The sequence below is a fragment of the Panonychus citri genome, unplaced genomic scaffold (genome assembly GCF_014898815.1).
Source record: "Panonychus citri isolate SS breed McGregor unplaced genomic scaffold, ASM1489881v1 Contig00006, whole genome shotgun sequence".
NCBI classification, from domain to species: Eukaryota; Metazoa; Arthropoda; class Arachnida; order Trombidiformes; family Tetranychidae; genus Panonychus; species Panonychus citri.
In genome coordinates, this window is record NW_026515411.1 from 8,082 (window position 1) to 79,322 (window position 71,241).

Here is a 71,241-nt window from a genome sequence, read left to right on the forward strand (position 1 = left end):
TGATTTCCTTAACCCACAACTTCAATTTCGAGCCCGCAAGTTTATTGTTCGTATTGTTGTTGTTGTTGTTAATTAATAATTAAAATGTGCCAAAAAATAATGAAAGGGCCAAAGATCAATTATTATTATTAATACCAACATTGAAATGCAAAACAAACTTTTTTACACACGAGTGATTTTCTTGTTTACACTTTTCACAAAGTCCTCAAAAATTTACGACCATTAAATACGTTACGTTGATTGTGACCAAAGTCCAGCTTGTTGGTTGATTGATTACTTATTCCTCGTAAATAAAGAGGCTCAAATGCTTGAATTGAGTGTCAAGGGATAACAATAGTAAGATCAAAAAAGTAAAGTTTCCATGAAGATACAAGGAATCAACTGTATTTAGAGAAAGTGTCACAATAAATGCCCAAAATTAACATTCAAAAGATTAATTACAATTAAAAACGAATAAACTTGAATCAGCCCTCTAATTGAAGGTTGATCTGTTCACTTAATTGTTATAAACGAGTATTAATGAAAAAAGGATTAGTAGTATCGTTTAAATTGTAACATTTTATTTTCGTTCAGAATCGGAAAAGATTTTCGTGAATTTAAGAAACTTTGTTAGGAGAGATATTCGTCATTAAAGTTAGTGATTAATAAATTGTAATACATTCAGCAAATTTCTATGTTTTTCGAGGAATTGTTTAGTAGATTGTTCATAGATAGGATATTTCATTAATTCGTTACATATTCCCCTTAATTCAGCTGCAATTCTCTCTAAATTGTTTCGATTCCCTGTCGCCTCTACAATTTTACTCTCATAAATACTAAAACAATGTTCCAATGCTTTTTTCCCAAGATTTTCCCGATCGGTTTCAGGAAGATATTCTTTGTTACTGCACACTGATGAGTCCAAAAATATTGCGATGTTCAATAATTGTTTAGTACCACCTGAAGTTATCGAATCACGTAACTTTATCACATCAATCAATAAATTTGTCAATCGACGAATGTGAGTACAGAAACTTCCTGGTCTATCGATAAAATTGTTCGATGTCTTCTGGATTCCACGGAATATAAAATAATCACATTTAGTTGGATCGAAAAAATCTCTAATCGATGAAAAATTTGCTGATGCATTTCCCTCAGTTCCAGAAGCAGTGGAACTTTCTGGACGAGTTGTCGATTGAAATGATTTGGTGAGTATCTCTAGAGCGAATAGAGGATCTTTAAGAAAATGATGCGCAATTCGATAAAGGGATTTGCAATGGTTAGGATAACGTCGTAAGATTCTAGACATTTGACCCACACACATTTTTCGAATCTTTTCATACAATAGTTGTGCTTCACTTTCCAGCACCACATTCTCGGCATCTTCAGCGGTTTCTTCACTTTCTGGTAAAGAACCAAAGAAAGTACTTTCTTCAGCACCAGTTAAAAACACCAGAATTTGTGATAATATTTGCGTTGATAGATTTTCATGTTCGAGGATATGCTTAAGGACACAAGCGTGAATCCGATAGTTAATTTCGATCCCAAAACGATGAATTAAAATGATTGAATTGACATTATCAATTCCAGCAGTCGCTTCACTTGAGAAAGGATGAGACATCGATAATTTGTAATAGCGAAGTGCCTGTAAGATGTTACTTCTTTCAGCGATTTTTCCTAGAAAATAATAAGTAAAATAGATTTCATCGGAAGCGGGTAAGTTGTTGTTAGTGCCACGTTCGAAGCAAACTTTAGCTTTCTCTAGAAATCGCTTTCGTTTTTCTTTCATTTTTTCTTTTTGCGAATTCTCCAAGACTGGTCCAAATTTTATGACTCGAGAAATATAACTCGCTATATTGTAAGCGAATTTTCCATATTCGAACGATACCTTCGATTCGCTCTCTTTCAGCCGAGTCGCTTCATTGAAACAACGAAATGCTTTTTTCCCCAGAAGTAACACTTGGTGAGTAGATGAGTAGAAAACTCGACCATTCTGTTAGTGAATTGAAATATGAGATTACAGCTTTAACAAAATGAGTGGTTTTAATACTTACAGTCGAAGAATATTGATCAATTTGACTTGTTATTGCGAGAGCACAACCAGCCCATGAATCAAATCGGTTCCGATTCAAAATTAGATCAAGAATATAAAATTGGACGGCTTTTCTATGAATTAGATGAATATTATTAGAAACGTTTAAATTTGCTAGCTATTAAATGAATTAACTTACTTAAACTCTTTGTTTTTCAAGTAATAATCAGCTAAATAATAGTAAAGATCTTGAGTAACATGATTTTTTGGAATAATTGATGGAGGCTCAATTGATTTTCCATGATCGATAAATTCTTTGAAAGAATTGGAAAATCTTTCAGGATTTAAATTTTCAGGGACCAAGGGAAGCAAATTGCGTAACAACTCCTCAACATTTGCACTAATCGATTTACTTGTTTCACTATCAAAAGTTGGTAAAGTTTTAGGAATGAAGTGATTGTAAATAGTACGAATGTCCTTCCAATGTAGACTAACCCCCGCTCCTTGATGAGCTGACAGGAAGCTACATTTTAATTGTTTGTAAAAACAACCAAGGCAGCTAAGAATTAGTTTCTCTTTGTTTCTGCTATATTGACAAATTAGATAATCAAGTGCCAGAGATAAAAACTCTCCATTGGAATCACAACAAGATTCTTTATTCCCAAGATAATCATGAACCAAGTTAATCAAATCGGCAATTTTTTTTCCGTCCGTGTTACCAAGTCGCATCTCGATTATAAATGTTTGTAGAATACAAATCCAGGCCATTACATTGTAGTTTCTTGTTCCCAACTTTAACAACTTGATCGCTAATTCACGATCAATAGATGTTCCATCACTATTCTTTAGACAGGATAGTAGTAGCTTTAGCAGTCGATCAGTTAATTGTTCAGTTCGAGCGATCATTTCGATCCCTCGTTTCCATCGTTTTGATGATTGAATAGCTTGACAAAGATACTCTTCTTCTTGTTCAGAAAATTCAGATTTAGATGCCAATAGCTCAACAGTTTCCTCGAGTTTATGTTGGTCCAATAAAGTGTCCAAATTATTCTCATTCATTTTGTTAATAATTGATCTAACGGAAAATGAGGTGTAAACGGTTTGATTTGCTGCTTGAACTGATTTGAGGTTAGACTTTTCGAAAACTTGATTAGCCTTTAGAAGATAATCAACTTTGGACTCTTTGATTCCTCGTAGAATCAGAAGACGGACGAAAAAATTATCATAATCGTTGGTATCGAATAAATCTCGTAGATATGGTATTGATTCAGTTAGAAATATTGCTTCGGATTGATTGAATTGAACTTCATTAGCTTTTAAAATCAATTTTGTTTTGTTAACACTTATATTCTCAATAGAGCATGTTAAAGGTGTCGGTAACTTATTCCATTTTCGATAAATTCTGTACAGATCCATGAAATTAGAAGGTAATTTGATCGCAGTGGTTTCGTTTGCTATTTCATAGAGAAGATCAGTGATGAGTCGATAGATTTGTTTTCCTTTTGAGTCAAATGGTATTTGCTTCGAGCGGTAACGAGTTAAAATTAAATGTTCCACTTGAGCTTCGTTCTGTGTTTGTGCCTCTAGCTCGTCTTCTTGCACTATTTCACGAGCTAAAATATTTTCGGGAAACATTGAGAATATCGTTTTGTACATATTTTCGGCTGTTAGATCTATGGACTGTGAATCTTGAACTGGTCTTCGTTTTGCTGATGGATCATGACCTTGGCTCTTTCGTTTATGATTTTGGTTTTCTTTGGAAGAAATCGATCCGTTACTCACAAGAGGATTAGAAAGAGGATTGTCGGTGATTTTCAATGTTATTACTGTTCTATAATTCAATTGCTGTTTTTCTATTTCACTACTAACCATTATTAGAGCTGAAATTAGAGATTGTAACGACGAAAGTGTTTCTGTATTGAGGTCTAATTGCAAAGATTTTCGAACATTTTCTTGCTGCGATTCAGTTTTCTTTTGTCCATCACAAAGATGTTTCGTCTTCTTGAGTTCGTACAAAATTTTTGATTTTCTTGTCATAACACTTGCGGAACTACAATCGAGTAGATAATCCAGACCAACAGGTATTTCTGGTTTTAAAGTTGGTTTTATTTTCAAAATCTCTGATATTAAAACACGAGCCTTGAAGTAATTACGGTCTGCAGTCAAACCTTCGATTGCGAGCTTAAGACAATTACGGTAATCATCGAGCACGAAATAAAGACCCATTAAGGTGTCAAGAACAATCCAATTGGTCGGACTGATTCGATGAGCTTCTTCAAAACAAACTCGTGCGATGAGAAAATCAGACTGATTAAGAACTCGTTTACCAGTTTCAGTCAATAAAGTAACATAACCACCATCAATGTACCAACAGTCGAGAAGATAATCCAGATTATTTTGCGAGAGTTTACCTTTAGTCTTGAGGCCATGAAATTTTTTCTTGAGACTGTTTTGTTCACAATAACAAGATGCATCTATACAGCTATTTCTGTGAGAATCTATATCTTTGATTAAGTCGTAGGTTAATTCAAGTAAATTATCAGGAAAAAAAGGACCATGATTAAGATTCCAGTTCCGTGGACCAGGAACCAACTCATGAAAAGCTCTTTCAGATTCTTTAGCCCAATTTACACCCGATTTGGTTAGTTCAGGAATAACATACGATTGAGCTATCTCTTCAACCCATAACTTCAATTTCGAGTCCGCAAGTTTATAGTTGAGCTTTTTCGACTTTATGAGATTGATTATTCCAAATTTATCATTTCGATTTAATAGATTCGAAAATTTTTTAACTTTGTCCACTTCCGCTCGCAAAGAATCTATTTTGACCGTGTTAGCACTCAAGTAACATTTTAATTTACTTCTCATGTGACCGATCCCTTTATTGAATTCGGCCTTTTCGTTTTCTATCTCAATCGTATATTCATTTAGTTTCTCGTTCAATAGATCCAATCGTTTTTTCACATCAACACAATAAATTTTAAGATTTTCGGTAATATCTCTGTTGTTGTCTTGTTCAATTTCCACGAAATTAGAGGAGTTATCATCATTTTTGCATGGAGCACAGAAAAACTCATTTGTTGTCTGGTTCATAAATTTAGCCTTAAAATACTCACACTTGGAACATGGTTCGGCATTTGAGTCCGAATCGAGCATTGTAGCCAAACATATTTTTTGGTGTACAACTAAATCATGATACTTGATTAAATGAATCTCACAAAAGTCTTTGTTCCCACACGAACAACGGTAAATTGCTTCTCTGTTGCAAATGGAAGTATCTTCGCATCTTTTCTTGTCAATGACTTTGAGATAATCAGTTTCGACGAGTTCAATGTTCCACAAGACACTTAAACGATTTTCTTGCATGCACTCATCACAAAAAGTCTTCGAACATTTGTGAATATAAAAAACGTCACTTTGATCGTGACCACAGTCCAACTTGGCGATTGATTGATTACTTGCTACCTAGAGGTGATAAAGAGATTCAAATTGTTGAATTGAGTGAAAGGTCGGTCAATGGATAACAATGGAATGACCAAGAAAATACTTACTTCTGCCATGAAGATTAATCTCCTAATCAATTGATCTTAAGACTAATCGATTTCAGCTTTTAATCTCGGTGGGTGAATATGAGCCAGAAAGATGATCCAAGTAATCAACTGTATTTATGGAAAACGTATCAATAAATAATAATCAACACTCACATTTAAATTCAAAGACGAGATGATCACAATTAAAACGAAAAAACTCGAAACAGCTACCAAAAGCTTTCTAATCGAAGGTCTATTTATTTATCAAGTCCACTTAATTGCTACAAACAAGTATTTCGATCCACTCGTTTAAATGGTTAAAACGATAAATTATCTTTTGCAAATGTTAGTTTGACAAAATTAAACATTTTTATCATTTGTTTTCACGATAAAAACACTCGAAAATTTTATCTTATAAACAACTTTATATAATGTTAATTTATTAACTATTGTTAACTAGTAATTAATTACAATCAACTAAACCTGTTCCTTTTCAAAAAAGCGGGAAATTCAAAAGAGTACACAACAATCTTTCAATTACAAACAAAGCATTTAAATTGAAACAATTTTAGTGTCGTTGAAAATCATGAGAACTGAAAAAGAAACTTGATTATGAGAGACTCATATCGTGAAAATAGTGATTAATTAATTGTTACACATTCGACACAATTGCCATGTTTTTCGAGAAATTGTTAAGCGTATTCTTCATAGACAGGATGTTCCATTAATTTGTTACAAATTCGTCCATTTAATTGGCTTTTACAAATTAAATTGTTACTGAAATAACTGCATTGATCAATAACTGAGTCAATCGATGCATGTAGATAATAAAACTTTCTGGTCTCTCGATAATGTTGAGCGATATCTTATACATTGGCTTGGATCTCTGACTTAAAACATGAGGAAGCCAAAGTTCACTTTAAAAGCACAAATACTCGACATTGGGCCTTTTTCGAAGAGTTTAGTTTTCCACAAGACTCACAAACAACTTTCTTGTTTACACTTTTCACAAAATGTCTTCAAGCATTTGTTAATAAAAAACGTCACATTGATCGTGACCATCGTGGCGATTGATTGAATTGATCTGTTGATAAGATAAAATGATCAAATGTTTAAGTTGATAAGTAAATGATGCACAATTTTTCTTGACTAATTCTTATAAGTAAACAATGGGATGAAACAATTAACTTGTTAAACACTTTGACCAATTTTAAGAATCCAAAAGGAAAATAATGGAAACACTTTGAGAATCTTTCGAATTGAAAGTCGATCCTTTACTTTTTCTATGTTGACTTAATCTTTAAGAATAAGTATTATAAGCATAATAAAATTGTAGCATTGTAAAAGATGCGAAACTAAAACTGTCGCTGGCCAACTGATCAATTGATTAGAAAACATCATTAGAGTGACACAAACTGATTCGGACATTGGATAATTGGCCTGGACAATGAAGTCCATTCCTATTGGGTAAGTTCCTGCCAACAAGAACCCTAATAAAGTGACCACGATTGTTACAAACAATTTGCTTCCCATTTCTAGGGAATAAATTAATAACCCAAATAATGGAACCATAAGAATGGAGCTAATCAAAGTTACCAATTTATACTTTCTCGTTTTATCGGTTACCCAGGCCAATATTAGTGAGCCGAATACACTTGAAAGAGAAGCAATCGCACCGATTATACCGATCAGGATGTTTTGATTTGGAAAATATTTACTAATCATTGGACTTAATAGTCCAAGGACAAAATTGGCCAGTGTTTGAAGAAAAGTAAAAGTGATTAATATAAAATTAGAGACTCGATTGGTAAGAATCACTTTCCATGATTCGATGAATTCCGTACTCTCAGCTGCTGCTTTAGCAGAAGCAAAACTTGATTGATTTGATTATTAATATAATGGACGAAAGGAAAAAAATTAAGTCAGGATGTGTATCTAGTCTCAAGGTAATGAGTGAAATTACTAATAGACCGAATTACCCATAAACTTAAACGCAAATCTGAGATCAGTTCTTAATTGAGATAAATCATGTAATCGCATCGAGATTATTATTTTTGCTAAACTTTACTTTGCTATTTGGGCATTCATTTGCTCTTTTAAGGTACAATCCAGATCATCGAAATCAATGATTAATACAATATTGTATTAATATTAATCAATTGTCACACATTCGACATGTTTTTCGAGAAATTGTTGAGCCTGTTGTTTAAGTATAGGATTTTCAATCAATTTTTTACATATTTTCCTTACATCCTCTTTAATTTGATCTAAATTCTTACGATTTCCTTTTGCTTTTGCAATTCGACTTTCGTAAATGTTAAAACCCTGTTCCATTGCTTGTTTTCCAAGATTGATACGATCGGTTTCACGAAGATATCCTTGATACGTTGATGCGCACAAAAGCGTTGTGATATCGAACAATTTTTCAGAATAACCCAAATTCTTGTTTACATTAATCAATAACTGAGTCGATCGAAGCATATGAGTGATAAAACTTCCTGGTCTCTGTAATATGTCATCTGATGTCAGAATAGGGAATAGACGCCAAGATTTAGTCAAGTCGAAAAGACCATAAAACGTGTGTTCTGAACTGGCTGAACATTCCCCATTTGATGAAGAGCCTTGTGAATTAGGTGGAAATTGAAATTTATTTGTAAGTACTTTTTGTGAGAATCGATTGTCTTTAGTCAGAAAATAATGATAAGCAATTCGATAGAGTGATTTGTAATGCTGATGATAATCTTTCAAAATGTAAAGAAACTCTTCAAGGCACATTTGTACTATTCTGGTGAATAGCTGCTCACTGTCACTTTCGAGGATTCCATCATGGACCAGAGCAACCAAATCAGTCAACGTTTCGTTGGAATCTTCCATAATTTCATCATCTGTTTCATCTCTTGGATTAAACTTGGCAACGTAATAGCTTTTTTCAGCACGAATTAGAAACAACATGATCTGTGATAATATTTTTGCTGGCGGAGTTTTGTGCCTATAAATATACTTGAGGACACAAGCGTGAATACGATAATGAAATTCGGCGCGAAAACACACATCATTTACATTATTACTGTTACTTAGTCTTGCTGGACTTGAGAGCATATGAATCTTAGATAATTCATAATATCGAAGTGTTTGTAAGATGTTACTTCTTTCAGCGATTTTTCCTAAGAAATAATAATTCATCCAAATTTCGTCAGAATTAGCAAATTTTTTAGCTGATTCGAAGCAAACTCGAGCTTGATCTAAGAATTGCATGAAGTGTTGCTTTCTCTCCCAAAAGCAACACTTTATCAATAGCTGAGTAGAAAACTTGACAGTTCTGTTTCAAAAGAAATTAGAGATTAAGTAAAGATCAGAATTTTAAAAAATAAGACACAAGATTAAATACTCACTTGCGCAGAATATTGGTTGATTAGATCTGTCATTGAGAGAGCACAACCAGCCCATGAATCGAATCGGTTCCGATTTAAAGTTAGATCAAGAATATAAAATTTGATGGCTTTTCTATGAATTAGACAGATAATATTATTAGAAATTATTTTAAATTGGCAAGCGATTAAAATGAATTAACTTACTGAAACTCTTCGTTTTTTAAGTAATAATCAGCTAAATAATAGTAAAGATCTTGAGTGACATGATTTTTTGGAATAATTGTTGTAAGCTCAATTGATTTTCCATGATCGATATATTCTCTGACAGAATTGGAAAATCTTTCAGGATTTAAATTTTCAGGGACCAAGGGAAGTAAATTGCGTAACAACTCCTCAACATTTGAACTAATCGATTCACTTATTTCACTATTACATTTCGATAAAATTTTAGGAATGAAGTAATTGTAAATAGTACGAATGTCCTTCCAACGTAGAGTAACTCTCGCTTCATGATGAGAGATAAGGAAGCTACATTTTAATTGATTGTAGAAACAACCAAGACAGCTGTTGATTAGTCTCTCTTTCTTTTTTTTACATTGATTAATCAAATAATCTAATGAAAGAGATAAAAACTCTCCATTGTAATCACCACAAGCACCTCCATGACCTAAATAATCGTGAACTGAACCAATCAAACCGGTGATTTTTCCTTCGTCAGTTTTACCAACTCGCATTTCATTTATGAATGTTTGTAGAATACAAGTCCAGGCCATTGCATTGTAATCTTCAGTCCCTAATTTGAGTAAATAAATGGCCAATTCTCGATCAATTGATAATTTATCTCCATTCTTTAAACAAGCTCGTAACAGTTTTAGAAATCGACCAGTTAATTGTTTGCTTTTAGCAATAATTTCGATTCCACGTTTCCATTGTTTTGATGATTGAATGGCTTGACAAAGGTACACTTCTTCTTGTTTAGAGAGCCCAGATTTGGGTTAATTAGTTGATTGATTCAATTAACTAAATTAAACATTTCTATCAGTTCTTTTCTGGATAAAAAAAACACTCGAAACTTTTAGCTTATAAACAAGTTAATATAATGTTAATTTATTAACTATTGATAACTAGTAATTAATTACAATTAGCCAAACCTGTCCATTTTTCAAAAGAGCGGGAAATTCAAAAGAATACACAACAATCTTGCAATCATGATTTCTTTGTTTGTGCACAAACGAATCATGGAAATTGAAACAATTTTAGTGTCGTTGAAAATCATGAGAACTGAAAAAGAAACTTGATTACGAGAGATTCATATCGTGAAAATAGTGATTAATTAATTGTTACACATTCGACACAATTGCCATGTTTTTGGAGAAATTGTTAAGCGTATTTTTCTTAGACAGGATGTTCCATTTGTTACGAATTCGTCCATTTACATGTAATTGGCTTTAAGAATTGTTATCGCTACTGAAATAACTGCATTTATCAATAACTGAGCCGATCGATGCATGTGGGTTATAAAACTTCTGATTCGCAGACAAAATCAACAAGTTTATATCGAAATTGTAAGAGTAAGTAATTGAAGAAATCACACTGAAACAAAATCTTATAAATTTTATGTTTATTTATAGTTTACAATTATTCATTCAAATACATTGTACAATTGTTCTGTTAATTATGTTATTTCTGAATTTGATTTATCTCGATTGAGTTGATCTTTGATGAAAAGAACAGTAATCAAAGCAATTAGAAGCATTACATACAAGGACATGTAATAGTTGATTCAACAAGAATAAATAATAAGGATCTTGAGTAACGTGATTTTTTGGAATACTTGGTTTAGTCTCAATTGACTTTTAAGGATCGTTTTATTCTTTGAAGAAATTGATGACAGCTAAACATTAATTTCACTCTCTCGATATTTGCGTGATTGTTCAAGTAATCAATTGAAAGAAGAGAAAACTCTACATTGGAATAACAATAATCTTTTTTATTCTCTAGATAATCGTTAACTGAAGTAATCAAATCGACAACTTTTCTTTCGTTCATGTTACCAAGTTGCATCTCGTTTATGAATGCTTGTAGAATACAAGTCCAGGCCAGTGCATTGTGATCTTCGGTCCCCAATTCTAGCAATTTGATCGCTAATTCTCGATCAATAGATGTTCTATCAATCTTCTTTAGATTATATAGTAATAGTTTTAACAATCGAACAGTTAATGGTTCACTTTTAGCAATAATTTCGATTCCATGTTTCCATTGTTTTGATGACTGAATGGCTTGACAAAAGTACACTTCTTCTCGTGTAGAATGCACAGATTTAGATGCTAGTAGTTCAAAAATTTCCTCGTGTCGATGTTGGTCCAATAACGTGTCCAAATTATTTTCATTCATCTTGTTTATCATCGATCTAAGACTAGAAGAAGTGTAAACAGTTTGATTTGCTGCTTGAACTGATTTCAGTTTAGATTTAGTAAACATTTCATTTGCCATTAGAAGATAATCAACTTTGGATTCTTTGACTCCTCGAAGTATCATGAGACGAATGAAAAATTTATCATAATCGTTGGTATCGAATAAATCTCGGAGATATGGAATCGATTCAGTTAGAAATATTGCTTCGGATTTATCGAACTGAACTTCATTAGCAATCAAGATCAATTTTGTTTTGTTAACACTTATATCTTCAACAGAGCACGTTAAAGGTGTCGGTAACTTATTCCATTTTCGATAAATTCTATACAGCTTCATGAAATTAGAAGGTAATTTGATCGCAGTGGCTTCGTTTGCTATTTCATAGAGAAGATCAGTGATGAGCCGATATATTTGTTTACCTTTAGAATCAAATGGCATTTGTTTCGAGCGGTAACGGGTTAAAATTAAATGTTCCACTTGAGCTTCGTTTTGTGTTTGTACTTCTAAATCATCTTCTTGTACTATTATATTATATACTAATATTTCAGGGGTTAAAATACTTTCAGGCAACATTGAGAATATCTTTTTGTACATATTTTCGTCTGTTGGATCTTTTGGCTGTGAATCTTGAACTGGTCTTCGTTTTGCTGATGGATCATCACCTTGGCTCTTTCGTTTATTGTTCTGCTTTTCTTGGAAGAAATCGACCTGTTACTTACAGAAGCATTGAAACGAGGATTGTCAGTAATTTTCAATGTTATCACTGTTCTATAATTGACATGCTGTTTTTCTATGTCACTACTAACAGTTATTATAGCTGAAATCAGGGATTTTAATGATGAAAGTGTTTCTGAATTGAGGTCTAATTGCAAAGATTTTCGAACCCTTTCCTGTTGAGTTTCAGTCTTCTTTTGTCCATCACGAAGTTGTTTCGTCTTGTTGAGTTCGTCTAAAATTTTTGTTTTTCTTGTCAAATCATCTGTGGATTTACCCCGAATCAGATAATCAAGATCAACAGGTATTTCTGATTTTAAAGTTGGTGTTGATTTCAAAATCTCTGATATTAAAACACGAGCTTTGAAGTAATTAGAATCTGAAGTCAAACCTTTGATTGCGAGCTTAAGACAATTACTGTTATCATTGAAAATGAAGTAAAGAACCATTAAAGTGTCAAGAACAATCCAATTGGTCGGACTGATTCGATGAGCTTCTTCAAAACAAACACGTGCGATGAGAAAATCAGACTGATTAAGAGCTCGTTTACCAGTTTCAATCAATAGAGTTACATCACCGCCATCAGTGGCCCAGCAGTCGAGCAAATAATCTAGATTATTTTGTGAAAGTTTACCTTTAGTCTTGAGGCCGTGAAATTTTTTCATGAGGCTGTTTTGTTGACAGTAACAAGATGAATCTAAACAGCTATCTTTGTGCGAATTCATATCTTTGATTAAGTCGTAGGTTAATTCGAGTAAACTATCAGGAAAGAATGGACCATGATTGAGATTCCAGTTCCGTGGACCAGGAACCAGCTCTCGAAAAGCTTTTTCAGATTCTTTAGCCCAATCTACACCCGATTTGGTCAATTCAGGAATAACGAACGATTTCACTATCTCTTCGACCCATAACTTTAATTTCGTGTCCGCAAGCTTATTGTTAAGCTTATTCGACTTGATGAGATCGAATATTCCAAATTTATCACTTCGATTCAATTGATTCAAAAATTGTTTAACTTTGTCCACTTCCGCTCGCAAAGAATCAATTTTGACCTTGTTAGCGCTCAAGTAACACTTTAATTCACTTCGCATACGACCAATCCTTTTATTGAATTCGGCCTTTTCGTTTTCTATTTCGATCGTGTACTCATTTAGTTTTGTGTTCAACAGATCCAATCGCTTTTGTACATCAGCACAATAAATTTTAAGATTTTCGGTAATATTTCTGTTGTTTGTATCGTTGTTGTCTGGTGCAATTTCCACGAAATTGGATGAGTTATCATCATTTTTGCAATATTCACAGAAAAACTCATTAGTTGTCTGGTCCATAAATTTAGCGATGAAATAGTCACACCTGGAACATGATTCGTCGTTTGAGTCCGAATCGATAATCGTGGGCAAACATCTTCTTGGTTGATAAACTATACTATGAAATCTGACGAAATGAATATCACAAAAATCTTTATTTCCACACGAACAATGGCAAATTGCTCGATTGTTGCAAATGGAACTACCTTCATCTTTTCCTTTCAATGGCTTTGAGATAATCAGTTTTGACGAGTTCAATGTTCCATAAGACACTTAAACGATTTTCTTGCCTGCACTCATCACAAAAAGTCTTCAAACATTTATGAATATAAAAAACGTCACTTTGATCGTGACCACAGTCCAACTTGGCGATTGATTGGATTCTTGTTACCTGTTTCGGATAAAGAGCATTCAAGTGGTTGAATTGAGTAAAGGTTAGTTAAACGATAGTAATGGAAAGGCCAAAAATACTTACTTCTGCCATGAAGATTAATCTCTAATCAATTTTTTACGGATTAATCGATTTCAGCTTTTATCTCGGTTGGTGAATATGAGCCAGAAAGATGATCCCAGAAATCAACTGTATTTATGGAAAACGTATCAATAAATAATCAACAGTCAAATTCAAATTCAAAGACGAGATGATTACAATTAAACGAAAAACTCGAAGCAGCTACCAAAGGCTTTCTAATCGAAGGTCTATTTATTTTACGCGTTCGCTTAATTGTTACAAACAAGTATTTCGATCCACTGTTTAAATGGTCAAAATGATTAATTATCTTTTGCATATGTTAGCTTGACAAAATTAAACATTTTTATCAGTTCTTTTCTGGATAAAAAAAACACTCGAAACTTTTAGCTTATAAATAAGTTAATATGATGTTAATTCTTATAAGTAAACAATTGATGGAAACTACTAAAAATGGCAACAAATGAATAGTCAATACTTACGTCAGGCATAATTTAAGGTAAAGATGATCCAAGAAGTAGAATGGAAAACACTGAATAGATTGAAGAACAATTATCAGAGGCGATTTCTTTAACTCCCATTAGCTAAAGGGATTAGCTCACTGTTTATAAGAGATTATCCCTTTTTAGCTATGTATAAAATGCTTTAAATCACTGAAGATTAATTACCAAAATTGTAACCCCAAAAATCACTTCGAAACTTTAGCAATAATTGGACAACATTAAAACTAAATTAACTTGTAATTGCTGAGGCATTAATTGTTTATACACTTGTTAATCAGCTCGTTTGGTTGAACTTTCGTCATTCATTTTAATTGGTCAATTAGTTGACAATTAAGCCTTTCATGTGTCATCACCACCATTTGGTTAACAGGAAAAAACAAAAAGAGTAACAACAATTCAAAAAGAAAGGAGAAAACATATTAAACATTTGGAATAAAAAACAAACAAATAGACAATCTACTATTTACTTACCTAATAATCGATAAAAATTACAATTAATTAATTTCATCAATTAAAAGAATTAATTAACTGTCACAATCAAAGCGCTGAAAGAAAGTAAACTGAACAACAACAAGAACGATTTGATTAAATTTCTTTTTAAAAAAAATTCTTCGATACTATCGAACTTGGTATCGAATAAGATTCGATATCAACAATCTGAATTAAATTCTATTCCATTGCAATTTTAATCGAAACAATTAAAGATCATTTCGAGATATTGGTTGATTAAAATACCCCCCAATTATCTGGAGTAATTGATGGAATTTTATAATTAATCTTGATTGAACTTTAATTATAAAGGATTTCGAGTAAATTTTACTAATCAACAAAGATTGTTATGGATTTTGATTTGTTTTTTTCTTCTTGTTAATCAATCATATGTTTAATCCTTGTCGCTTTAATTTTCTCATTGATTCCATCCCAATTAATTAATCAGAAAATTAATTCTACTCCTTGAGAATCACCAAGAGAAAATCAAAAAGAAAAGTTAAATTAAACAATTTAGTTAATCGTCAGTTGTGAGGCTAGAAAACTATTGAAAAAAAAGACAAATGAATTACAAATGATCGGGAGAACGAAGTTAATTAATTATTTAAACATTTGGAATAAAAAACAAACAAATAGACAATCTACTCTTTACTTACATAAGTTGTAGAATTAAAAGTTAAACATGTAATTGATACTCTAATTTATCCATATCCATAGATCTTGCTAATTAATCACATCCCTTTGAAATAAGTAAACAATGGGTGGAAACAATTAACTTGTTAAACACTTTGACCAATTTTAAGAATCCAAAAGGAAAATAATGGAAACACTTTGAGAATCTTTCGAATTGAAAGTCGATCCTTTACTTTTTCTTTGTTGACTTAATCTTTCAGAATGAAAATATGTCAGTTCTCAGATAAAATCAACAAGTTTATATCGAAATTGTTAGAGAATTTGTTACGAGATATTCTCACCATGAAATCAAATTTTGCTTCGACAATTAAATTCTCGTAAATTCTAAAACAATCCGATTTTCTTTCATTCATTCATTCATAAAGGCTTTCAGTTTTTAGAAACCGAAAATTAATAGAAACGAAAAAAACATAATACAAATTGTAGTATTGTAAAAGATATTTCCCTATATTCCCATTTCTAGGGAATAAATTAATAACCTAAATAATGGAACCATAAGAATGGAGCTAATCAAAGTTACCAATTTATATTAATGTTTGATACTTGAAGGACATGTAATAATCGATTCAGCAAGAATAAATAATAACAGTAATCAAATTTATCTTAAAACTTTTAGAAATGAAAAACAAAATGATTCAAATTAGATGATCTTTTTGAATACATTTAATTGCATAAAATATTTTTCGTAGTTAAAAACATAAATATTCCAATTAAAACAATTTTAGTTTCGTTCAGAATCGGAAAAGTTTTCGTGAATTTAAAAACTTTGTTAGAGAGATATTCTTCATTAAAGTTAGTGATTAATAAATTGTAATACATTCAGCAAATTTCTATGTTTTCGAGGAATTGTTTAGTAGATTGTTCATAGATAGGATATTTCACCAATTCGTTACATATTCCCTTAATTCAGCTGCAATTTTCTAAATTGTTTCGATCCCTGTCGCCTCTACAATTTTACTCTCATAAATACTAAAACAATGTTCCAATGCTTTTTCCAAGATTTTCTCGGTCGGTTTCAGGAAGATATTCTTTGTTACTGCACACTGATGAGTCCAAAATATTGCGATGTTCAATGAAGGTTCAGGATCATTTAAAACTATTGATCGTTTCACATCAATCAATAAATCCGTCAATCGACGGATGAGAGCACAAAACTTCCTGGTCTTTCGATAAAATTATTCGATGTCTTCTGGATTCCATGGAATATATAATAATTACATTTAGTTGGGACGAAACAATCTCCAATCGAAAAAAACTTTACGAGCATGGATGAACTTTCCCCAGTCCCGAAAGCAGTAGAACTTTCTGGACGAGTTGTCGATTGAAACGAATTGCTGAGTATCTCTAGAGCGAACTTAATATTATTATATTCTTTCGTGTGAAAATAATGATGCGCAAGTCGATAGAGGGATTTGCCACGGTTAGGATAACGGCCTATGTTTCTATACATTTGAGCCAGACACAATTCTTGAATTTTTTCATACCATAATTGTCCTTCACTTTCCAATGTAATCGAATCACGTACCACCTCTTCGACATCTTCTGGTAAAGAACCAAAGAAAGTATTTTTTGCAGCACGAGTTAAAAACACCAGCATTTGTGATAATATTTGCGCTGATAGATTTCTATGTTTAAAAATATGCTTAAGGACACAAGCGTAAATCCGATAGTGAATTTCGCTGCCAAAACAATGAATTTGAATAGTAGAATTAACATTATCAATTTCAGCTGTCGCTTCACTTGAAATAGGATGAGACAAAGATAATTCGTAATATTCAAGTGCTTGTAAGATGTTACTTCTTTCAGCGATTTTTCCTAGAAAATAATAATAATAATTAATTTCATTGGAAGCAGGTAACTTGCTACCATGGTCGAAGCAAACTTTAGCTTGATCAAGAAAAGTTTGATGTTGCTCGGTCATTTCATCTTTTTTTGAATTCTCCAAAACTGGTCCAAATTTCATGACTCGAGAAATATAACTCGCTATACTGTAAGAGAGCTTTCCATATTCGAGCCATAACTTGGATTCACTTTTTTTCAGCTTAACCGCTTTAATGAAACAACGAGATGCTTTTTTCCCCAGAAGTAACACTTGATGAGTAGATGAGTAGAAAACTCGACCATTCTGTTTGGGAATAGAAATTTGGGATTAGAACTTTAACAAAATAAGTAGTTTTAAAACTTACAGCCGAAGAATATTGATCAATCTGACTTGTTATTGCAAGAGCACAGCCAACCCATGAATCAAATCGACTCGATTTAAAGTTAGATCAAGAATATAAAATTTGATGGCTTTCCTATGAATTAGATAAATAATATAATTAGAAATCATTTATATTTGCAAGCTATTAAAATGAATTAACTTACTGAAAGTCTTTGTTTTTAAAGTAATAATCAGCTAAATAATAATAAAGATCTTGAGTAACATGATCTTTTGGAATACTTGTTGTAAGCTCAATTGATTTTCCATGATCGATATATTCTTTGACAGAATTAGAAAATCTTTCAGGATTTAAATTTTCAGGGACCAAGGAAGCAAATTGCATAACAACTCTTCAGTATTTGAACTAATTGATTTACTTATTTCACTTGTAAAAGTTGGTAAAGTTCTTGGAATGAAGTAATTGTAAATAGTATGCATGTCCTTCCAAAGTAGAGAAACTCCGGATTCATGATTAGCTGATAAAAAGCTACATCCTAAGTGTTTGTAATAACAACCAAGGCAGCTAAAGATTAATTTCTCTCTCTCGATATTTGCTTGATCGGTCAAGTAATCAAGTGAAAGAGATAAAAACTCTCCATTGGAATCACAACAAGCTTTTTTATTCCCTAGATAATCGTGAACTGAACTAATCAAATTAGCAATTTTTTCCTCACCCCGATTACCAAGTCGCATCTCGTTTATAAATGTTTGTAGAATACAAGTCCAGGACAGTGCATTGTAATCTTCGGTCCCTAATTTTAGCAATTTGATCGCTAATTCTCGATCAATAGATGATCCATCACCATTCTTGAGATAAAATAGTAATAGTTTTAACAATCGATCAGTTAATTGTTTACTTTTAGCAATTATTTCGATCCCTCGTTTCCATTGTTGTGATGATTGAATGGCTTGATAGAGACACTCTTCTTCTTGTTCAGAGAGTTCAGATTTAGATGCTAATAGTTCAACAATTTCCTCATGTCGATGTTGATCCAATAATGTGTCCAAATTATTTCCATTCATCTTATTAATCATTGATCTAAGTGAAAATGAGGTATAGACAGTTTGATTTGCCGCTTGCACTGATTTGAGGTTAGACTTTTCTAAAACTTGATTCGCCTTGAGGAGAAAATCAACTTTGGACTCTTTGATTCCTCGAAGAGTCAAGAGACGAATGAAAAATTCATCATAATCGTTGGTGCCGAATAAATCTCGGAGATATGGAATTGATTCAGTTAGAAATATTGCTTCAGATTGATTGAATTGAACTTCATTAGCTTTTAAAATTAATTTTGTCTTGTTAACACTTATATTCTCAATAGAGCACGTTAAAGGTGTCGGTAACTTATTCCATTTTCGATAAATTCTATACAGATCCATGAAATTAGAAGGTAATTTGATCGCAGTGGCTTCGTTTGCTATTTCATAGAGAAGATCAGTGATGAGCCGATATATTTGTTTACCTTTAGAATCAAATGGCATTTGTTTCGAGCGGTAACGGGTTAAAATTAAATGTTCCACTTGAGCTTCGTTCTGTGTGTGTACATCTAGCTCCTCTTCTTGGGCTATGTCACGAGCTAAAATATTTTCGGGGAACATTGAGAATATCTTTTTGTACATATTTTCGGCTGTTGGATCTTTTGGCTGTGAATCTTCAACTGATGTTCGTTTTGCTGATGGATCATGACCTTGGCTCTTTCGTTTATGATTTTGATTTTCTTTGGAAGAAATCGACACGCTACTTACAGAAGCATTGGAACGAGGATTGCCAGAGACTTTTAATGTTATCACTGTTCTATAATTGACATGCTGTTTTTCTATGTCACTACTAATAGTTATTAGAGCTGAAATCAAGGATTGTAACGACGAAAGTGTTTCTGAATTGAGGTCTAATTGCAGAGATTTTCGAACCCTTTCTTGTTGAGTTTCAGTCTTCTTTTGTCCATCACGAAGTTGTTTCATCTTTTTGAGTTCGTCTAAAATTTTTGTTTTTCTTGTCAAATCATCTGTGGATTTACCCCGAATCAGATAATCAAGATCAACAGGTATTTCTGATTTTAAAGTTGGTGTTGATTTCAAAATCTCTGATATTAAAACACGAGCTTTGAAGTAATTAGAATCTGAAGTCAAACCTTTAATCGCAAATTTTAGACAATTACTGTTATCATTGAAAACGAAGTAAAGACCAATTAAAGTGTCAAAAGCAATCCAGTTGGTCGGACTGATTCGGTGAGCTTCTTCAAAACAAACACGTGCGATGAGAAAATCAGACTGATTAAGAGCTCGTTTACCTGTTTCAATCAAAAGAGTTACATCACCGCCATCAATGGACCAGCAGTCGAGCAAATAATCTAGATTATTTTGTGAAAGTTTTCCTTTAGTCTTGAGGCCGTGAAATTTTTTCATGAGGCTGTTTTGTTGACAGTAACAAGATGAATCTAAACAGCTATCTTTGTGCGAATTCATATCTTTGATTAAGTCGTAGGTTAATTCGAGTAAACTATCAGGAAAGAATGGACCATGATTGAGATTCCAGTTCCGTGGACCAGGAACCATTTCATGAAAAGCTTTTTCAGATTCTTTAGCCCAATCTACACCCGATTTGGTCAATTCAGGAATAACATACGATTTCACTATCTCTTCGACCCATAACTTTAATTTCGTGTCCGCAAGCTTATTGTTAAGCTTATTCGACTTGATGAGATCGAATATTCCAAATTTATCACTGCGATTCAATTGTTTCAGAAATTGTTTAACTTTGTCCACTTCCGCTCGCAAAGAATCAATTTTGACCTTGTTAGCACTCAAGTAACACTTTAATTCACTTCTCATGTGACCGATTCCTTTATTGAATTATTTTTCGTTTTCTCGATCGTGTACTATTTAGTTTTGTGTTCAACAGATCAAATCGCTTTTGTACATCAGCACAATAAATTTTAAGATTTTCGGTAATATTTCTGTTGTTTGTATCGTTGTTGTCTGGTGCAATTTCCACGAAATTGCATGAGTTATCATCATTTTTGCATGATCCACAGAAAAACTCATTAGTTGTCTGGTCCATAAATTTAGCGATGAAATACTCACACCTGGAACATGGTTCGGCGTTTGAGTTCGAATCGATGATCGTAGGCGAGCATCTTTTTGGTTGATAAACTATACTATGAAATCTGACGAAATGAATATCACAAAAATCTTTATTTCCACACAAACAACGGCAAATTGCTTGATTGTTACAAACGGAATCATCTTCACATCTTTTCCTGTCAATGGCTTTGAGATAATCTGTTTCGACAAGTTCAATGTTCCACAAGGCACTTAAACGATTTTCTTGCCTGCACTCATCACAAAACGTCTTCAAACATTTGTGAATATAAAAAACGTCACTTTGATCGTGACCACAGTCCAACTTGGCGATTGATTGGCTACTTGTTACCTGTTTCGGATCAAGAGATTCAAGTGGTTGAATTGAGTAAAAGGTTAGTTAAACGATAGTAATGGAAAGGCCAAAAAAAATACTTACTTCTGCCATGAAGATTAATCAATTGATCTTTGAATTAATCGATTTCAGCTTTTGATCTCGGTTGGTGAATATGAGCCAGAAAGATGATCGAAGAAATCAACTTTATTTATGGAAAGCGTATCAATAAATAATCAACATTCAAATTCCAAGTCCCCTTAATTGTTACAAACAAGTATTTCGATCCACTCATTTAAATGGTCAAAATGATTAATTATCTTTTGCAAATGTTAGCTTGACAAAATTAAACATTTTTATCAGTTCTTTCTGATAAAAAAAACACTCGAAACTTTTAGCTTATAAATAAGTTAATATAATGTTAACTCTTATAAGTAAACAATTGATGGAAACAATTAACTTGTTAAACACTTTGACCAATTTTAAGAATCCAAAAGGAAAATAATGGAAACACTTTGAGAATCTTTCGAATTTAAAGTCGATCCTTTACTGTTTCTTTGTTGACTTAATCTTTCAGAATGAAAATATTCCAGTTCTCAGATAAAATCAACAAGTTTATATCGAAATTGTTAGAGAATTTGTTACGAGATATTCTCACCATGAAATCCAATTTTGCTCCGACAATTAAACTCTCGTAAATTCTAAAACAATCTGATTTTCTTTCCTTCATTCATTCATAAATTCTTTCAGTTTTTAGAAACCGAAAATTAATAGAATGTTGGATCATCAGTCTACGAGTAGTAGGTTATCTGAAAGAATGGGCTATGGTTAGACTTTCAATTCAGTGGACCAGGAACCAACTCATGAAGAGCAGTCTCTCTACTTCAAACAACACCGAATTTTGTAAATTCAAGAATATTATACGATTGGACGATTTCCTTGACAAAAAGACACAATTTCGAGTCCGCAAGTTTATAATTAAGTTTATCCGACTTGATTAGATTGATTATTCCAAGTTTATGATTTCGTTTCAATAGATTCGAAAATTGTTTAACTTTGTCCACTGAAGCTCGCAAAGAGTCTAATTGATCTTTGTTAATGTTCACATAAGATTCCAATTCTTTTTGCAAGTGGTTGATTTCGTTATTGAACTTATCCTTTTCTTTTTCAATTTCATTCGTATACTCTTTTAGTTTTATGTTCAATAGATCCAATTGCTTTTGTACATCAGCAAGATAAATTTTAATATTTTCTGTTACTCTGATGTTGTTTTTTGGAACAGGGAAATGTTTTCGTAGTGATAAAAGTAATTAATCCTATTGTAATAATTTTATTTTAGTTAAATTTTGAAATGATTCTCGTAAATTTTAGAAATATTGTTAAAAAAATCTCTCATTATGGAAATCGATTAATAAAATTAATCAATTGTTAAACATGCATCATGTTTTTTGAGAAATTGTTGAGCCTGTTGTTTATAGATAGGATATTCCATCAATTTGCTACAAGTGCTCTTTACATCAGCTATAATTTTATCTAAATTGTTACAATTTTCTTTTGCTTTTGTAATTCGACTTTCGTAAATGTTAAAACAATGTTCCATTGATCGTTTTCCAAGAGTGACCCGATCAGAATCATAAAACAATCCTTGACTACCTAATTCTGATGAAGCCAGAAGTGCTGCAATTTTGGAAAGTTGTTCAGCATCACCCAAATTCTTGTTTACATTAATCAATAACTGAGTCGACCGATGCATATGAGTGATAAAATTTCCTGACCTCTTTAATATGTCATCTGGTGTCGTTTGCATAGGGAATAGACACCAAGATGTAGTCAAGTCAAAAAGACCATAAAACATGTGTTCTGAACCGGCTGAACTACCAACATCGGATGAAGAGCCTTGTAAAGTAGTTGGAAATTGAAATCTATCTGTAAGTACCTTTTGTGAAAATCGATAGTCTTCAGTCAGAAAATGATGATGAGCAATTCGATAAAGCGATTTGTAATGATGACGATAATCTTTTAAAATGTAAAGAAACTCTTCAAGACACGTTTGTACTATTCTGGTGAATAATTGCTCACTATCGCTTTCGAGGATTCCATCATGGACTAGAGTAGCCAAATCAGTCACCGTTTCGTTGACATCTCGCATGATTTCATCATCTGTTTCATCTTTTAGATTAAACCAAGAACCAAAATAGCTTTTTTTAGCACGAGTTAGAAACAACATGATCTGTGATAATATTTTTGCTGGCGGAGTTTTGTGCCTATTAATATACTTGAGGACACAAGCATGAATACGATAATGAATTTCGTTGCCAAACCCATCACAAATTTCATCGACATAATCGATACCACGATTTGCTGCACTTGAGAACATATGAAGCTTAGATAATTCATAATATCGAAGTGGTTGTAAGATGTTACTTTTTTCAGCGATTTTTCCTAAGAAATAGTAATTTAACCAAATTTCGTCATCATTGGCGAATTTGTTAGCTGATTCGAAGCAAACTCGAGCTTTGTCTAAGAATTGATTTCGTTGTTTTTTAATTTCTTCTTTTTGTGAATTCTCTAAAACTGGTCCAAATTTCATGACTCGCGAAATATAACTCGCGATGTTATAAGCACACTTTCCATATTTAGTCATTAATTTAGATTCACCTTCTTTAAGTCGAAGTGCTTCATTGTAACATCGACCAGCTTTCTCTCCCAAAAGCAACACTTCATCAATAGCTGAGTAGAAAACTTGACAACTCTGTTTCAAAAAGAATTAGAGATAATTAAAGATTAGAATTGCAACAAAATAAACAAAAGATCAAATACTCACTGGTAAAGAATATTGGTAGATTAGATCTGTCATTGAGAGAGTACAACCAGCCCATGAATCAAATCGATTGCGATTTAAAGTTAAATCAAGAATATAAAATTTGATGGCTTTTCTATGAATTAGATAAATAATGTTATTAGAAATCATTTATATTTGCGAGCTATTAAAATGAATTAACTTACTGAAAGTCTTCCTTCTTCAAGTAATAATCAGCTAAATAATAGTAAAGATCTCGAGTAACATGATCTTTTGGAATACTTGTTGTAGGCTCAATTGATTTTCCATGATCGACATATTCTTTGACAGAATTGGAAAATCTTTCAGGATTTAAATTGTCAGGGACCAAGAGAAGTAAACTGCGTAATAACTCCTCAATATTTGAGCCAATCGATTTACCTGTTTCACTATCAAAAGTTGGTAAAGTTTTAGGAATGAAGTGATTGTAAATAGGACGAATGTCCTTCCAACGTAGAGTAACTCTCGCTTCATGATGAGAGATAAGGAAGCTACATGTTAATTGATTGTAGAAACAACCAAGACAGCTGTTGATTAGTCTCTCTTTCTTTCTGTTACATTGATTAATCAGATAATCTAATGAAAGAGATAAAAACTCTCCATTGTAATCACAACAAGCACCTACATGACCTAAATAATCGTGAACTGAACCAATCAAACCACTGATTTTTCCTTCGTCTAATTTACCAACTCGCATTTCATTTATAAATGTTTGTAGAATACAAGTCCAGGCCATTGCATTGTAGTCTTTAGTCCCTAATTTAAGCAATTTGATAGCCAATTCTCCGTTAATTGATAATTTATCACCATTCTTTAAACAAGCTCGTAACAGTTTCAACAATCGACCAGTTAATTGTTTACTTTTAGCAATAATTTCGACTCCTCGTTTCCATTGTTTCGATGACTGAATAGCTTGACAAAGGTACACTTCTTCTTGTCTAGAGAGCTCAGATTTAGATGCTAACAGTTCAACAATTTCCTCGTGTCGATGTTGGTCCAATAACGTATCCAAATTATTTTCGTTCATCTTGTTGATCATTGATTTAAGAATAGACGAACAATAAACTGTTTGATTTGTGGTTTGAACCAATTTAAGGTTAGATTTTTCGAAAACTTCATTTGCCATTAGAAGATAATCAACTTTAGATTCTGCGATTCCTCGAAGAATCATGAGACGAATGAAAAATTTATCATAATCGTTGGGATTCAATAAATCTCGCAGAAATGGAATTGATTCAGTCAAAAATACTGCTTCCGATTGATTAAAGTTCACTTCATTGGCAGTTAAGATCAATTTTGTCGTTAATATTCCAATACCAATGGTACAAAACGTTGAAGGTTTGGACAATGGATAACTTTTTCGATGAATTCCATACAGATCCATGAAATTAGAAGGTAATTTGATTAAAGCTGCTTGGTCTGCTATTTCGTAGAGAAGATCTCTTATTAGTAGACCGATTTGTTTTCCTTTTGAGACGAATGGTATTTGTTTCGAGCGATAACGGGTTAAAATTAAATGTTCCACTTGAGCTTCGTTATGTGTTTGTACCTGTAACTCTTCTTCTTGGACTATTTCACGAGTTAAAACACTTCCAGGAAACATGAAGAAAATCTTTTTGTACATATTGTCGACTGTTGCATCGGTTGTCTTTTTATCTCGAGCTGATCTTCGTTTGACAGATAACTCAGGACTTGACCCTCGTGTCTTTCGCTTATTATTTTGATTTAGGGCTTCCTGGTGAGAACTACGGATAGATTGAGAAGCATTGCAATTTTGGACCGGATTGAAAGAGACTTTGATTGATATTAACGAGTTTGGATCGACTCTGTTTTCGGTCATTTTGTTTTTAACGTCTATCAAGGCTGAAATGACAGATTTTAAAGAGTTATAGCTTGTGTCATTGAGATCGAAGCATAAAGATTTTCGAACATTTTCCCGTTTTGTTTCACTTTCCTTTCGTCTCTCATGGAGTTGTTTTAAATTCTCCAGAACTTCCAAAAGTTTCCTCTTTCTTTCTAAGCCTTGCTCAGGATTCCAATTTTTTAGATAATTAAGACGGACAGGCAATTTGGATTCTAAAGATGGCGAAAGTTTCAACACCTCTGAGACTAATACACGACCTTTAAAGTAATTGCCATCCTTCATCAATCCTTTGATTGCGAGTTGTAGACATTCATTGTGATCATTGAGCACGAAATAAAGACCCATTAAAGTGTCGAGAACAAACCAATTGGTTGGATCGATTCGATGAGCTTCTTCAAAACATATTCGAGCAAACGTCAGATCGACTGACTGATTAAGTGCTCGTTTACCAGTTTCAATTAATAGAGTAACATCACCACCAGCAATGGAAGAACAGTCCAGAAAATAATCCAAATCGTTTTTTGTAAGTTGTTTTTGATTCGTGAGGTTGATAAACTTTTGTTGGATACAGTTCATAAGATTTCCTGACTTACAGTTGCAGGATTGAGAGTTACAGTCATTTTTATGGCGAAGATGATCTTTGATAAAGTCGTGAGCCAATTTAAGTAAATTATCTGGAAAGAATGGACTATGATTAGACTTCCAATTCCGTGGACCAGGAGCCAACTCATGAAAATCAGTCTCTTCGATCCAGTTAAAACCCGATTTTGTTAATTCAGGAATACTATACGATTGGACAATTTCCTTAACCCAAAGCCGTAATTTCGAGTCCGCAAGATTATAGTTGAGCTTATCCGACTTGATGATATTGATTATTCCAAGTTTATCATTTCGATTCAATAGATTCAAAAATTGTTTAACTTTGTCAGCTGCATTTCGCAAAGAGTCTAATTGATCTTTGTTACTGTTCACATAAGATTCCAATTCCTTTTGCAAGTAGTCAATCTCTTCATTGAACTTTGTCTTTTCTTTTTCAATTTCATTCGTATACTCTTTTAGTCTTATGTTCAATAGATCCAATTGTTTTTGTACATCATCAAGATAAATTTTAATATTTTCTGTTACTCTGATGTTGTTGGTATCTGTGTTGTTGTTGTCTAATTCAATTGGTACGATATTAGAAGAATTGTTATTCTTTGCACATTTTGCACAAAACAATTCACTGGTTTCATTGTCGAAAAATTGAGCGATGCATTTGCTACATTTGGAACATGGTTGATCATCAGTCTCCGAACTGAGAATCACAGCACAACATCGTTTTGATGGTAAAATTGTTCTATGAAAACTAAGTAAATGAGGCTCACAAAAATCTCTTTCATCACAAAAACAATGGAAAATGGCTTGATTGTTACAAACGGAATCATCTCTACATCTTTTCCTTTCAATGGCTTTGAGATAATCAGTTTCGACGAGTTTAGATTTACACAAGACACACAAATCATTTTCTTGTTTACACTTGCCACAAAATGTTTTTAAACATTTGTGAACATAAAAAACATCACTTTGATTGTGACCACAGTCCAGCTTGTCGATTGATTGATTACTCATTTCTTGTTGATGACAAGATTAAAATGTTTGAGTGAAAGGTTAGTCAAAAATTTATACTCACTTCTTCCATGATCGATAGTAGAGATGATTAAATGAGTCCAAAGCAAAATATTAAGGACAATTACCAACATTAGCTTCTGAAATCACTATTGAAAATGGTTGATCGGTATTTTAATCTTTTAAAGTAACTTATGAGACGTTAAGATTGTTACTATCAATTATCATTTGACTATGTGATGGAATTTTGTTTCTATCGAAAAATTAATCGACCATCACGACAGATGTTATTTATTGATCAATCTTTTCCATTTTTCTTAACTTAATTAGTTTTTTTCATTATCTTTCTCCCATGTAATTTTTTTCTCTAATCTATAGAATTTCAAAAGAGAAGTAAAGAAAGAAGGAATTTGTAGAAAGGAAGAAAGATAATAAAAAAACTTATTAAGATGAGAAAAAAGGTAAAGAGTAATTAGAAAGAAACATGCATCATGATGGTCAATTTATTTTTCAACAGAAACAATGTTTCATCACACTTTTTCAAATGCCTCCCTTCACTGTTTCTCTGTTTAATTTCTTCAGCTCTGGAAAATTTGCTAGTTTATTCGAAGCAAACTTGTGCGTGGTCGGAGAATCAAGCATGAGAAGCAAAATATTTGTAACAATCATAGTCAAAATGCCTAATGTTTCCACCAATTGTGGTTTTGAAGTGGTTTCCTCATAGGGTAAGTTGGTGGAAACGATTAACTTGTAAAACATTTTGACAAATTGCAAGAATCCAAAAGAAAAATAATGGAAACACTTCTAATGGCTTTAGAATCGAAAGTCGATCCTACACTTTTTCTTTGTTGACTTAATCTTTCAGAATAAAAATATTCCAGTTCGCAGATAAAATCAACAAGTTTATATCGAAATTGTTAGAGAATTTGTTACGAGATATTCTCACCATGAAATCCAATTTTGCTCCGACAATTAAATTCTCGTAAATTCTAAAACAATCCGATTTTCTTTCATTCATTCATTCATTCATTCATTCGTAAATTTATTTTATATTTTAAAAATCGTGATCCTGATTGTACAATTAGTTTATATTAATAAAGTAATTGCGGAAATCACACTGAAACAAAATCTAATAAAATTTTATGTTTATTTATAGTTTACAATTATTCATTCAAATACATTATACAATTGTTCCATTAATTATGTTATTTCTAAATTTGCTTTATCTCGATTAAGTTGATCTTTGGTGAAAAGAACAGTAATCAAAGCAATTACAAGCATTAATAGAAACGGAGAAAAAGCATAATACAAATTGTAGTATTGTAAAAGATGCGAAACTAAAACTGTCGCTGGCCAACTGATCAATTGATTAGAAAACATCATTAGAGTGACACAAACTGATTCGGACATTGGATAATTGGCCTGGACAATGAAGTCCATTCCTATTGGGTAAGTTCCTGCTAACAAGAAGCCTAATAAAGTGACCACGATTGTTACAAACAACTTGCTTCCCATTTCTAGGGAATAAATTAATAGCCCAAATAATGGAACCATAAGAATGGAGCTAATCAAAGTTACCAATTTATACTTTCTCGTTTTATCGGTTACCCAGGCCAATACTAGCGAACCGAATACACTTGAAAGAGACGCAATCGCACCGATTATACCAATCAGGATGTTTTGATTAGGAAAATATTTACTAATCATTGGACTTAATAGTCCAAGGACAACATTGGCCAGTGTTTGAAGAAAAGTAAAAGTGATTAATATAAAATTAGAGACTCGATTGGTAAGAATCACTTTCCATGATTCAATGAATTCCGTACTCAGCTGCTGCTTTAGCCGAGGCAAAACTTATGGATATTCAGCTGATTTTTACCAGAAATAAATTCAGAAAGTATAATAAAACCCACTCAAAGCGTAGTAGAAAAGAAACGTTCAAGGTCTATTTTTTGGACACTTGGTGAAGATCCATCGGGAACAGCGAGAGATGGAAGATAATAACCTAATCCATTACCAAAGAACATCGGGAAAATAGCAATCGCCGTTATGGTCGAGGCTACTTCTGCAGGGAACCAGGTCAATGCAATACTTGACGGGAGAAAAGCAAGAAAAGTTTGACCAGCAGCGACAATTGATTGGCCTAAACAAGTGATCAGAAAATTAGGATAGACGATTGAATAATATTTGATTGCGGTTCCAATGAAATTAAATCCCGATGCCGAAATCATACAAAAACGGAGGCCAAACACATCCAAACAATAAGCTGAGATGAAACATGTTAACAAATAAACTGGACACCAAAGAGTCACTGTCCAGTCGATATCCGTGTTAGAAGCGCCAAAGTAAGGCCTTAAAATGTCCGCAATCACTTGGTACTGCGTCCATTGGGAGTTTGTATGTAAACAGGTCAAACAGTAAATCGTTAAGACCAAAAACCGATGTTTAGATAATTTGATTTTAACTTCATCTTTAATCATACTATTAATACTCAAATAGTTTCATAGGTTAACCTTAACAATTGTGATTTGATTGTAACAATGACAAACTGTTTTGTTGGAAAGGTGTAAACATGAAATGAGACCTTCAATGTTAAATTAATAGTCATGAAAGCGTAACAAACAACAAACTCATTTACTCAACTGTATTTACTTTTAATCAAATTAATGACATTCAATCAACTTCCCAATGATTTATTTCATTTATAATACAACGACAAAAATTAAGTCAATTTCAAGACGTGAATCTAGTCTCAAGATAATGAGTTAATTAACGATGGACACAAGAATAAACTTAAACTCAAATCTGAGGTCAGTTTTTAATCGAGATAAAACATGTAATCGTATCGAGATTGTTATTTTTGCTCAAATTTATTTTGCTATTTTGTTTTGATTGTAGGTACAATCCAGATCATCGACATCATTGATTAATACAATTAATCGATTGTTATACATTCGACATGTTTTTCGAGAAATTGTTGAGCCTGTTGTTTATAGATACGATATTCAATCAATTTTTTACATATTTTCCTTACATCATCTTTAATTTTATCTAAATTGTTACGATTTCCTTTAGCTTTTGCAATTTGACGTTCGTAAATGTTTAAACAATGTTTCATTGCTTGTTTTCCAAGATTGATACGATCGGTTTCAAGAAGATAACCTTGATATGTTGATTTGCACAAAAGCGTCGCGATTTTAAACAATTGTTCAGAATCACCCAAATTCTTGTTTACATTAATCAATAACTGAGTCGATCGAAGCATATGAGTAATATAATTTCCTGGTCTCTTTAATATGCCACTTGGTGTCCTTTGAAGAGGGAATAGACGCGAAGGTACAGTCAAGTCAAAAAGACCTTCAAACGTATAGTCTGAATCAGTTGAACTTTCCTCATCTGATGTAGACCCTTGTGAAGTAATTGGAGATTGAAATGATTTTGTAAGTACCTTTTGTGAGAATCGATAGTCTTTAGTCAGAAAATAATGATGAGCAATTCGATAGAGTGATTTGTAATGCTGATGATAATCTTCTAAAATGTGAAGAAACTCTTCAAGGCACATTTGTACTATTCTGGTGAATAGTTTCTCACTGTCACTTTCGAGGATTTCATCTTGGACCAGAGTAACCAAATCAGTCACCGTTTCGTTGGCATCTTCCATAATTTCATCATCTGTTTCATCTCTTGGATTAAACTTGGCAACGTAATAGCTTTTTTCAGCACGAATTAGAAACAACATGATCTGTGATAATATTTTTGCTGGCGGAGTTTTGTGCCTATAAATATACTTGAGGACACAAGCGTGAATACGATAGTGAATTTCGGCGCGAAAACACTTATTATTGACATTATTACGGTAACTTAGTATTGCTGGAGTTGAGAGCATATGAATCTTAGATAATTCATAATATCGAAGTGTTTGTAAGATGTTACTTCTTTCAGCAATTTTTCCTAAGAAATAATAATTCATCCAAATTTCATCAGCATTAGCAAATTTGTTAGCTGATTCGAAGCAAACTCGAGCTTGATCTAAGAACTGCTTTCGCCGTTGATTCATTGCTTCTTTTCTCGAATTTTCCAAAACTGGTCCAAATTTTATGATCCGAGAAATATAACTCGCGATGTTATAAGCACACTTCCCATTTTCGAACCATACCTTTGAATTATTATCTTTAAGCCGAATCGCTTCATTGAAACACCGAAATACTTTTTCTCCTAAAAGCAACATTTCTTCAGTAGATGAGTAGAAATCTCGACAACTCTGTTTTAAAAGAAATTAGAGATTAATTAAAGATTAGAAATTTAACAAAATAAACACAAGATTAAATACTTACAGTCGAAGAATATTGATCAATTTGCCTCGTTATTGCGAGAGCACAACCAACCCATGAATCAAATCGACTTCGATTTAAAGTTAAATCGAGAATATAAAATTTGATGGCTTTTCTATGAAATAGATAAATAATATTATTAGAAATCATTTAAATTTGCGAGCGATTATAATGAAATAACTTACTCCAACTCCTCGTTTTTCAAGTGATAATCAGCTAAATAATAGTAAAGATCTCGAGTAACATGATTTTTTGGAATACTTGTAGTAGGCTCAATTGATTTTCCATGATCGATATATTCTTTGACGGAATTAGAAAATCTTTCAGGATTTAAATTGTCAGGGACCAAGGGAAGTAAATTGCGTAGAAGCTCTTCAGTATTTAAATCAATAGAGTTATCTTTTTCACTATCAAACTTTGGTAAAGTTTCAGGGATGAAGTAATTGTAAATAGAACGAACGTCCTTCCAATGTAGAGAAACTCCCGATTCATGATTAGCTGATAGAAAGCTACATTTTAATTGTTTGTAAAAACAACCAAGGCAGCTGAGAATTAGTCCCTCTTTGATTCTGCTACATTGAAAAATCAGATAATCAAGTGCGAGGGATAAAAACTCGCCATTTGAGTGACAACATGCTCCTTTATTCCTAGATAATCGTGAACTGAACCAATCAAACCAGTGATTTTTCCTTCGTCTAATTTACCATCTCGCATTTCATTTATGAATGTTTGTAGAATACAAGTCCAGGCCATTACATTGTAATCTTCAGTTCCTAATTTGAGCAAATTAATGGCCAACTCTCGATCAATTGATAGTTTATCTCCATTCTTTAAACAAGCTCGTAACAATTTTAACAATCGATCAGTTAATTGTTTACTTTTAGCAATAATTTCGATTCCACGTTTCCATTGTTTTGATGACTGAATGGCGCGACAAAGGTACACTTCTTCTTGTCTAGAGAGCTCAGATTTAGATGCTAATAGTTCAACAATTTCCTCGTGTCGATGTTGATCCAATAACGTGTCCAAATTATTTCATTCATCTTGTTCATCATTGATCTAAGACTAGAAGAGTTATAGACAGTCTGATTTGCCGCTTGCACTAATTTGAGGTTAGACTTTTCGAAAACTTCATTTGCCATTAGAAGATAATCAACTTTAGATTCTTTGATTCCTCGAAGAATCATGAGACGAATGAAAAATTTATCATAATCGTTGGGATTCAATAAATCTCGGAGATATGGAATTGATTCAGTCAAAAATATTGCTTCAGATTGATTAAACTTCACTTCATTGGCAGTTAAGATCAATTTTGTCGCTAATATTCCAATACCACTGGTACAAAGCGTTGAAAGTTTGGACCTTTTTCGATAAATTCCATACAGATCCATGAAATTAGAAGGTAATTTGATTGCAGGATCTGTTTGCTATTTCGTAGAGAAGATCAGAGATGTTGCAGGTGGATTTGTTTTGAGACGAATGGTATTTGTTTCGGAGCGATAACATGTTAAACAACGTTCCACTTGAGCTTTCTGCCTGTGTATGTATTCTCAACTCATCGCCTTTCTGGACTATTTCACGAGTTAAAACACTTTCGGGAAATATGAAGAAAACCTTTTGTACATATTGTCGATCAGTTGTAATGGTTGTTCTTTTTTTATCACGAACCGATCTTCGTTTCATAGATACCCAGGACTTGACCCATGTGGTCTTTCGCTTATTATTTTGATTGTGCTCTTTGCAGAACTCGGACAGACTGGAGGAGCATTGAAGTATTTGGGACAGGATTGAAGAGATAGTGATTGGATATTAACGAATTGTATCGACTTTATGTTCTGTCATTTTGTTTTAACGTCTATCAAGGCTGAAATTAGAGATTTGAAGAGTTATAGTTGTGCTATTGAGATCGAAACTTAAAGATTCGAAAATTTTCGTTTTGCTTCACTTTCTGTCTCATGGAGTTGTTTTAAATTTCCAGTACCTAGAAGTTTCTATCATTCTTTCTAAGTCTTCTACCAGATTCCAACTTACAACAAGACGGACAGGCAATTTGGATTCAAAGATGGCGAAAAGCCACATCTTTTCCTTTCAATGGCTTTGAGATAATCAGTTTCGACGAGTTTAGATTTACACAAGACACAAAAAAAATCATTTTCTTGTTTACACTTTCCACAAAATGTTTTAAACATTTTGAACATAAAAACATCACTTTGATCGTGACCATAAGTCCAGATTGTCGTTTGATTGACTACTCATTTCTTGTTGATAAAAGATCAAATTTTGAGTTAAACAATGTAATATTAGTCAAGAGATGATCAAAGGAGTTAAAATCAAAATATTGAAGGCCAATTCCAACATGACATGAGCTTTAAAATTGTTGTTTGGAAATTTTAATCCTGCAAAGTAACTGTAGAGACGATAAGATTGGCACCATTAATTAATTACCATTTAGCTAGATAATTAGATTTAACAATTTAACATTTTCTTGCTTGTCAATGTTGATAATCACATCCATTTGTATAAGTAAACATTGTTATTAAACAATTAACCTCGTTAACAATTCTTATGACCAAATTTCACATCCTTAAACATCGGAAACACTGAAACAAATTTAAAGGCTTATTGATAATTGCAAGTTGATTCAGTTTCTTGTTAATAATTGTTACAAATTAAAGACTCAAAGGGGAAACCAAAGTAAAACTTAAGATTCATTAAATTAAAAGAACAAATTACATAATTTGAGGCCGAAACGAAGCTCAAAGTTTAAGGCAACGAGACTCGTTGAACGAGAGTTAAAGTAACAGTTTTTTTACTCTTCATTTTAAAAAATAGAAAAAAGAGAAAAACAAAAAAAGCGCGAGATTCGAATCAAATTATTTAATTACCAGAAATTTTATTCTTAATTACAATTTAATTGGAATATTTGTTTATCTGGTTCTTAGAGCTTATCATATACCATAGATTCAAATTTTTGATGGCCCATTTAAAGGAGAACGTTGATCAATTATTGATTCGATGAAGTGGAATTATGGAAATTTCAAAAGTTCGGTGAGTTTCTTTCGAGAAAACCAAAGATCTCAAGTCATAAAATAATAACAGAAAATGTTTTTCATAAAAATAAAATAATCATGCAAATTGAACAAATTGAGTTTCGTTAAGAATTGGAAATGGTTCTTGCAATTTAAAAAATATTCTTTAAAAAATCTCTCACCATGGAAATCAATTAATAAAATTAATCAATTGTTACAAATTCGACGTTTTTCGAGAAATTGTTGAGTCTGTTGCTTATATTAATCGATCAATACAATTAATCAATTGTTATACATTCGTCGTGTTTTTCGAGAAATTGTTGAGCCTGTTGTTTATAGATAGGATATTCCATCAATTTGTTACAAATTCTCCTTATATCAACTTTTATTTGATCTAAATTGTTACGATTTCCTTTTGCTTTTGCAATGCGACTTTCGTGAATGTTGAAACAATGTTCCATTGCTTGCTTTCCAAGATTTTCCTGATCGGTTTCACAAAGATATTCTTCAAATGCTTCTGAGCTCAGAAGCATTGTGATTTTGAACAATTGTTCAGCATCTCCCAAATTCTTGTTTACATTAATCAATAACTGAGTCGATCGAAGCATATGAGTAATAAAACTTCCTGGTCTGTCAAATATCGCATCTAGGTCCATTAGATCAGGGAGTACGTCCCAATCTCTAGTCAAGTCAAAAAGACCATCAAACCTATGCCTGTATTCTGAAACAGTTGAAATTTCCCCATTTGATGTAGACCCTTGTGAATTAGGTGGAAATAGAAAACTACCTGAAAGTATCTTTTGTGAGAATTGATAGTCTTCAGTCAGAAAATAATGATGAGCAATTCGAAAGAGTGATTTGTAATGCTGAGATAATTCTCTTAAAATATCTAAAATCGCTTCAAGACACATTTGTACTATTCTGGTGAATAGTTGCTCGCTATCACTTTCGAGGATTCCATCATGGACCAGAGTAGCCAAATCAGTCATCGTTGAGTTGACATCTTGCATGATTTCATCATCTGTTTCATCTCTTAGATTAAACTCAGAACCGAAATAGCTTTTTTTAGCACGAGTTAGAAACAACATAATCTGTGATAATATTTTTGTTGGCGGAGTTTTGTGCCTATTAATATACTTGAGGACACAAGCGTGAATACGATAGTGAATTTCGTTGCCAAAATTATCACAAATTCCATAGTCATAAACGATTCCGCAATTTGCTGCACTTGAGAATATATGAAGCTTAGATAATTCATATAAGTGTTTGTAAGATGTTACTTTTCAGCAATTTTTCCTAAGAAATAATAATTCATCCAAATTTCATCAGCATTAGCAAATTTGTTAGCTGATTCGAAGCAAACTCGAGCTTGATCTAAGAATTGCTTTTCGCCGATTGTTTCTTTTCTCGAATTTTCCAACACTGGTCCAATTTTATGATTCGAGAAATATAACTCGCGATGTTATAAGCACTTTCCATTTTCGAACCATACCTTGAATTATTATTTAAGCCGAAGCTTCATTGAAACACCGAAATACTTTTCTTCTAAAGCAACATTTCTTCAGTAGATGAGCAGAAATCGACAACTCTGTTTTAAAAGAAATTAGAGATTAATTAAGATTAGAAATTAACAAAATAAACACAAGATTAAATACTTACAGTCGAAGAATATTGATCAATTTGACGTTATTGCGAGAGCACAACCAACCCATGAATCAAATCGACTTCGATTCAAAGTTAAATCAAGAATATAAAATTTGATGGCTTTTCTATGAATTAGATAAATAATATTATTAGAAATCATTTAAATTTGCGAGCTATTAAAATGAATTAACTTACTGAAAGTGGCCGTGTTTTAAGTAATAATCAGCTAAATAATAGTAAAGATCTCGAGTAACATGATTTTTTGGAATAATTGTTGTAAGCTCAATTGATTTTCCATGATCGATAAATTCTTTGACAGAATTGGAAAATCTTTCAGGATTTAAATTTTCAGGGACCAAGGGAAGTAAATTGCGTAGAAGCTCTACAGTATTTAAATCGATTGATTTATCTGTTTCACTATCAAATTTTGCCAAAGTTTCAGGGATGAAGTAATTGTAAATAGGACGAATGTCCTTCCAACGTAGAGAAACTCCCGACTCATGATTAGCTGATAGAAAGCTACATTCTAATTGTTTGTAATAACAGCCAAGGCAGCTGAGAATTAGCCCCTCTTTGATTCTGCTACATTGAAAAATCAGATAATCAAGTGCGAGAGATAAAAACTCTCCATTGTAATCACAACAAGCATCTCTATGACCTAAATAATCGTGAACTGAACCAATCAAACCGGTGATTTTTCCTTCGTCTAATTTACCATCTCGCATTTCATTTATGAATGTTTGTAGAATACAAGTCCAGGCCATTGCATTGTAATCTTTGGTCCCTAATTTTAGCAATTTGATGGCCAATTCTCGATCAATTGATAGTTTATCTCCATTCTTTAAACAAGCTCGTAACAGTTTTAACAATCGATCAGTTAATTGTTTACTTTTAGCAATAATTTCGATTCCACGTTTCCATTGTTTTGATGACTGAATGGCGCGACAAAGGTACATTTCTTCTTGTCTAGAGAGCTCCGATTTAGATGCTAATAGTTCAACAATTTCCTCGTGTCGATGTTGGTCCAATAACGTATCCAAATTATTTTCGTTCATCTCGTTGATCATTGATTTAAGAATAGACGAACTATAAACTGTTTGATTTGCTCTTTGCACTAATTTGACGTTAGACTTTTCGAAAACTTCATTTGCCATTAGAAGATAATCAACTTTAGATTCTTTGATTCCTCGAAGAATCATGAGACGAATGAAAAATTTATCATAATCGTTGGGATTCAATAAATCTCGCAGATATGGAATTGATTCAGTCAAAAATATTGCTTCAGATTGATTAAACTTCACTTCATTGGCAGTTAAGATCAATTTTGTCGCTAATATTCCAATACCACTGGTACAAAACGTTGAAGGTTTGGACAATGGATAACTTTTTCGATGAATTCCATACAGAACCATGAACTTAGAAGGTAATTTGATATAAGCTGCTTTGTCTACTATTTCGTAAAGAAGATCGCTAATAAGCAGATCGATTTGTTTTCCTTTTGATACGAATGGTATTTGTTTCGAGCGATAACGGGTTAAAATTAAATGTTGCACTTGAGTTTCGTGCTGAGTATGTATCATTAACTCGTCGCCTTTCTGGACTATTTCACGAGTTAAAACACTTTCTGGGAACATGAAGAAAATCTTTTTGTACATATTGTCGACTGTTGCATCGGTTATCTTCTTATTTCGAACTGGTCTCCGTTTGACAGATAACTCAGGACTTGATCCTCTTGATCCTATGGTCTTTCGCTTATTATTTTGATTTAGGGCTTTCTTGTGAGAACTACGGATAGACCGAGGAGCATTGCCATTTGGAACAGGATTGGAAGAGATAGTGATTGATATTAACGAATTAGGATCGACTTTATGTTCTATCATTTTGTTTTTAACGTCTATTAAGGCTGAAATGACAGATTTTAAAGAAGCATAGCTGGTGTCATTGAGATCGAAACTTAAAGATTTTCGAACATTTTCTTGCTTTGTTTCACTTTCCTTTCGTCGCTCATGGAGTTGTTTTAAATTCTCCATAACTTCTAAAAGTTTCCTCTTTCTTTCTAAGCCTAGCTGCGGATTCCAACTTTTCAGATAATTAAGACGGACGGGCAATTCTGATTCTAAAGATGGTGAAAGTTTCAACATCTCTGAGACTAATACACGAGCTTTAAAGTAATTGCCATCCTTCATTAATCCTTTGATTGCGAGTTGTAGACAATTATTGTGATCATTGAGCACGAAATAAAGACCCATTAAAGTGTCGAGAACAAACCAATTGGTTGGATCGATTCGATGAGCTTCTTCGAAACATATTCGAGCAAACTGCAAATCTACTGACTGATTAAGTGCTCGTTTACCAGTTTCAATTAATAGAGTAACATCACCACCAGCAATGGAAGAACAGTCGAGAAAATAATCCAAATCGTTTTTTCTAAGTTGTTTCTGGTTTGTGAGGTGAACAAACTTTTGTTGGATAGAGTTGATAAGATTGCCTGACTTACAGGGGCAGGATGGAGAGTTACAGTCATTTTTATGGCGAAGATGATCTTTGATAAAGTCGTGAGTCAATTTAAGTATATTATCTGGAAAGAATGGACTATGATTAGACTTCCAGTTCCGTGGACCAGGAACCAACTCATGAAGAACAGTCTCTTCGATCCAGTTAAAACCCGATTTTGTTAATTCAGGAATATTATACGATTGGACGATCTCTTCAACCCACAGCCGTAATTTCGAGTCCGCAAGTTTATAGTTGAGTTTATCCGACTTGATTAAATTAATTATCCAAGTTTATCACTGCGATTCAATAGATTCAAAATTGTTTAACTTTGTCCACTGAAGCTCGCAAAGAGTCTAATTGATCTTTGTTAATGTTCACATAAGATTCCAATTTTGCAAGTGGTTGATTTGCTTATCGAACTTGTCCTTTTCTTTTCAATCTCATTCGTATACTCTTTAGTTTTATGTTCAATAGATCCAATTGCTTTTGTACATCAGCAAGATAAATTTTAATATTTTCGGTTACTCTTGATGTTGTTGGTATTGTTGTTGTTGTTGTCTAATTCAATTGGTACGATATTAGAAGAATTGTTATTCTTTGCACATTTCGCACAAAACAATTCACTGGTTTCATTGTCGAAAAATTGAGCGATACATTTGCTACATTTGGAACATGGTTGATCATCAGTCTCCGAACTGAGAATCACAGCACAACATCGTTTTGATGGTAAAATTGTTCTATGAAAACTAAGTAAATGAGGCTCACAAAAATCTTTTTCATCACAAAAACAATGGAAAATGGCTTGATTGTTACAAACGGAATCATCTCTACATCTTTTCCTTTCAATGGCTTTGAGATAATCAGTTTCGACGAGTTTAGATTTACACAAGACACACAAATCATTTTCTTGTTTACACTTTTCACAAAATGTTTTTAAACATTTGTGAACATAAAAAACATCACTTTGATCGTGACCACAGTCCAACTTGTTGATCAATTGATCAATGTTGATAATCACATCCATTTTTAATAAGTAAACATTGTCATTAAACAATTAACCTCGTTAACAATTCTTATGACCAAATTTCCACAACCAAAAGGAAAACACTGGAAACAAATTTAAAGGCGCATTGATAATTGCAAGTTGATTCAGTTTTTTGATTCACAATATTGTTACAAATTAATTAAAGACTCAAAGGGGAAACCAAAGCGTAACTTAAGATTCTTTAAATTATAAGAACAAATTATCTTATTTAATGCCGAAACGAAGTTAAAGTTTAAGAAAACATGGCTTAAAACTGAGTAATAACAGATTTTTATTCTTAATTTTAAAAATAGAAAAAGAGAAAACAAAAAGGCGAGATTCGAATCAAAATTACCAGAATTTTATTCTTAATTTTAATTTAATTGGAATTTGTTTATCTGGTTCTTAGAGCTTTTCATATACCAAAAATTCAAATTTTGCTGATCCATGTAAAGGTGAACTTTTATCAATAAATGATTGTATCGAGTGGAATAATGGAAATTTCAAAGTTCGTTGAGTTTCTTTCGAGAAAACCAAAGATCTTTAGTCAAAAATAGCAGAAAAATATTTTCGTTGTAATAAGAATAGTTATTCAAATTGAACAAATTTAGTTTTGTTAAGAATTAGAAAAGATTCTTGCAAATTCGAGAAATATTGTTGAAAGAACCTCTCATCATGAAAATCGATTGCTAAAATTCATCAATTGTTACACATTGAACATGTTTTTCGAGAAATTGTTGAGCCTGTTGTTTATAAATAGGATATTCCATCAATTTGTTACAAATTCTCCTTACATCAACTTTAATTTGATCTAAATTGTTACGATTTCCTTTTGCTTTTGCAATTCGACTTTCGTAAACGTTAAAACAATGTTCCACTGCTTGTTTTCCAAGATTAATCCGATCAGCATCAAGAAGAAATGTTTTGAAATTCGGATGAAGCATAAACGTTGCAATTTTGAACAATTTTCAGCATCACCCATTATAATTCATCCGAATTTCGTCAGCCCTGGAAAATTTGCTAGTTGATTCAAGCAAACTTGTGCTTTGTCTAAAACCGCTTGTGCTGTTGGTTCATTTCTTTTTGTGAATTCTCCAAGACTGGTCCAGATTTCATGATTCGAGAAATATAGCTCGATGTTATGAGCACTTTCCATATTTATACCATACCCTGGATTTATTATCTTTAAGCCGAATCGCTTCATTGAAACATCGAAATACTTTTTCTCCCAAAAGCAACATTTCTTCAGTAGATGAGTAGAAAACTTGACAATTCTGTTAGAGAATAGAGATTTGAGATTAGAACTTTAACAAAATAAACTCGAGTTTAATACTTGCAGGTGAAGAATATTGTTCAATCTCATCTGCTAGTGAAAGAGCACAACCAACCCATGAATCGAATCGATCAAGATTTAGAGTTAAATCAAGAATGTAGAATTTTATCGCTTTCCTACGATTTAGCAAAAAAGAATTAGAAATTATATTAAATCAATTAAATAAATGAATCAGAATTAGAGTAATGGATTATCATTATACTTACTTAAAGTCTTGGTGTTTTAGGTAATAATCAGCTAAATAATAATAAATATTTTGAGTAACTCGATCTTTTGGAATATTTGATGAAGCTTCAATTGGTTTTCCATTATCAATATATTCAGAAATAAATTGAGAATATTTTTCAGGATTTAAATTGTCAGGAATCATCGAAAGTAAAGATCGAAACAGCTCCTCTGTCTTTGAATCAATTGGATCAGAACTTTCGTCAAAACTTGGCAACTTTTTAGGAGTAAAGTGATCATAAATAAAATGAATGTTGTCCCAATGTAGATTAACCCCCGTTCCTTTATGAGCAGTCAGGAAGTTACATCGTAATTGTTTGTAAAAACAACCAAGACATTTGAGAATTAACTTTTCTCTTTTGATATTTACTTGGTAGATCAAGAAATCAAGTGCTAGAGATAAAAACTCTCCATTGAAATCCCAACACCATCCTTTATTCCCTAGATAATTATGAACTGAAATAATCAAATCGACAACTTTTTCTTCGTCTGTGTTATCAAGTCGCATCTCGTTTATGAATGTTTGTAGAATACAAGTCCAGGCCATTGCATTGTAATCTTCTGTTCCCAACTTCAACAATTTGATAGCCAATTCTTGATCAATAGATGTTCCATCACCATTCTTTAGACAAGATTTTAAAAGATTTAGCAATGTGTCGCGTAGTTTTTTACTTTGGGCAATTATTTCGATCCCTCGTTTCCATTGTTGTGACGATTGAATAGCTTGACAGAGACTCTTCTTCTTGTCTGGAGAGCTCAGATTTAGATGCTAATAGTTCAACAATTTCTTCGTGTCGATGTTGGTCCAATAACATGTCCAAATTATTTTCGTTCATCTCGTTGATCATCGATCTAAGACTAGAAAAGTTATAGACAGTCTGATTTGCCCCTTGCACTAATTTAAGGTTAGACTTTTTGAAAACTTCATTTGCCATTAGAAGATAATCAACTTTAGATTCTTTGATTCCTCGAAGAATCATGAGACGAATGAAAAATTTATCATAATCGTTGGGATTCAATAAATCTCGCAGAAAAGGGATTGATTCAGTCAAAAATATTGCTTCAGGTTGATTAAATTTCATCTCATTGGCAGTTAAGATTAAGTTTGTCTCTTCTGGTGTTATGTTCTTGGTTGAAATAGTTGAAAGTAGCGGATACCATTTTCGATGGATTCCATACAGATCCATGAAATTGGAAGGTAATTTGATTAAAGCTGCTTGATCTGCTATTTCGTAGAGAAGATCACTTATTAGTTGGTTAAACTCTCTGCCTTTTGAGACGAATGGTTGTCGGAACATGTAACGTGTCAAAATCAGATTCTCCACCTGAGCTTTGTTCTGTGTTTGAATCTCTGAGTCACTTTCTTGGTGTATCTTACGAGTTAAAACACTCTCAGGAACATCGAGAATACTTTTTATACATATTAATACATGAATAGTTGACTTTTTACGCTTAGCCGAAGATAATCTTAGTTTATTAGATAAACCATAGCTTCGTCCTTTCTTTTTACGCTTAGTATTATGATTCGACATTTCTATGTGCGTACAATCAATACTCGGAGGAGTAATTGGTTGAGCGATAGAACTGTTATGGATTTCTAACCTTATTACTTCATTTAAATCAACTCTGTGTTTTGTCATTTCATTATGAACAGATATTAAAACTGAAATTAGGATTTTAACGACGAGTGTTTCTGCATTGAGAGATAAATTCAAAAATTTCCGAGCATCATCTTGATTTGCTCCACATACGCTTCGTAAATTATAGAGTTTGCTTAAACTCACGAGCTCGTCCAAAATTTTTACCTTTCTATGACCTTCACAAGGATTCCAAATGTCAATGAACAGTAGGTCAGAAGGTAATTTTGATCGTAAAGGCGGCAAACGTTTCAACACCTCTGAGACTAATACACGACCTTTAAAGTAATTGCCATCCATCATTAATCCTTTGATTGCGAGTTGTAGACAATTATCGTGATCATTAAGCACGAAATGAAGACCCATTAATGTGTCGAGAACAAACCAATTGTTTGGATCGATTCGATGTGCCTCAGCAAAACATATTCGGGCAAACGTCAAATCTACTGCTTGATTAAGTGCTCGTTTACCAGTTTCAATTAATAGAGTAACATCACCACCAGCAATGGAAGAACAGTCGAGAAAATAATCCAAATCGTTTCTTGTAAGTTGTTTCTGGTTTGTGAGGTTGACAAACTTTTGTTGGATACAGTTGATAAGATTGCTCGACTTACAGGGGCAGGATGGAGAGTTACAGTCATTTTTATGGCGAAGATGATCTTTGATAAAGTCGTGAGTCAATTTAAGTATATTATCTGGAAAGAATGGACTATGATTAGACTTCCAATTCCGTGGACCAGGAACCAACTCATAAAAATCAGTCTCTTCGATCCAGTTAAAACCCGATTTTGTTAATTCAGGAATATTATACGATTGGACAATCTCTTCAACCCACAGCCGTAATTTCGAGTCTACAAGTTTATAGTTGAGTTTATCCGATTTGATTAGATTAATTATTCCAAGTTTATCACTGCGATTCAATAGATCTAAAAATTGTTTAACTTTGTCCACTGAAGCTCGCAAAGAGTCTATTTGATCTTTGTTAATGTTCACATAAGATTCCAATTCTTTTTGCAAGTGGTTGATTTCGTTATTGAACTTGGCCTTTTCTTTTTCAAACTCATTCGTATACTCTTCAAGCTTTGTGCTCAATAAATTCAATTGATTACCAATAATATCCCGATGAATATGAAAATTTTTGTCAATATCGATGTTAACGGTGGTATTGTTGTTATTGTCACGGTCAATGGGCACAATATTTGCTGACTTATTCTTACTACATGTCTCACAGAATAGTTCATTAGTTATCTTGTCCACAAATTCAGCGATAAAATTGTCACATTTGGAACATGAAGGTTCATCCGTGCTCGAATTGAGAATAACAGCACAACATCTTTTAGATGCTAAAATTTTTCGATGAAATTTGAGTAAATGAGCCTCACAAAAATCTTTTTTACTACACAAACAATGGAAAATGGCTTGATTGTTACAAACGGAATCATCTCCACATCTTTTCTTGTCAATGGCTTTGAGGTAATCAGCTTCGATGAGATCGGTTTTACATAAGACACATGGTCGGTTTTCTTGTTTACATTGATGACAAAATGTCTTTAAACATTTGTGAACATAAAAAACGTCGCTTTGATAGTGACCACAGTCCAACTTGTTGATCAATTGATTGCTTATTCCCTGTAAATAAAGAGATGCAAATGGTCATAAGTATATGATGATGTAAAATATCTTCTAATAGATAGAGTGAATTATTTAATAAAACAAGGATAATAAAATAGATAACAAAATCAATACTTACTTTTATCATAATTCAATGGAATATGATCATTTTAACCATGTAAAAGTCACTGTCACCACTAAATTATTATCAATCAATTAGATAATATGAGCTAAACATGAGACTGTCCCAACGATTTTGCATAAATGTTGACAATCAATTTTTAATGAAACAAACATTTATAGTTAACAATCAACCTCGTTAACTATTCAAACGAGAAAAGTTTCAATTTCCAAAAGGAAAATAATGGAAACACTTTTACTAATTGATTCACTTTCTTAGTGGAATAAGATTCTTTTTAATTGTTTCAAATGAATATTCCAATCCACTAACAAAAGGCCTAAATGGTTAACAATTGCTATAATTAAGATAAATTTAGTTAAATTAATATTTAAAAGTTTGTAGGTTAAGGCAACAGGTTAAAGTTGACTAAATTATTTTCTAAAATTTGTAAACATTCAAAAAGAAAACAAAAACAAAAAAAAGGCGCGCGATTCGAATGTTAATTAATCTAATTAAAGAATTTTCGTTCTTAATCTCAATTCAATTGGATGATATGTTTATCTAATTCCAACAACTTATAATGAACCAGCTGATTTGAATTTTTGTTCTCTTCTAATGAAATAAATTAATTGTCGTTTATTATCAATTACATTTGTATTAATCAAGAAATTAAAAATTCTAATTTACATTAAACTTTTGTGAGAATGGAAATAATAAATTGAATAAGATTATTATATTTCTTTATTATTTAGGATATTATATATTATTTTGTTTCGAAAATTTTTTTTGTTCTCATAAAAAAAAGTAAATTGGAAAATCTTTGATCGTTAAAATCAATCAATTAAAAAAGATTCACTCAAATGATGATAATTAATCAATTGTTATACACTCGACAAAGCCGCCTTATTATTTGTGAAATTTAGTTTCGTTAAAGATTCTGGCAAATTTGAGAAATATTGTTAAAAAAAATCTTTCATCATGGAAATCGATCACTTCAACTAATCAATTGTTACACATTCGACATGTTTTTCGAGAAATTGTTCAGCCTGTTTTTTATAGATAGGATATTCCATCAATTTGTTACAAATTCTTCTTACATCAACTTTTATTTGATCTAAACTGTTTCGATTTCCTTTTGCTTTTGCAATTCGACTTTCGTAAATGTTAAAACAATGTTGCATTGATTGTTTTCAAGATTTTCCCGATCGGTTTCACGAAGAAATCCTTTGCTACCCAATTCTGATGAAGCCAAAATCGTTGCCATTTTGAACAATTGTTCAGCATCTCTCAAATTATAAGCCATCCGAATTTCATCAGCCTTAGAAAATTTGCTAGTTGATTCGAAGCAAACTTGTGCTTGGTCTAAGAATCGCTTATGCTGTTGGTTCATTTCTACTTTTTGTGAATTCTCCAAAACTGTTCCAAGTTTCATGATTCGAGAAATATAACTCGCGATGTTATAAGCACACTTTCCATATTTATACCATACCTTGGATCTATTATCTTTGAGCCGAATCGCTTCATTGAAACACCGAAATACTTTTTCTCCTAAGAGCAGCATTTCTTCAGTAGATGAGTAGAAAACTTGACAATTCTGTAGTTGTAATTAAATAGAAATTTGAGATTAGAACTTGATAGAAAAAAATAAACTCTAATATTAAAGTTTAATACTTACAGGCGAAGAATATTGTTCAATCTCATCTGCTAGTGAAAGAGCACAACCAACCCATGAATCGAATCGATTGCGATTCAAAGTTAAATCAAGAATATAAAATTTCATCGCTTTCCTACGATTTAGAAAGAAAGAATTAGAAATCATATTAAATAAATAAATTTAAAAAAATTAATGGAAAACATTCTACTTACTCAAGTCTTGGTGTTTTAGGTAATAATCAGCTAAATAATAATAAATATTTTGAGTAACTCGATGTTTCGGAATATTTGATGAAGCTTCAATTGGTTTTCCATTATCAATATATTCAGAAATAAATTGAGAATATCTTTCAGGATTTAAATTGTCAGGAATCAGCGAAAGTAAAGATCGAAACAGCTCCTCAGTCTTTGAATCAATCGGATCAGATCTTTCGTCAAAACTTGGTAACGTTTTAGGAGTAAAGTGATCATAAATAAAATGAATATTGTCCCAATGTAGATTAACCCCCGTTCCTTTATGAGCAGTCAGGAAGCTACATTTTAGCTTTTTGTAAAAACAGCCAAGACAACTAAGGGTTAATTTCTCTCTTTTGATATTTGCTTGATTGGTCAAGAAATCAAGTGATAGAGATAGAAACTCTCCATTGGAATCACAACAAACTCCTTTATTCCCCAGATAAACGTGAACTGAATCAATCAAATCGACAACTTTTTCTTCGTCCGTGTTAACAAGTCGCATCTCGTTTATGCGAGAATAAGTGATTTGCCCTTTGGCAATGTGTTTTCGCATCTCGTTTATGAATGTTTGTAGTAAACAAGTCCAGGCCATTGCATTGTAATCTTCGGTGCCTAATTCTAAAAGCTTAATAGCAAACTCTCGATCAATTGATAGATTATCCCCATTCTTCAAACACATTCGTAATAGATTTAGCATTTGATGAGTGTATTGATTGCGTCGAGAAAGTATTTCGACACCTCGTTTCCAGTGTTGTGATGATTCAATAGCTTGACAAAAATACTTTTCTTCTTGTTTAGAAAGTTCCGGTTCAGATGCTAAAAGTTCAAAGATTTCTTCATTTCGATGTTGATCCAATAATGTGTCCAATTTATTTTCATTCATTTTGTTTATCATTGATTTAAGAATAGATGAACTGTAAACTGTTTGATTTGTTGTTTGAACCAATTTAAGGTTAGATTTTTCGAAAACTTCATTTGCCATCAGAAGATAATCAACTTTAGATTCTTTGATTCCTCGAAGAATCATGAGACGAATGAAAAATTTATCATAATCTATGGGATTCAATAAATCTCGCAGAAATGGAATTGATTCAGTCAAAAATATTGCTTCAGGTTGATTAAACTTCACTTCATTGGCAGTCAAGATTAAATTTATCTCTTCTGGTGTTATGTTATTGGTTGAAAGTAGCGGATACCATTTCCGATGAATTTCATAAAGCTCCATGAATTTGGGAGGTAATTTGATTAAAGCTGCTTGATCTGCTATTTCGTAGAGAAGATCACTTATTAGTTGGTTAAACTCTCTGCCTTTTGAGACGAATGGCTTTTGTCGGAACATGTAACGTGTCAAAATCAGATTCTCCAGTTGAGCTTTGTTTCGTGTTTTTATCTCTAAATGGCCTTCTTGCAGTATTTCACGAGTTAAAACACTTTCAGGAACATCGAGAATACTTTTCATACATATTGTCGACTATTATACTTCTAACAAGTTGGTCTTCGTTTTAGAAATAAACCAGAGCCTGGTCCTCGTTTTTACGCTTATTACTATCATTTGACATTTGACGCCAGAAAGACTCATACTCAGTGGAGGAATTGGTTGAGCGATAGAATTGTCAAGGATTTCTAACCTTATTATTTCATGCAAATCAACTCTGTGTTTTGTCAACTCATTATTAACAGTTATTAAAACTGAAATTAGGGATTTTAAAGACGAAATTGATTCGGGATTGAAAGATAAATTCAAAATTTCGAAGCATCATCTTGATTTGCTCACATACGCTTCGTAAATTATAGAGTTCTCTTAAACTCACGAGCTCGTCCAAAACTTTTGTCTTTCTATCATGACCATTACAAGGATTCCAGTTTGTAAATATTCTAACTCAACAGGCAATTTTGATCGTAAGGACGGTGAAAGTCTCAATATCTCTGAGACTAATACACGAGCTTTGAAGTTATCCCCGTCTTTAATTAAACCTTTGATTGCAAGTTGTAGACAATTATCGTGATCATTAAGCACGAAATAAAGACCCATTAAAGTGTCGAGAACAAACCAATTGTTTGGATCGATTCGATGTGCTCTTCAAAACATATTCGAGCAAACGTCAAATCTACTGACTGATTAAAAGCTCGTTTACCAGTTTCAACTAATAGAGTAACATCACCACCAGCAATGGAAGAACAGTCGAGAAAATAATCCAAATCGTTTTTGTAAGTTGTTTTGATTCGTGAGGTTGACAAACTTTGTTGGATACAGTTGATAAGATTGCTCGACTTACAGGGGCAGGATGGAGTTACATTCATTTTATGACGAAGATGATCTTTTATAAAGTCGTGAGTCAATTTAAGTAAATTATCTGGAAAGAATGGACTATGATTAGACCTCCAATTCCGTGGACCAGGAACCAACTCATAAAATCAGTCTTCGATCCAGTTAAAACCCGATTTTGTTAATTCAGAATATTATACGATTGGACGATCTCTTCAACCCACAGCCGTAATTTCGAGTCCACAAGTTTATAGTTGAGTTTATCCGATTTGATTAGATTAATTATTCCAAGTTTATCACTGCGATTCAATAGATCTAAAAATTGTTTAACTTTGTCAACTGAAGCTCGCAAAGAGTCTAATTGATCTTTGTTAATGTTCACATAAGATTCCAATTCTTTTTGCAAGTGGTTGATTTGCTTATCGAACTGGTCCTTTTCTTTTTCAATCTCATTGGTATACTCTTCAAGCTTTGTGCTCAATAAATTCAATTGATTACCAATAATATCCGATGAATATGAAAATTTTGTCAATATCGATGTTAACGGTGTTATTATTGTTGTTATTGTCACGTTCAATGGGCACAATACTAGCTGACTTGTTCTTACTACATGTCTCACAGAATAGTTCATTAGTTGTCTTGTCCACAAATTCAGCGATAAAATTGTCACATTTGGAACATGAAGGTTCATCCGTGCTCGAATTGAGAATAACAGCACAACATCTTTTAGATGCTAAAATTTTTCGATGAAATTTGAGTAAATGAGCCTCACAAAAATCTTTTTTACTACACAAACAATGGAAAATGGCTTGATTGTTACAAACGGAATCATCTCCACATCTTTTCTTGTCAATGGCTTTGAGGTAATCAGCTTCGATGAGATCGGTTTTATATAAGACACATGGTCGGTTTTCTTGTTTACAATGATGACAAAATGTCTTTAAACATTTGTGAACATAAAAAACTTCACTTTGATCGTGACCACAATCCAACTTGTTGATCAATTGATTGCTTAATCCCTGTAAATGAAGAGATAATACAGATGTTAAAGGTGATAAGTATTAATAAATGGCGATGTAAAATATCTTCTTGACTAATTCATAGAAAAACAGATCAAATTCAAGCTGAATTCAGGTTAGTTTGGTGATAGTATGATGAATAGACTTAAGAAATATTTAAAGGATAATAAAAATAGATGAAGAATACTTACTTTTATCATAATTTAATGTGAAGATCAACATATTAAACAAGTTAAAATCATTGTCACCACTTAACTTCGATCAATTAACTAGAAAATATCAACTCAACATGAGACTATACCAACGATTTTGCATAAATGGCTACAATCACATTTATCTTTAATGAAAACAAACATTTAAAGTTAACAATTAACCTCGTTAACTATTCAAAAGAGAAACTTTCAGTTTCAAGAGGAAAATAATGGAAACACTTTTAATAATTGATTCACTTTCTTAGTGAACTAGATTCTTCCTAATTGTTTCAAATAAATATTCCAACTCTGACAAAAGGTTTAAATGGTTAACAATTGTAATAGTTAAGATAAATAAAATTAAATTAAGATCTAAAGGAAGTTTGGAGATTAAGGCAACAGGTTAAAGTTGACTTAACTATTTTCTAAAATTTGTAAACATTCAAAAGAAAAGGAACAAAACCAAAAGGCGCGATTCAATTTTAACCAGAATTTCTTCTTGATGCCAATTTATTTGGATGATATGCTTATCTAATTCTTAGAACTTGTCGTGTACCAGCTGATTTGAATTTTTGTTCTCTTCTAATGAAATAAATTAATTGTCGTTTATTATCAATTACATTTGTATTTATCAAGAAATTAAAAATTCTAATTTACATTAAACTTTTGTGAGAATGGAAATAATAAATTGAATTAGAATATGATATTTCTTTACTATTTAGGATATTATATACTATTTTGTTTCAACAATTTTTTTGTTCTCATAAAAAAATTAAGTTAGAAAAGTTTTGATCTTTGAAATCAATCTATTGAAAAAGATTTACTCAAATTATGACAATTGATTAATTGTTATACACTCGAACGTTAATCAATAATTGATCGCGTGGAATCACGAAAATTTCAAAAGTTCGGTGAGTTTCTTACGAGAAAACCTAAGATATTAAGTCATAAAATAATAGCATTAAAATGTTTTTCGTTGTAATAAGAATAATTATTCAAATTGAACAAATTTAGTTTCGTTAAGAAAAGATTCTGAAAAATTTGAGAAATATTGTTGAAAGAACCTTTCATGGAAATCGATCACTACAACTAATCAATTGTTACACATTCAACATGTTTTTCGAAAAATTTTTCAGCCTGTTTTTATAGATAGGATATTCCATCAATTTGTTACAAATTCTCTTTACATCCTCTTTAATTTTATCTAAACTGTTTCGATTTCCTTTTGCTTTTGAAATTCGACTTTCGTAAATGTTAAAACAATGTTCCATTGATTGTTTTCCAAGATTTTCCCGATCGGTTTCACGAAGAAATTCTTTGCTACTCAATTCTGATGAGGAAGCTACATTTCAATTGATTGTAGAAACAACCAAGACAGCTGTTGATTAGTCTCTCTTCTTTCTGTTACATTGATTAATCAGATAATCTAATGATAGAGATAAAACTCGCCATTTGGTCGACAACATGCTCCTTTATTCCTAGATAATCGTGAACTGAACCAATCAAACCGGTGATTTTCCTTCGTCAGTTTTACCAACAGGCATTTCGTTTATGAATGTTTGTAGAATACAAGTCCAGGCTATTGCATTGTAATCTTCGGTTCCTAACTTTAATAATTTGATGGCCAATTCTCGATCAATTGATAGTTTTTCTCCATTCTTCAAACACATTGGTAATAGATTTAGCAATGTGTCGGTCATTTCATTTATAAATGTTTGTAGAATACAAGTCCAGGCCATTACATTGTAATCTTCAGTCCCTAATTTGAGCAAATAAATGGCCAATTCTCGATCAATTGATAGTTTATCTCCATTCTTTAAACAAGCTCGTAACAGTTTAGAAATCGATTAGTTAATTGTTTACTTTTAGCAATAATTTCGATTCCACTTTTCCATTGTTTTGATGACTGAATGGCTGTACAAAGGTACACTTCTTATTTTTAGAGAGCTCAGATTTATATGCTAAAAGTTCAACAATTTCTTCGTGTCGATGTTGATCCAATAACGTGTCCAAATTATTTTCATTCATCTTGTTTATCATTGATTTAAGAATGGATGAACTGTTTGATTTTTTGTCTGAACCAATTCAAGGTTTGACTTTTCGAAAACTTCATTCGCCATTAGAAGATAATCAACTTTAGATTCTGCGATTCCTCGAAGAGTAAAAAGACGAATGAAAAATATATCATAATCGTTGGGATTCAATAAATCTCGTAGATATGGAACTGATTCAGTCAAAAATAATACTTCAAAGTGATTGAAGTTCACTTCATTTGCAGTCAAGATCAATTTAGTCGCTAATATTCCAATACGACTGGTACAAAGCGCTGAAGGTTTGGAAAATAGATACCTTTAACGTCTATCAAGTCTGAAATGACAGATTTTAAAGAAGCATAGCTGGTGTCATTGAGATCGAAACTTAAAGATTTGCGAACATTTTCTTGTTTCTCTTCACTTTCGTTTCGTCGCTCATTGAGTTGTTCTAAACTCTCCAGTACTTCTAAAAGTTTCCTGTTTTTCTAAGCCTTGCTCAGGATTCCAATTTTTAGATATTTAAGACGGACAGGCAATTTGGATTCTAAAGATGGCAAACGTTGCAACACCTCAGATATAAGTACACGAGCTTTAAAGCAATTTCTATCCTTCATTAATCCTTTGATAGCGAGTAATAGACATTTATTGTGATCATTGAGTACGAAATAAGGACCCATTAAAGTGTCGAGAACAAACCAATTGGTTGGATCGATTCGATGAGCTTCTTCAAAACATATTCGAGCAAACGTCAAATCGACTGACTGATTAAGAGCTCGTTTACCAGTTTCAATTAATAAAGTAATATCACCACCAAATCATTTCTTGTAAGTTGCCAAACTTTTGTTGGATACAGTTGATAAGATTGTTTGACTTACAGGGGCAGAATTGTGAGTTACAGTCATTTTTATGGCGAAGATGATCTTTGATAAAGTCGTGAGTCAATTTAAGTAAATTATCTGGAAAGAATGGACTATGATTAGACTTCCAATTCCGTGGACCAGGAACCAACTCATGAAGAACAGTCTCTTGATCCAGTTAAAACCCGATTTCGCTAATTCAGGAATATTATACGATTCAATAGATCTAAAAATTGTTTAACTTTGTCAACTGAATTTTCAAAGTCTAATGGATCTTCGTTGATGTTCACATAAGATCCCAATCCGTCTGCAAGTAACCAATCTCTTCATTGAACTTTGTCTTTTCTTTTTCAATCTCATTCGTATACTCTTCTAGGTTTGTGTTCAATAGATTCAATTGCTTTTGTACATCAATAAGATAAATTTTAATATTTTCGGTGACACTGATGTTAGTAGCAATAAATGTCCACCCCCGGACCCACCATAATTTTTTTACATGCCACTTCCACTCCACTGTCATTTCTACTCCACTGTCATTTCTACTCCACTGTCATTTTCACCCCATGTCCAGAAATGTCCCTGCCACTTCCACTCCACCCCCATTCAAAACAGCGCGCGTATAATTTGGCTTAGAAGTAACACTGCCATTTCTACTCCACCTCAAACCTGTTTTAATTCAATACATTTAAAATACATTGTCATCTCCAAGACAAACAGGTTTTAATCAGTTTAACTACTGTCACCTCTAGGACAAATTAAACAGTATAAAAGGCAAACAACCTCAAAATGACATTCATTCGAGAATAATATTTCGTAATGTCTGTTTTTATTAGGTACCAAAAGCTCTCTAAAAACGCTCACGTTCCAACTCGTGGTACAGCTCATTCCGCTGGACTTGATCTTTATAGCTCAGTCGATACAGTTGTACCAGCTAAAGGTAAAGTTTGATCAATACTGATATCTCGATTGACCTACCATTTGATCATTTTGGTCATATTTTACCGAGATCTGGATTAGCTTGGAACAATTTTATCAGTGTTGGCGCCGGTGTAATAGATCCAGATTACAAAGGTCCTCTTAGAGTTCTTCTTTTCAATTTTGGTGAAAGTGATCATATTGTATCAAGAGGTGATCGGATCGCTCAATTAATAATTCAACCTCGTACATACATATTACTTATCCAACCTGAATTTGATTCTCCACCTCAAGATAAAACATACAACAGCGAAAGTGCTAAAAAGATCGCTAAAATAGAGGAATCTGATTCTGAAGGTCAGCCAGGTACAATTTCAAAAGAATCAATACCATCAACATCTACAGCTGAAACTGTCAGTGAAGATAAAGAACTTGGATCTACTGATGAAAAGAATGATCAAAAGGGTGATATTGATACTAACGATCATATTGCTGTTCTCAACTTTATGGATAGTGCTTAATAAAACAATACCGTCATATTTCATTTTATCATGGAGGAAACCGATTCTTTAAAATATGAGATCGTTAACATTGTATCCTTATGGAAATTAGATGGTCCTGTTGTTATAAATGTCGATAATTCCGGAAGGAGAAAAAGATTTAATGCCGAAGTTATTCGAAAGAATGGAGGTGTATTCCTAGTATTTTCATCTGGCAAAATAACCGCAACAGGATTCAAAGATGTAACACTACCAGGATATCTATTACAAGAAATCTATTCAAATCGGAGTGTTAACTTTATTAAAGTAGTAAATATCACTGCCCACAGTTTCCTTCCTTACGCGTTCAACACTAACGATCTGATTAAAACCTATTCCAATGTAACTAAATATGAGCCAGAAATATATCCAGCCATTTATATGAAAATAGAAAATGTAACAATTATTTATTATACAACAGGTTCAATTATAATAACTGAGCTAAAGAGATTCATCAAATTGATTCATCTCTGAATGATTTTGTACGCGTACTATGTTATTTAAAAGTGAATAAAAATAAAATAATTTCAATTTGATATCAAGTATACTTTTAAATCTTTTATTTTAGTAATTCTTCTTCCATATCAAATTTATCGAAAGCTTCTCCATCTGTTTGATATAGCTCGCTTATAATCATCCAACGAAGTTCTCCTAGTAACTTGATCACTGGTGTGATAGTCCAATGACTGTCTCTCATGGAAGAAAGCATGTTAATCATACGGAGATGTCTTATGGAAATTGATACGTTCGGATCTCTTAGATACCTGCGTTTAAAAAAAAATTTAATAAGATTAGCACATGTTTTCTGAAACATAAATTAGTTAAAATACTTACGCAAGTAATTCAATCCGATTAACGTCATCCATCAGCGATTTTCTACTATAAGTTGACCCAAACTGAGTAGATCTACTTTTTTTAATAATCTTCTTCTGTGGAAACTGAAGATACCACCTAACCAACAAAAAAGCTATGAACATCATCAGAAAAATGAGAGACCAATAAAAAAACGATAGTAAATCCATTTTTATGAAGTTTAGTGAAATTGATGATTGAAAGGAATAAAGTTAAGTGAACTAAGTGTAGTAAAAACCGAAGCCTTTATATGATTATTTGTAGATATGAACAGCAATGTTGCAATTAAACAAAAAGTTTTAACCAATCACATTAAAGATTAAAGTAACAAGAATGTCTTACGTAATAAATAAAATTAAACAAAAAGTTTTAACCAATCACATTAAAGATTAAAGTAACAAGAATGTCTTACGTAATAAATTAAAATTAAACAAAAAGTTTTAACCAATCACATTAAAGATTAAAGTAACAAGAATGTCTTACGTAATAAATGTTAAAATTAAACAAAAAAGTTTTAACCAATCACATTAAAGATTAAAGTAACAAGAATGTCTTACGTAATAAATGTTAAAATTAAACAAAAAAGTTTTAACCAATCACATTAAAGATTAAAGTAACAAGAATGTCTTACGTAATAAATGTTAAAATTAAACAATCAAGTTTTAACCAATCACATTAAAGATTAAAATTATGTTATTATTAAGAAAGTATAAAAGACAAGATTACTTTCAGTTTAACATCAGTCTAATTCATACTTGCTAACTGTCAACAATCAAATAAACAATCTTTCTCATCTCTAATCAAACTGTTTAAACTTTTCTTCGTCTTTTTTCTTCGTCAATCTGTCTCATCTTTCTGTTAACAAAATGGTGAGTTGTTTCCATCATAGATATTATTTTTCATTGAGAGAAATTCTTCACATTACTATCAATATACGTAAGATTTCTTAGCTTTCACTTTGTAAAAGCTGATCTTATTGTATTTTGACAAATATAGTTTCGTTTCTAATAATTAAAACCGATCATTCTATATATTAATTTTTTTTGTTCAAATATTTATATTTATATTTATATTAGGTTATCATCTGCCCATGTTGTCAACATTCCTATGGAAATTTTCAATTGTATATTCTACATGATTGTATCTGTTTGGTCCAACCCTGTTCGAGAAATAGCTTGTTTACGTTAGGATCTTCAAGCTGTCTTCCCATCGTAGATGCTATCAGGAATGATACTTCACGAAACGTCCAGGCTGAGTGCATAGATCTTACGAGTGATGACGATGAGTTGATCAATATTTCTTCAGATGATGAGGTGATGGACGTAAACGTTAACTTTAATGAAGATTTTGATAGCCAAATCATCGCTGATATAGAGCGTTACTTTCCTGATCTCAACGAACTCTTTCCTAATGGTATCGATTTGGCTCAATATCTTGATCCAGTCCAACAGCTTCAATCTTTTGATCCAATCAATGAGATCCAACCTTCTGATCCAGTCCAACAGCTTCAATATTTTGATCCAATCAATGAGATCCAACCTTCTGATCCAGTCCAACAGCTTCAATCTTTGATCCAATCAATGAGATCCAACCTTCTGATCCAGTCCAGCAGAATCAACCTTTGACCCGATACAACAACAGCAAACTTTTGAGAGTTTTCAACAACGATTGAATGATTTATTTGCTCAAACTCTTGATCCTCGACAACCTACGCCATCGGAATCTCTTCAAAATCAATCACATGTGTTAGCTTCACAGCTCCATGATGATTTGAATCATAACCATTCGGAATATCGACCATCCACAAGCCGAAACTTCGTTTGTAATCAATGTGGGAAAAGATACACGAGAGAAGTTTACCTTAACTCTCACATGAGATTATGTCATCCAATTAGAGTACCAATCGATCAATCATTGGTACCAGAAATTTTTGGTTCACTAAATCTTCACAGTTCAGCATTTGGTGGTCATTATGTGGTTTATCGCCACGAAGTTGATAATGGAGATTTTGATATTTTGGTAGTTGTTGGAAGAATTTTGGATCAAATGGTGCATCTGTTGGAACACCTAATAGGATATTTCACTGCCTAAAATTTGGTATCGCAATAAAGTGTCTTTTCTATAATCCATTAATTGAAAATGACGCTACTCGATCGGCAACTTTTCAATCACCAATTGATGCCTGTTTTCTTGGAACTGATAAGAAGTCAAGTATTCTTGATAAACTGGGTGATATACAAGTTAGCATTGATCAATTTACTGCACGAGGTTCAGGATGGATTTTAGTAAACATTGAGCTCGTTGACATTTTCATCGGAAAATACGTTCCACACATTGTGTTAATCATAAACCACCACAATTCATTTCTAACAAGTGCTGCTTGTTATCGATCAAAACCAGAAGTGATTGTTTTATGTACTCCGTCCTGGGTGCACTCCATCCTATGAGAACTCATCCAGAACGTGCAGCAAAATATCGTCAATTTACTCACCTTTATGACTTTTCTGATGTTCGTGGTGATGTGTCAGTAGCTGATATTCCAAAGTTTGAAAGAAAGAATGATATCAGCATCAACGTATATTCTCTTATTTTGGGCACAAGAACAATCGTACCTCTCGCTATAACGAAAGAAAACAAAATAAGGCATGTCAATCTTTTTCTACATGATGGTCACTATTTTTTAATCAAACACTTCAACAGATTTGCATCAAAACAAGGGCTCAGAAATAGATATTTCTGTTTCAGATGTCTCTTTGGATTTCCTTCTCAACAGAAATTAGATGATCACTTATCAAATTGTCTTTTATTCCATCCACAAACTGTTGTATTACCATCAGTTGAATCATCGATCTTGAAACGAAAAGACTTTCGGAAGGAGATGAGGTTTCCAGTTACGATTTATGCTGATTTTGAAACGCTGAATGTTAAGTTAGATGACCCACTTACTATTGCTGATTTAATTCCATGTAGTTATGGATACGTGGCCATCAATTGGGAAAATGAAATCATCTATCAAGATTTCGGGTTTGGAGAAAATATTGGAGAGAGATTCATGAATAGCCTTTACACCGCAGAATCATGGATATTAAATTATATTCAAACTTCCAAGAAACCTCTTTTAATGTCACCTGTCGATGAAGAAAATTTCCAGTCTTCAACAACCTGTCATATTTGTGGGAATTTGCTAACAGATCCATCTGTTAGAGATCATGATCACATGACTGGTGTTTATCGTGGAGCCGCACATGTCAAATGTAATTTAGAGTACAGGTTACCTGGAACTATACCTGTGCTGTTTCATAATCTCAAAAACTTTGACGGGCATATCATTATCAAGTCAATAAACAGGAATAACTTACAAGATCGTGTTCCACAACTTATCCCACATACGATAGAAAAGTACATTGGCTTCACTATTGGTAGATTACGGTTTTTGGATAGTTTTGCATTCCTTCCGGCAAGTCTTGATAAGTTATCAGCATCATTGGAAACTGTAGAGAAAGAAAGATATTTACATCAACTTTTCGCCAACATCAATGTCACATCTCTAACCAGAAAATGTATCTTACCATATGAATATTTGATTCACTTGAAAAGTTTGAAGAAACATCATTACCTGATAAGTCTGAATTCAAATCAAGTTTAACAGATAGTGAGATAAGTGATGAACAATATGAGCATGTTAAGGAAATCTGGCAATCATTCAACTGTACGAAACTGTTGGATTTACATGACATTTATCTCAAGGTTGATGTGTTGTTGTTAGCTGCTGTTTTTGAAAACTTTCGTTCGACAAGTATCGAGAATTTCAATATTGATCCACTCCATCACTACTCAGCTCCTGGATTAACATGGGCAGCTGCATTGAAGGTTACGAGAATCGAGCTACAACTTTTCACTGACATTGAAATGCTTTTGATGATTGAAAAAGGTATCAGAGGGGGACTTACAATGGTATCTAATCGGCACGTGATTCCAAATAATCCAGCTTGTTCAGATTATCAAGCGGATCGTACAAAGAGTTATATACTTTATCTCGATGTCAACAATTTGTATGGATATGCGATGTCTGAACGGCTGCCCGTAGACGGTTATGAATGGTGTACAATAGATGATAACTTTTTGACTCACGTTCTCTCTTGTTCTGATGATTCAGATGTAGGCTTCATTCTTGAAGTTGATCTAAGTTATCCCGATGATCTACATGACGAACACAATGATTTTCCTATGGCTCCACACAAAATGCTTATCCATCCAGAGATATACAGTCCCTATCAGAAGGATCTTCTTGAGGTTCTAACTGGAGTCGGGCTATCAAATGTTTCAACTACAAAATTGGTTACAACATTTTACACAAAGAGAAATTACGTTATTCATTATCGTACACTCAAATTTTACGTTCAAAATGGGCTGAAGGTTGAAAAGTTCATCGTGGTGTCAAGTTCAATCAAAGACCTTGGTTATATGAGTATGTAGACTTTTGTACTCAAAACGAACTGCATCCACAACTGATTTTCAAAAGATTTTTGGAAGTTAATGGTCAATTCTCTTTATGGAAAACCATCGAAGACAAGAGGAAACATATCAATGTTGAACTAGCTCTGAATGATATTCACGCAGCTAGAGCATTGAGAAAAATCATTCACAAAGATTTTTGATACTGGAGGATGATAAAGTCATTTTTGAGATGAAAAAACTAAAAGTAAAGATGGATAAACCTATTGCTGTTGGTTTCACGGTTTTGGAATTAGCAAAGCTAAAAATGTATCAGCTCCACTATGAAACTTTCAAGCAGCATTATGGACCAAATATCGAACTCATTTACACGGATACCGATAGTCTTATTTATCACATCAAAACACAAGATTTAGTTGACGATCTCCAAGGGTTCGCATCGATAATGGACTTTTCTAACTACCCCACTGATCATAGACTGTATTCTTCTATTAATAAGAAAAAAATCGGGTATCTCAAAGATGAATGTCCAGCTGATCCTATAACTGAATTTGTTGGATTACGTCCGAAGCTTTATGCCTTAAAAACCAGTAACAGTATTACGAAGAAAGCTAAAGGTGTTCCTCGTTCAGTTTTGTCTCATAAAATAGATTTCGACGCATATACAAACTCACTCTACTCAAGTCTGATACACTGTCATAGCTTCATTAGAATCAACTCGTGAACACAATATTCAAATGATTAAACAAAGAAAATCTGTATAACACCATTTGAAGATAAACGATACTTGATAGATAATACCAAATCATATGCATATGGACACTACAGAATTTCAAATTAAACTTTTTATTTTTTCATAAACAATTTTTTCATTTTTGACATGATTACATTTGCTGAAAATTTTATAAAAACTTGATAATTTGTTTGCATTAAACATGAATAAAATACAAAACCAGCCACATGCTATCGAGCTATTTCCTTGAAACTTGTTTGTATTCATATAAACGTACTTAGAGTTTTTCTCCAAGAATGTCAACAGATTTCCTTTAGGGGCTCTTCCAAATGAATCGAAATAATGACCGATGTTTTTTTCATCAATATACACTGCTACCCAGTGACTTCCTGGCTTGTGACTTTCATCCAAATTGACAACAATCCCAACAGGTTTTGTAATTGCTAAAGGTAACTTATCAATCGAATAGACCCCTTTAAACCAACTTAGTTTACAACAAATGTCATTTATCATTATAGTTGTTTACATATTTATTAGTAATCTAACGAGATTATTCGATCCTTATCAATTGTTATGAGATTATCAAACTGTGCAAACACGACCACTTTTAATGATCTTTTTAATTGTGAATTGAATTTAAGATCACATCTTATAGTACCTCTTTTAATCAGAGAGAGTGTTCCATTTTCTGCTCCTATAGATCCATCCGGAGAAAGATCGAATCCAAACAATGTTGTATGTTTCTTATATTCATCATAGTCAACATGTAATTGTGGTACTCCCTCGTCCTGGCCAAGACATCGGTATAGGTTTACAAACTCTCTCATGTAAAGTCCATCTTTGAAATTAGGTGTGTATGGAATACTTGGTATTGTCATTCCATCAACATTCAATGCAATGTAATTGAGACCAAAATCATTGAATGAGAATGGATCTTCATTTAAATCTCCGGAATGAGCGGTTTCTTTTGTAATTCCCATAAAAATCCTTCGTGGTAATATTCCAGAATACATATTATCAATTGATGCAATCATTTGACCAGCCGGTATTGAAAAGTTTCGTGTGTCATTACGTGTAATAAAATATTTAGCAGGACCCTTTCAATAAGATGATACTTTAGAGGCTTCAGCAAATAGCTTCACACGTTTTATATGTAGTGCTAATCTTTCAAACTTAATTTGATAAGTATCTTTATCGACACTATCATACTTGATCAGTGGGAAACTGTCTGAACTTCTAGTGAATCGAAAAATTAGAGGAATATTATTTATCAGTAGTTTATCTTGCTCACAAATTGGTAAATGTAATCGGAAATAAAGATCGAATGAACCATTTTTCAACACTGTCTCATGCGTTTCACCACCGGCGTCACATGGGTTATGTTGTCTGAATAATAGATCTTCAATGTATGACTGGTAATGATACATATTGTTAGCTTGTATAGTGTTAACCGAGCCAATAAATAGATCAATTTGTTCGAATAAAGAATTACCAAAGTTAGTCACAGGCATAATTTTACTAGTTTCTGGTACATTTGAACCATTTTGAGTTTGAACACGTATAGTTAGACTCAACATCGATGCAGCCATATCAGTGAAATCTTCACTCGAGGGAACAACAATTTCATAACATTTTGATGAATCTAAACTAGAGTTAGGTCGATATTCAACTTCATAACTTGATTCTATTACTGTTTGAGTTGGTGGTATAGAGAAAATCTGCAACTCAGACTTGCTAGATGGCAATGAAGATTCATGTAAATATTCCATTATGAAAAGATATCTTTATGTCTATTTTTTCTTTTCTGATTTTTAGCTATTGATTTTTTAGCGGAAGTAGTATATTTACGTTTTCTTATACCATTTCCATATTGATCTATCAGTTTCTATTTCACCTAAACCTTTTTGGCTGCTGTTTTCAAACCATGTTTAGCTTGAGTCTTAGCACTTGAAAAGTTTTTATTAGCTAAAATATCTGAACCAACATTTATTCCTGTTTTAATAAATGTTTTCCTAAAATTTCAAGATTGGATACCGAAACGTTTCAATGTTGAGCCTAACCCATAACCACGTTGGTATGGATTACCTGAATAAACAGAAATATCATTGAAACCACTTCCGGATTGATTCAGAAAATAATTTGTGAAATCACTATCACACGCACAATAAACTTTTCGATTCATCTTTCTATTTGTTTCTTAAGGTCATTTTTATTAGTAGTTTTACTTTCTTATACAATATCTTTTAAAAAATGTAAACTAATAAAGACTCTCCCATTCGAAAATTTTATTTGCGAGCCGTTTTCATCACAAAGTAGCACATTTATATCATCAATTCTATTGATACGAACTGGATAATAAAAGGGTTTCATGAATGTTATGTTGGCCATTTTCGAATCTAAGTTCAGCGGAAGAACTCTCAACAGTCTGGCGAAATGATCACCTACAAAGTGTTCACTTATAAGATCTGTATAAATGAAAAGAAGATGAGACTTCATCCCGGTTTTGGGTGGCTTTTTGGCGAGTATCGATTTGTGATTTTCTCTGAATAATATTTCACAATGTTTCATGTAACCATCATATGTCCATCCTAGCGTTTCTAAAAATTCCGAATCAACAAAATAAGGTAGTATCTTATCACCACGATGCCAACCTGCTTTTATCTCTATACAACCATTTTGTAGAAAAATCTCAGGTGGATAATCAGCATTTATTACAGAAACAGATGATTTGAAGACATCATTTATACATTCTAATATTTTGTTGATGTCATCACTTTCAAGGTAAGTGAACTCAAATTTTCCCAATCGATATGTTCCACCATAGAAAAGGCTGAACTTCACAGTTTTAGTATTGATTTCATATGTTGTTGGATAAAATATTTCTTGTATTCCAACTTTCCATTTTCCTTCAAGATTTATTGGACATGATAAATTATTAGTAAATTTGGACAATGTATTATCTGGATGAATATCCATGCTTGCGTTCGAAACTAAATCAATACAAAATTCATCCGACATCTTCAGTCCAGCTATTGAATTTAGCAGGGTAACCTAACCATTTAACAAAGTATTCAGGTTTTCCATTAGCACTCAATCTTGTTTTTAAAATTTTCTCGATCTTATATGTACTTGGTTCCGACACTTTGAAAATTTCATCTTGATAAAATACAAGTTATAGGCTCTCCTGACCAATCATTCAATCTGTAAATATAACCTTGAGGTGTCTTCTTAACTTTACGAATCTTGAATAACTCCTTTGTAAAACTTTCAGTTGCCTCTTTTCAAATATTCCTTTATCACGTGATATTCGGACAAAGTCATTAACTTTATATGGTACTTGTTTAGTTCTGAGAATTTTTTGACCATCAAGTACATTTTTGATTACTAATCTTTCATTCTTACGACCCTCATTTGGGCTCATTTTTATTGTTCTATGATATGATAGGTTATATCCATCTATTATTTAACTAAGTACATCGTAATATTTGTTTGTATTTTTAGCAAACATATATCTATAATCTGGATCGTAATGTTCGATTAAATCTCTCAACAATAGCACATTTAATTAAACCATCCGTTGCTACAAAATGATTAATATCATTTTGTTTAAAAAAATTTAATACTTGTGTGTTAAGGAACTCTTTCCCTTGATCTGTTTGGATTTTCTTGGGCTTATAATCTGAACTGAAGATCTGTTTGAATGCTTCAATAACTGATAAGGCATCTTTATTCTTTAACAATATTCCAAAAGCATATCTGGAGAGACAGTCAATAGTGACCAAAATATAACGATAGTTATTGTTTTCATTTTTAATCCAACTCATATCAAGTAAATCAGCTTGCCACTGTTCATCAACATAATCCACTAAAATTGGAAGTCTCAAAAATTTTTTCTTTGCCGTTCTAAATAAATTATATGTATCTTCATCTGAAAGCCAAGACTGAACATCTCGATATTTGATTTTACTGTCTTTTAACCTAGCGGTATTGTATAACCGTTTGATCCCACCGTAAGAACCAGTGGATCTTGTATCATAATAAATATCTTTCAGTATTTCACTAATGATTGCCATGATCTCAATGATGCGCCTTCAATATTACTTGATCCATGTGATGTTGATGGTGAAGTGGCTTCCATTTCAGCTCTGATTTTCTTATTCAAAATATAATTACGGTTTTTGGATAGTTTTGCATTCCTTCCGGCAAGTCTTGATAAGTTATCAGCATCATTGGAAACTGTAGAGAAAGAAAGATATTTACATCAACTTTTCGCCAACATCAATGTCACATCTCTAACCAGAAAATGTATCTTACCATATGAATATTTGGATTCACTTGAAAAGTTTGAAGAAACATCATTACCTGATAAGTCTGAATTCAAATCAAGTTTAACAGATAGTGAGATAAGTGATGAACAATATGAGCATGAGGAAATCTGGCAATCATTCAACTGTACGAAACTGTTGGATTTACATGACATTTATCTCAAGGTTGATGTGTTGTTGTTAGCTGCTGTTTTGAAAACTTTCGTTCGACAAGTATCGAGAATTTCAATATTGATCCACTCCATCACTACTCAGCTCCTGGATTAACATGGGCAGCTGCATTGAAGGTTACGAGAATCGAGCTACAACTTTTCACTGACATTGAAATGCTTTTGATGATTGAGAAAGGTATCAGAGGTGGACTAACTATGGTATCGAATCGCCATATTATTCCAAATAATCCAGCTTGTTCAGATTATCAAGCGGATCGTACAGAGTTATATACTTTACCTTGATGTTAACAACTTATATGGATATGCAATGTCTGAGCGGTTGCCAGTAGATGGTTTTGAATGGTGTACAATAGATGATAACTTTTGACTCACGTTCTCTCTTGTTCTGATGATTCAGATGTAGGCTTCATTCTTGAAGTTGATCTAAGTTATCCGATGATCTACATGACGAACACAATGATTTTCCTATGGCTCCACAAAATGCTTATCCATCCAGAGATATACAGTCCCTATCAGAAGGATCTTCTTGAGGTTCTAACTGAGTCAGGCTATCAAATGTTTCAACTACAAAATTGGTTACAACATTTTACACAAAGAGAAATTACGTTATTCATTATCGTACACTCAAATTTTACGTTCAAAATGGGCTGAAGGTTGAAAAAGTTCATCGTGGTGTCAAGTTCAATCAAAGACCTTGGTTATATGAGTATGTAGACTTTGTACTCAAAACGAACTGCATCCACAACTGATTTTCAAAAGATTTTTGAAGTTAATGGTCAATTCTCTTTATGGAAAAACCATCGAAGACAAGAGGAAACATATCAATGTTGAACTAGCTCTGAATGATATTCACGCAGCTAGAGCATTGAGAAAAATCATTCACAAAGATTTTGATACTGGAGGATGATAAAGTCATTTTGAGATGAAAAACTAAAAGTAAAGATGGATAAACCTATTGCTGTTGGTTTCACGGTTTTGGAATTAGCAAAGCTAAAATGTATCAGCTCCACTATGAAACTTTCAAGCAGCATTATGGACCAAATATCGAACTCATTTACACGGATACCGATAGTCTTATTTATCACATCAAAACACAAGATTTAGTTGACGATCTCAAGGGTTCGCATCGATAATGGACTTTTCTAACTACCCCACTGATCATAGACTGTATTCTTCTATTAATAAGAAAAAAATCGGGTATCTCAAAGATGAATGTCCAGCTGATCCTATAACTGAATTTGTTGGATTACGTCCGAAGCTTTATGCCTTAAAAACCAGTAACAGTATTACGAAGAAAGCTAAAGGTGTTCCTCGTTCAGTTTTGTCTCATAAAATAGATTTCGACGCATATACAAACTCACTCTACTCAAGTCTGATACACTGTCATAGCTTCATTAGAATCAACTCTCGTGAACACAATATTCAAATGATTAAACAAAAGAAAATCTGTATAACACCATTTGAAGATAAACGATACTTGATAGATAATACCAAATCATATGCATATGGACACTACAGAATTTCAAATTAAACTTTTTATTTTTTCATAAACAATTTTTTCATTTTTGACATGATTACATTTGCTGAAAATTTTATAAAACTTGATAATTTGTTTGCATTAAACATGAATAAAATACAAAACCAGCCACATGCTATCGAGCTATTTCCTTGAAACTTGTTTGTATTCATATAAACGTACTTAGAGTTTTTCTCCAAGAATGTCAACAGATTTCCTTTAGGGGCTCTTCCAAATGAATCGAAATAATGACCGATGTTTTTTTCATCAATATACACTGCTACTCAGTGACTTCCTGGCTTGTGACTTTCATCCAAATTGACAACAATCCCAACAGGTTTTGTAATTGCTAAAGGTAACTTATCAATCGAATAGACCCCTTTAAACCAACTTAGTTTACAACAAATGTCATTTATCATTATAGTTGTTAATGTAGTGATATTTATTTAGAGAATTGGGATTTGGACAATTGAATGTTGATTTAGTTGATTTAGTTGATTTAGTTGATTTAAATAACTTTATTATCATTTTACTTTTAATACATTTGACTTGAGGTTTTGTTTAAGAGAGGTGAGAGAAAAGGGTTTAGGAGAAGATAGAGAAAGGAACTAAGGTAGATCTCGACACTGAGATCCTTCCTTAGTTGAGTTGATAGAGAGAAGGAAAAGTTGGAAAAAGGTGAATCTCAACACTGAGATTCTTCCTTTCATTGGAAGGGTTGAGAGGAGACTGAGGATGATTCTTCTTTCTCTCTGGGTTTTAATTTATACCTGAGAGAGAAAGAAGAGAAAGAGAATGAAAAGAAAGAGAAAAAGAAAGAGAGATGCAAATCTTTACTCCTTGATCTTTTACTTATTTTTCTTTATATTATCTAAATTTTTGATCTTAATTCTATTAGTTATTTCTTTGTAAAATTAATCTAAATTAACTATAATTAACCCTTTATTTTTCCTAATTAATACATAAGATTATAGATTAATTAAAGTTGTTAATCAATTGATAATACTAATTCTATTTCTTTATCTAAATGTCAATTATTTTATGACACGTCCCCACCGCTATCGAGAACAGTCCCTTGTTCTCAATTTCTTTCTTTTCTTACCGAAAAGGGGTTAGATTTGTTTTTGGATTGAATAATTATTGATTAGTTAAGATTATTGAAAGGTTGTAGTGAATTGATATCGGATGAACGTCGATGATCAATTGTGTTTTGCTTAGTATTTTGGTTGAGTGATCTCGGATGAACGTCAAGGATCCTCGTTGATTACTTTGTATTGCTATTTGGTAATTTTGTTTGTTATTTTGGTTATAAGGGAATCTCTAAATTAAATCACTACTAAAAAATTCGAAGGGATGATGTTTAAACTTTTCGTTCCGTTGTCCAATTTTTTTTACCGTTAGATTTCAATGAGACTGATCGATATTTGGAATATTTCTCTATCGGGTCAGTTTGTTTTTCAGGGTAATGGAAAATGACTTCTTTTGATCGTAATCCCAATTGACTGGTGAAGAAACTTTGCGAAATCGGTTCTTTTCATGATGTCTCTTTGTTTTCTTACGTTTTCTCGCTCTTTGGGTTAGACGATTTTTGTTTGGTTTTTCGTTGATAATTCTCTTACGTTTAGTTAAATTCTGTTTAAAATTCAATTGTTTCCTTTGAGGTGGTTTTGTTATCTTGGGTGGTTCGTTGTTGATTCTTATTTTCTTAGTTTGACAGTCGATACTGATTTTAGCTTTTGAAAGAATGTCGTTACCAATGATGAACTTATTAGATTTAAGGTTTTCCATGATCAAGATGTCGTTTTCAATCGATAATGCTGATTGACCATCGTTAATTTTAAGGCTTGCTTGAGATTGGCCAATGATTTTGATTGGTTTTTCGTTAACATCGTATAATTCAGGTCCTTTGTAAGGTTCAATTGGCAGTTGTAATTCTTTTGCTAAAGGTAGAGTCAAAACTGATACACCAGAACCAGTATCTATTATTGCTTCAATTTTGTTTTCATCAATCTTTATTGGATGTTTGATTAATTGAATGGTGTTTTGAGGTGAAATTAAATTTATTTCAGGAGGTGAATTCGGATTATCGTTTTCTTCTAAGGTAATAGGACCGACATAAGTTTTAAAGGGCTCTTGGTTAGAGAAACTTGTGTGGGGTTTTGAGCTGCCAATCAATTTTTCGTCTTGATTTGCGTCGTTAGTATTTAAGTGTGTGTGTTGGGTAAAATTGGTTGAATTGGTTGTAGATTAGCAAAGTTTTGTGTTGGGATAAATGGTTGTAAATAAGAGACACGATTGTAATCCATCTGTAATTTTTCGGACAATATTCTTCTGTGTGATTTTGGTCTCTGCAGTAATTGAGTTAGTTTGGGTTTTGCTCTGAAAGATAGCTTATCTTATTTGTTAAATGATTGATTGTTTTCTGTAGCTTATGTACTGTTTCTAATATATTTGATTTATCAATCGGAGAAGGTTGATTGAATTGGTTATTTGGTAAAGTTAACCTGGCTACTAGCTCTTTCGGCTATTCTGCTAGCAGAAATATAATCATTGATTGTTTGTGGATTTTGAATTGCGATACCGTACTGAATTTGAGGAAGAAGTTTATCTCTAATCATTCCTATTATCATTGATTCGGGCATTTTGTCATCTATTTTTAAACAGAGATCTATCAGTTCGTAGATGAAATTGGAAGAAGGCTGGCCTGGCTGTTGTCTAAAGCTACTTAAACGAGTGGAGAGTTTAATTCTGTAATCTGGTGGACATAAGTTTTGAATAAGTCTAGTCTTAAGTTTCTGATAGTTATTAGGTTTTTCTGAAGAAGCAAAGGGTCCTGAAATAAACTGGTACCATCTTTTGGCACTCTGAGTTAAATAAAAGGGTAGGAATCTGAACATATCGTTTTCGTCCCAATTTAAAAGTTTCGCGTTAAATTCAAAGTTACTAATCCATTCAACAATGTCTTCTTGATCATTTTCACCACTGAATGGATTGATTGTTGTAGGAACGTTGGGAAAGTTATTTGGGTAATTGACAGAATTGACAAAAACATTAGGATAGTCAGAGTCCGACATAATTGGAATGGAATCAGAGTCTCAACACTGAGACATATGATGAAAAAAGGAAATTGAGAGGAAGTTGAATTAATCAGTCTCGACACTGAGACATATGATTTGAAAAAGTGGATTGAAACAATTGAAGTTTTATTAGGAGTTAGAGATTGGTAGAAATTAACCGAAAGCTTACCAATATTTGAGACAGAATTTTATTGAAAAATGAGTTATAACGAAACGAAAAGAGTACCATCACTAGCCCTTCCTCATCGTGGGCTCCATTTGTAGTGATATTTATTTAGAGAATTGGGATTTGGACAATTGAATGTTGATTTAGTTGATTTAGTTGATTTAGTTGATTTAAATAACTTTATTATCATTTTACTTTTAATACATTTGACTTGAGGTTTTGTTTAAGAGAGGTGAGAGAAAAGGGTTTAGGAGAAGATAGAGAAAGGAACTAAGGTAGATCTCGACACTGAGATCCTTCCTTAGTTGAGTTGATAGAGAGAAGGAAAAGTTGGAAAAAAGGTGAATCTCAACACTGAGATTCTTCCTTTCATTGGAAGGGTTGAGAGGAGACTGAGGATGATTCTTCTTTCTCTCTGGGTTTTAATTTATACCTGAGAGAGAAAGAAGAGAAAGAGAATGAAAAGAAAGAGAAAAAGAAAGAGAGATGCAAATCTTTACTCCTTGATCTTTTACTTATTTTTCTTTATATTATCTAAATTTTTGATCTTAATTCTATTAGTTATTTCTTTGTAAAATTAATCTAAATTAACTATAATTAACCCTTTATTTTTCCTAATTAATACATAAGATTATAGATTAATTAAAGTTGTTAATCAATTGATAATACTAATTCTATTTCTTTATCTAAATGTCAATTATTTTATGACAGTTAACATATTTATTAGTAATCTAACGAGATTATTCGATCCTTATCAATTGTTATGAGATTATCAAACTGTGCAAACACGACCACTTTTAATGATCTTTTTAATTGTGAATTGAATTTAAGATCACATCTTATAGTACCTCTTTAATCAGAGAGTGTTCATTTTCTGCTCCTATAGATCCATCCGGAGAAAGATCGAATCCAAACAATGTTGTATGTTTCTTATATTCATCAGTCAACATGTAATTGTGGTACTCGTCCTGGCCAAGACATCGGTATAGGTTTACAAACTCTCATGTAAAGTCCATCTTTGAAATTAGGTGTATGGAATACTTGGTATTGTCATTCCATCAACATTCAATGCAATGTAATTGAGACCAAAATCATTGAATGAGAATGGATCTTCATTTAAATCTCCGGAATGAGCGGTTTCTTTTGTAATTCCCATAAAAATCCTTCGTGGTAATATTCCAGAATACATATTATCAATTGATGCAATCATTTGACCAGCCGGTATTGAAAAGTTTCGTGTGTCATTACGTGTAATAAAATATTTAGCAGGACCCTTTTCAAGGGCTAAGATGATACTTTTAGAGGCTTCAGCAAATAGCTTCACACGTTTTATATGTAGTGCTAATCTTTCAAAC

General features: G+C 32.6%; 11 protein-coding genes and 1 long non-coding RNA gene across 12 annotated transcripts in view; 1 reads left to right on the forward strand and 11 right to left on the reverse strand.

Annotated features, from left to right (window-relative positions):
- The window catches only part of LOC128388827 (uncharacterized), a 6,175-nt gene extending 283 nt beyond the window's left edge, over nt 1-5,892 (reverse strand). Inside the window, exons 1-4 of the mRNA XM_053348288.1 lie at nt 5,563-5,892; nt 2,211-5,476; nt 2,034-2,145; nt 1-1,972 (exon numbers count right to left, since the gene is read on the reverse strand). The exon at nt 1-1,972 is cut by the window's left edge and continues 283 nt beyond it. Coding sequence (XP_053204263.1) covers nt 635-1,972; nt 2,034-2,145; nt 2,211-5,476; nt 5,563-5,571 — 4,725 coding nt within the window. The 5' untranslated portion in view covers nt 5,572-5,892 and the 3' untranslated portion in view covers nt 1-634. The remainder of the gene's footprint in view (nt 1,973-2,033; nt 2,146-2,210; nt 5,477-5,562) is intronic.
- A 4,624-nt stretch (nt 5,893-10,516) lies between these two features.
- On the reverse strand, nt 10,517-13,843 carry LOC128388816 (uncharacterized). The gene is made up of 2 exons (XM_053348281.1): nt 13,824-13,843; nt 10,517-13,739 (listed from the first exon to the last, which is right to left on the reverse strand). The coding sequence occupies exon 2, from the start codon at nt 13,367-13,369 to the stop codon at nt 11,879-11,881; it is 1,491 nt and encodes a 496-aa protein (XP_053204256.1). The 5' UTR covers nt 13,370-13,739; nt 13,824-13,843; the 3' UTR covers nt 10,517-11,878.
- Nucleotides 13,844-21,804: 7,961 nt separating this feature from the next.
- Nucleotides 21,805-27,431, reverse strand: LOC128388855 (uncharacterized). The gene is made up of 3 exons (XM_053348318.1): nt 24,127-27,431; nt 23,945-24,056; nt 21,805-23,872 (listed from the first exon to the last, which is right to left on the reverse strand). Exons 1-3 carry the CDS (start codon nt 27,429-27,431, stop codon nt 22,538-22,540), a joined length of 4,752 nt encoding a protein of 1,583 aa, XP_053204293.1. The 3' UTR covers nt 21,805-22,537.
- A 1,910-nt stretch (nt 27,432-29,341) lies between these two features.
- Nucleotides 29,342-29,908, reverse strand: LOC128388881 (feline leukemia virus subgroup C receptor-related protein 1-like). The gene has a single exon (XM_053348342.1). The coding sequence runs from the start codon at nt 29,906-29,908 to the stop codon at nt 29,342-29,344; it is 567 nt and encodes a 188-aa protein (XP_053204317.1).
- Nucleotides 29,909-30,320: 412 nt separating this feature from the next.
- Nucleotides 30,321-33,162, reverse strand: LOC128388801 (uncharacterized). Its single transcript, XM_053348261.1, has 3 exons — nt 31,945-33,162; nt 31,763-31,874; nt 30,321-31,689 (listed from the first exon to the last, which is right to left on the reverse strand). The coding sequence occupies exon 3, from the start codon at nt 31,654-31,656 to the stop codon at nt 30,364-30,366; it is 1,293 nt and encodes a 430-aa protein (XP_053204236.1). The 5' UTR covers nt 31,657-31,689; nt 31,763-31,874; nt 31,945-33,162; the 3' UTR covers nt 30,321-30,363.
- Nucleotides 33,163-34,621: 1,459 nt separating this feature from the next.
- Nucleotides 34,622-36,041, reverse strand: LOC128388786 (uncharacterized). The gene is made up of 2 exons (XM_053348243.1): nt 34,971-36,041; nt 34,622-34,835 (listed from the first exon to the last, which is right to left on the reverse strand). The coding sequence occupies exon 1, from the start codon at nt 35,874-35,876 to the stop codon at nt 35,067-35,069; it is 810 nt and encodes a 269-aa protein (XP_053204218.1). The 5' UTR covers nt 35,877-36,041; the 3' UTR covers nt 34,622-34,835; nt 34,971-35,066.
- A 406-nt stretch (nt 36,042-36,447) lies between these two features.
- Nucleotides 36,448-39,200, reverse strand: LOC128388837 (uncharacterized). Its single transcript, XM_053348300.1, has 2 exons — nt 36,628-39,200; nt 36,448-36,557 (listed from the first exon to the last, which is right to left on the reverse strand). Exons 1-2 carry the CDS (start codon nt 38,679-38,681, stop codon nt 36,464-36,466), a joined length of 2,148 nt encoding a protein of 715 aa, XP_053204275.1. The 5' UTR covers nt 38,682-39,200; the 3' UTR covers nt 36,448-36,463.
- Nucleotides 39,201-41,102: 1,902 nt separating this feature from the next.
- Nucleotides 41,103-42,815, reverse strand: LOC128388953 (calcineurin-binding protein cabin-1-like). Its single transcript, XM_053348431.1, has 3 exons — nt 41,492-42,815; nt 41,286-41,401; nt 41,103-41,226 (listed from the first exon to the last, which is right to left on the reverse strand). The coding sequence occupies exons 1-3, from the start codon at nt 42,055-42,057 to the stop codon at nt 41,198-41,200; spliced, it is 711 nt and encodes a 236-aa protein (XP_053204406.1). The 5' UTR covers nt 42,058-42,815; the 3' UTR covers nt 41,103-41,197.
- On the reverse strand, nt 42,179-50,420 carry LOC128388888 (uncharacterized). Its single transcript, XM_053348354.1, has 2 exons — nt 50,246-50,420; nt 42,179-44,776 (listed from the first exon to the last, which is right to left on the reverse strand). Exons 1-2 carry the CDS (start codon nt 50,252-50,254, stop codon nt 42,179-42,181), a joined length of 2,607 nt encoding a protein of 868 aa, XP_053204329.1. The 5' UTR covers nt 50,255-50,420.
- On the reverse strand, nt 46,077-46,666 carry LOC128388812 (uncharacterized). Its single transcript, XR_008325337.1, has 3 exons — nt 46,555-46,666; nt 46,369-46,473; nt 46,077-46,295 (listed from the first exon to the last, which is right to left on the reverse strand). It is a non-coding gene; the product is annotated as an uncharacterized LOC128388812 (long non-coding RNA).
- Nucleotides 50,421-53,951: 3,531 nt separating the features above from the next.
- Nucleotides 53,952-54,571, forward strand: LOC128388896 (deoxyuridine 5'-triphosphate nucleotidohydrolase-like). Its single transcript, XM_053348366.1, has 2 exons — nt 53,952-54,072; nt 54,153-54,571. Exons 1-2 carry the CDS (start codon nt 53,952-53,954, stop codon nt 54,569-54,571), a joined length of 540 nt encoding a protein of 179 aa, XP_053204341.1.
- Nucleotides 54,572-70,910: 16,339 nt separating this feature from the next.
- Nucleotides 70,911-71,241, reverse strand: part of LOC128388915 (uncharacterized) — a 2,108-nt gene continuing 1,777 nt past the window's right edge. The window contains exon 3 of the mRNA XM_053348386.1: nt 70,911-71,241. This exon is cut by the window's right edge and continues 62 nt beyond it. Within this exon, the coding sequence (XP_053204361.1) occupies nt 70,911-71,241 (331 nt within the window).

Bases quoted from the DNA above. Each gene is read 5' to 3' on its own strand.
- LOC128388816 (XM_053348281.1), bottom strand. From the start codon at position 13,369: ATGGACCAGACAACTAATGAGTTTTTCTGTGAATATTGCAAAAATGAT.
- LOC128388855 (XM_053348318.1), bottom strand. From the start codon at position 27,431: ATGAGTAATCAATCAATCGACAAGCTGGACTGTGGTCACAATCAAAGT. The intron at 24,057-24,126 runs GTAAGTTAATTC...TCTAATTCATAG, and splicing joins TTGAAGAAGGAAGACTTTCA to AAAAGCCATCAAATTTTATA. The intron at 23,873-23,944 runs GTGAGTATTTGA...TTTTTGAAACAG, and splicing joins TCTACCAATATTCTTTACCA to AGTTGTCAAGTTTTCTACTC.
- LOC128388881 (XM_053348342.1), bottom strand. From the start codon at position 29,908: ATGATTAAAGATGAAGTTAAAATCAAATTATCTAAACATCGGTTTTTG.
- LOC128388801 (XM_053348261.1), bottom strand. From the start codon at position 31,656: ATGTTGCTTTTAGGAGAAAAAGTATTTCGGTGTTTCAATGAAGCGATT.
- LOC128388786 (XM_053348243.1), bottom strand. From the start codon at position 35,876: ATGTTGTTTCTAACTCGTGCTAAAAAAAGCTATTTCGGTTCTGAGTTT.
- LOC128388837 (XM_053348300.1), bottom strand. From the start codon at position 38,681: ATGGGTCTTTATTTCGTGCTCAATGATCACAATAATTGTCTACAACTC. The intron at 36,558-36,627 runs GTAAGTTAATTC...TCTAATTCATAG, and splicing joins TTAAAACACGGCCACTTTCA to AAAAGCCATCAAATTTTATA.
- LOC128388953 (XM_053348431.1), bottom strand. From the start codon at position 42,057: ATGGCCTGGACTTGTATTCTACAAACATTCATAAACGAGATGCGACTT. The intron at 41,402-41,491 runs GTAAGTATAATG...GCTAAATCGTAG, and splicing joins CTAAAACACCAAGACTTTAA to GAAAGCGATAAAATTCTACA. The intron at 41,227-41,285 runs GTATTAAACTCG...ATTCTCTAACAG, and splicing joins ACAATATTCTTCACCTGCAA to AATTGTCAAGTTTTCTACTC.
- LOC128388896 (XM_053348366.1), top strand. From the start codon at position 53,952: ATGTCTGTTTTTATTAGGTACCAAAAGCTCTCTAAAAACGCTCACGTT. The intron at 54,073-54,152 runs GTAAAGTTTGAT...GATCTGGATTAG, and splicing joins TACAGTTGTACCAGCTAAAG to CTTGGAACAATTTTATCAGT.